We start from the raw sequence: 72,089 nt of genomic DNA, 5'->3' as shown, positions 1-72,089 counted from the left end.
AGCATGATGGCTTAAACTGTCATCTACCAAACCTGTTCAAAGCTAACCTGCAGGTACAAGCAATGCAACCCAGCAGCAAAGGCACTCAGGCCGTTATATATACAACCAAAAAGGAAAATGTACAGCAAACTGGGGGCTCGAGCCCCAAGCAAAGTCCAAAATATCCAAAATAAAGGTCCAAAATGTACAAATGTGCAAAATACAAACAAAAACAAAACAAAACTACTGCCGGTCGCCCTCCAGCTCCGCAACCCTTGCCGCGAGAGCAGCAACCTCAGCGTCCCGAACCTCTAGCTTCCTCAACAAGCGAGCTGTCTCCTCCCGAGACTGGGCCAACTCTTGCTCCAGCTCACGGTCCCCCTGTAAACAACAAAATTGACTCATGTCAATCATTTCAAGCAATCACAAGGTGTGGACAGCGGGGGCCCACGGGGGCGCTTGGGAGAGAGAGAACAAGCGTTTCCATTTTGTTGGAGTCGCCACCAATTTTTATGGGAAATTGGAACCGTTCGAATACCTCGTGTCATGTCAAGACACAAAGTAGTGACATGAACACTAAGCAATCATTACCCTTAGCATTCTATGTCTAGAATGACTCTCGTGGATGCCAATGAACACGGATGTTCACAGAGATCTGGAGTAAGGGGTGAGGGTACGTATTAGGAAGCTCTTTTGATCGAACACCTAATCCAGCCCGCCTCGATAGCGGCCTATGCTAATGATTAGGGACATCATTTATACTCGATATATCGTCGATTATATGCATGCAATGCAACATCCAAATTTTAGTCCTAACATGTGAAGAATTAGACTAAGTCGGTGGACACATAGTTTAACATACAATTGGGTCGAAGTAGGATTTAATGCTCAATTACATGTGAAGTCATACAATGAATACAAGAAACAAGGAATAAAATTACAATAATAAGAAATTACAATAATTACATTGGGATTAGCGATCTATGTCGAAAATACCTTTAAAATGGATGATTTGAGAAAAGGAAGTAAAAGAAAGAATTAACGAACTAATCAGCGGGTGATAATACGGATAATAGTTAATTATACGTAAGCTAATTAAACTAAGTCAATCAACAACGGAGTTCAGAGACAGAACTCAACCTGGAATAGGCGCAACAGGACTGCGCCCTTTGGAAGAGGCGCATCAGTTGCTGCGTCTGTTCCAAGGGTGAGTTCTGGTTGTGAAGCCGGAATTGCAAATCGTTAATGTTCGTGGGTTAATTTAATGATTGATTTATAATATATACTCGGATAGAAGTGATTATCAGGTTATTTACATGTGAATGATGGTCATGAAAGCAATAAACATGGATGAGACGGAATTAAGACGAATTAATTACAAGGAAGAATGATTGATTAGTGACATAGGTGAACAAAATAGACTAAACATGATGAATTAATGACGAATTAATGACGAATATCATGAATAATCAGATGGAAAATATATCAAAGATCGAATTCCAGAAACCCGATATGAACAAATCGAATTCCTACAACCCGGATTGAATTTAATGACGAAAACCCGCAAATATCGGATTATAAGGGATTTAAGTCGAATTTATTGATGAATTAAACATGTGAATGAATGATAAATAATATACATGTGAGATGATAAGCTATTATGTCAAAGAATTAACAGGAAACAAACGAAACAAATTTTGACGAACGAATTACAGAGGACGAAGGAAGAAGAAAGGAAGCAGGAACTGCGGCAGCCTCACGAAGAGGCGCAGCAGGAACTGCGCTCCTTCGAAGAGGCGCAGCAGTTGTTGCGTCCTTTCTCGACGGTTTGTCTTCTGCAAATCCGCAAAAATAGATTTTAAAGTACGGTTTTAGAAATCGGTTTTAATAAGTATTTTCGACATAAACCTTACATTAATGATACAAAAAGTAAACAACAATAATAAAAAGAGAGGTTATACACCCTCAGACTTACATGTTTGATGAAACGAGAAGGACTAAGTTATCGATTAGCGATGCTCGACTCGAACTATAATGCAAATATAAAAGTGCCCTCGTAAGAGGAAAACGATTAGATTAATTAAGTTGATTGATTGTGGAGTTGGTCAAATTGGTCGGTCATGCAAACGAGGCTGGTATTCAGAAGGATCCGAGCTTACGTGGTCGAATGTTCAAGCACGTAGACGCCAAAAAGTAAGAACAAAGGTCTAGAATGCAAAGGGAGAAGAGAAGGGCGGATACTCGCGTGAGAAATATGAGGAGCGAAGACTCCAATTTATACTAATCACGTGAAGGAATAAGGGTTTCGGAGAGTCTTTGGAAGTGAATCTCGGAAAGATATAAAAAAGATACGAAAAACACGCAGAAAAGGACCTGGGAAGAGGCGCAGCAGTCACTCCGTCTCTTAGAAGAGGCGCAGCACTTGCTGCGTCTGTTCCCAAGGGGTTTCCTCCTGCGGAAGAAAGATTTCCGTGTTAAGTTATGGTAGGACGGAATATTTTGGTTTTCCTTAATATCTTGTATGAATATTACGGGAAATTGTTTACCAAAGGATAAAGATTGTGAACTATTTATAAAATATGGAATAGAAATATCCGGAACATTCCAGAACATTCTGACTCGGGATTTAACGGTTATCAGAAAATGAAGACGGTTTTAGGGCCGGACTCCAATGGTACTCTAATTACAGTCAAAACGATCGTATCGGCACGTAGATGACAACTAAGAGGTAGACATCAGTATTTGAGCAATCACTTGACGATAAACTTACTAACTGTCACAAATCGTTCCGCGTATCAAACATGCGGCCCAATCATCACCGGGTTATTTGCGAGAGGTGCAGAAATGAGGTATCTACAGAGCCCCCACTTTGACTGAGGCTTGGACAAGGCGAAAGTCAAAGTATAGCTATCAGGTCAATCGAAGATTACAACCTGACGACTATGGCGACGCGAGGCGGCTCAAGGGGTCTGAGCCAAGGGCCTGTCTTCGGGAACATTTTAGAGTCTGTCGACTATCGGGGAGGGTCGTTTAAAGTCCATTAGACTACGTAAGGAGGCTCGCCAGCCATAAGAAGAGATCATACCTGAGACTTCTTTCTGGAGATGTTTCTGGAGGTGCATAGGAGCTAAGGGTAAGACCTGAAAGATATATAAGGGTTGGTGCTAGGGTATGAGACCCTAAAGGAAAGCATCGGCGGGAAGGAGGCCCGAATATAAGTTTAAACTAAAGGGTAAATAAGGCTCGAGTGTAGGAACTCTACTGGTCTGGGAACTTGTGGAGAACGACATCTTTATCGCACTCCGAGGGGAAACAAGAAATATGTAGGAAACACAGGCGGGAACTGCTGGGAGAAATCTGTTCGTGTTCAGCTTCAAACAAACTTCGGAAGAAATAGGGGTTGATGTTGATCTCCATGTCTCGAGAGGGAAAGTCTATCCGCTTACTCTCGTTGGGGAACATAATCGGGAATTAATCTCCGTGTCTCGAGAGGGAAAGTCTATCCGCATACTCTCGTTGGGGAAATACAATGAAGGCGTGTCGAAACACCTGTGAAAGGGATAAATGCTCGTTGTGACAAGCAAGGTCTTAGAAGCGATAAATAACGTGTAATAGTCTGCTGTTTGGCTTAGAAATGCGGGCCGGAACGAAAGATAATCGTCAAACGGACCAAAAGGATAAGATAGCAACGAGGAAGAGGCGCACCAAAGATGGGCCCACAAATAACGAACTCATAACGAATTTTTGAAAACTCGTATGGAGGGAACGCTAGGAAGAGGCGCAGCAAGAGCTACGTCTCTTGGAAGAAGCGCAGCGCCTGCTGCGTCTGTTCCCCAAAGTGTATTTTCTGCGTAAAAACGCGATAAACAGAGGGTTTAGGATCATTTGCTCGAAACACAATTTCTTCAAATTCTCTCTCAAATCTTAATCATTTCCGCCAAGGTTTGATCCGAAAGCTTGCATTCATCATGACTAATCGAGGTATGTGTACCATTCTTGCATTAATCTTCTATATTCGCTCAATTTGGATCGAAAAAATTAGGGTTTCCAACCCAATTATTTCAAAAATTTGGGGCTTTTCCCCCAAATGGATTTGCCTTGCAAAATTGGTACTAGAAATGGATAATTGGCAGTATAAGGAACATAACCATGCATTTGTTTCGAATTTTCGTTGAGTTTTGAGCATTTGAGTGAATTTGAGACGGTTTCACAGCTAAACCGTAAATTGCTTCGAAATAGCCTTAGGATTGTCCATTTGCGATGAAACTTGATATTTGGGATCCTTGGATGATGGGTAAACTTTCTATCATCTCAGAATTTTGGTTTGTGACAGCTTTTTCAGGCCACTTTTTAGGGCATAATCGCCGTTATAACGAAATGCTGCCGAAATTTCGACTCGAACCCAGAATTAGGCTTCAAATTAGGCTTGACTTGACCCTAAATTACCACATGAGTGATTGGATTTGTGAGGATATGGCCAAAGATGGCGAGAAAAGAGCGATTTCAGGGTTTCCGAAGGCTAAAAAATCCCTTAACTAAGGCTCGCCGTCACGTGACGCGGCCTAAATTTGCTTTTAATGCTGCAGGTGATGAGGCTTCTACTTCTGGGAGCGGTCTCATGGAGATAGACTCTGCCGTGATCGAGGAGGCTTTGGATCAGGCTTTCACCGTTGCGGTGATGGCTGCTGGGGACGAGGCCCACGAGGAGGAGGCTGTTGAGGAGGAGGAGGCCCCCAGACGGGCCAACGTCGGACGAGGAGGTCGTCAGCTGAGGGGAGCTCCCACGTGGGCTGAGACCTGGGAGAGCAGGCACTTGGTGTGGGCTGCAGAGGGTCACCTGTCCTACAGGACGGTGAAGAGTTTGGTAATTTTGAATTCATTACTCACCACTCATCTCCTTTCATTCATTTCAATTGCTCACATCTTATCCAATTTTTATTCAAAAATAAATTAGCTTTTTGTTTCAAATCACAATAGGAGGCCGGGAACATTAGGTCGTTCTCGGGTTACACGACAGCGATGGAGTGCTACGAGCGGCTGTCGGCGGAGGAGCGCGCCATGATTGAGCGCGGAGCGTTCGGTGCCTTGATGCAGGCCTGGAGGGATATCGCGAGGAGGAAGTTGCGGGCTAACCTTAGCCTGGTCCGCGCTTTCTTGGACCGATTATGGGATACGACTTCCACTTTTCATATGCCTTTTGGTGAGGTGGGAGTCATTCTGGAGGACTACGGCATGATTTCTGGTATGCTGTGTGGGTTTGAGGTTATGGAGTGGCCGGAGACTGCCATGAGGGTGGACTCGGCCGAGGCTAGGAGATTGATCGGCTGGAACTTGTCGCCGAAGGCTGTCACAGTGCCGGGTTTGGTACCCAGCTCCTACGTTCGAGACTATTTCGCGGGAAAGATCCCGGCGCTGGTGAGGATTGATGGGAGGGAGACGTCTCCTCCTCCCTGTACTGCTGAGCAGAGGGCCCGCTTGTGGCTTTGGTGGTTTCTGTTGTAACACTACGGATTTTGTTAAGTTGTATACTCGACCGAGTAGAGCCTACTCGGCCGAGTAGTGTTAATTGTGGAGTCTGTTTTGGTGCTGCCGAGTATGGAGAATACTCGACCGAGTAGATGATACTCGACCGAGTATAGCTTTACTCGACCGAGTATCCGGTCTGGCGAATGTTATTTTATCGGTTTGATTAGGGAATGTTAGGGTTATTTTATATTCGACGTCAGTTTCTAAAAACATCACTTCCAACCTTAATCATTCTACGATCTCTCCCTAATCACTCCCTAATCATCCTCTAATCTCGTTGGGTGTGCAAATCGCCGTGATCCTTGCGTGTAGTCTCTTATTCTACTATTGGTAAGTTTCATTCCCTTGTCATTTGTATTCTTTTGGGGTTACTGTATATATGGAATTGGGGAAAATGGGATTGTGCAATGTGTAATTGTATTATGTGATTATTGTTGTAGGTGACGATGTGATATTTGTTATGCATTTGTATGGTTGATTGCAGCTTAAGCGGATTGCGAAAAGGTAGGGTTTCCTACTCGCCATCGTTCTTTGTAAGACATGTTTGTTGTGATTATTGTTATCTGTTGATCATCGGAGTAGGGAGATTGTTGTGACGATATCGGTGTGAGGGGATTGAGATGGTTGTGATGTCATGTGATTGTGATTGTGATTGTGGTGGAGTCACTTGCGGGAGTGGCTTCACACCCTAGTTCGCCCTCCGTGGAACCCGCCACGGGAGGGGATGTGCACATTAAGGGACAGGGATTGTTAGTCGCTCGTTGATGAGCTGGACTAGGTGGGGATGGGCTGCGGTCACCCACTGGCGGTGAGGATTACCTGTTGCGATGGGTAATCTGGCAGGGCTTCACACTTCGGTGTGTGGTCGGATTCTCGTGTGAGATCGATGATCATTTGGTTGTATTGTTTGTTGTCTTATATAGATTGAGTAATCGACCCCGTGTTGTTGTTTTGTAAAACCTGCGGTGATCCATTCGGGGATGGTGAGCAGATTGTGACAGTTGATGGATACATTTATTGAGATTGGGGCATTCATGGGAGAGTCACCACGCTGGATTAGCTGACACCATCACGAGCCTTAGTTATTGTTTTGGTAGTTGTTGCCATTTGGATAATTCGTTTATTAGATTTTGGAGACTATGTAACTTTTATAATTACGTACATTAATAAATGTGTTTGGACTATTGCTTTTGATATATACTAACCTCGGGCAACCGAGATGGTAACAACCTTTCATCTTTGGGGTAGTCCTGGTAAGGTACCTTGGTATGAGGGGGTGTTACAAAGTGGTATCAGAGCCGACGATTCCGGCACCTAAAACTAATGAACTCAATGAACTTAGAGAGTCAAAATAAAATGAACCCGGGGAGAGTTGTTTGGAGCTACCGCAAAGACTTGGGAGACGTCCCGAAGTCGCACTATGGCCCTCACAATCTCAAGCCGGTCACCGGGGGAATTTGTTGTGAGTCTTTTCGATGCGTGTGTGTGGCATGTGGAACTTGAATGGTTGAATCATGTGAAAGGAAGTGAGATGTGTGGAAACATGTTTAAGACATGGTGAAACTTGTTGAAACGGATTTGGTATGAAATATGTTGGCATGTTAAGTGTTTATTATGTGGCTTTCAAAAGAGTAGTGGTACATGGGTACATAATCATGATAATGTTAATGTTTGGTTGTTGGTAGTAGCATGTGATTAAGGTCATGCGCCTATGCATATGAATGTCGTGTTTAATTTTCATGTGGGTATGATAAAAGTTCACCTATGTACTGGTTTTTAGAAGTATTGGGTCGTTATTATTTGTTTTATGCATGTTTAAGTTGTTTTGTTAAGGAATTTTGAGTTGTATACAAACCGATGTTTGGAAGGGTTGTCTTAAAACTGTCATAAGTCGAGTTCAAGAAATGATATTGCTGTGATTCCAAGTTGAGGTGATAGCTTGTCCTCTTACGATTCTAACTATAGGTCACACGCCCAAAATGACCAAGTAACGAGTGAGATATGACTGTTTTACGAAAACTGGACGGTCTTGAGAATCTGGCGATACTCGACCGAGTAGTCCCTACTCGGCCGAGTATCTTTTATACTCGACCGAGTATTCCGTATTCGGCCGAGTAATCTCTCTGTGATAATACTGTTTAGCGTCTGGAGTCGTGAACTCGGCCGAGTAGTCTCATACTCGACCGAGTAAGGTCTACTCGGCCGAGTATTGCCAATACTCGACCGAGTAATCCTTCTGCGACAATTGAGTTTGCTTCTGGAGTCCAAAACTCGACCGTGTAATATAGTTGCTCGACCGAGTACCTTGTACTCGACTTAGTATGTTATGTACTCGATTGAGTACCTCATTGGGCGGCCACATTGAGTCGGTGGCTATGTTCTTACTTTTGTTTTGAGCCGGTGGCTATGTCTTTACATTGTTTTGAGTCGTAGGGTATATACACATGTATGTTTTGAGTCTTAAAGTATTCTTTTATATATGAGACGGTCTTGATACGTAAGTTACCAAATGCTATGATAGGGAGAATGTCGGCTTATGAGAGATAAGTGTTGGATAAGGAAGACATGTGTTAATGTGGTTGTGAGAAATAGTGGAAAAAGGAAAGGGAAGAATGATGTGCTAGTCGAGGTAAATAGCATGTTTCGTGAGATATGGTGAGTGATATAGTCGTGTGTTGAGTAATATAAAAGTAAGTATATATGGGCAAAAGTAATGTGAGTTTAAAGAAACGTGAGAATGAAAGATTGAGATGAGGGATACGAATAGTGACATTTCGGGATGTGCAAGGACTTATAGAGGGAGACGGTTAGCATTGTGTTGCTTAAGGATATATGTAATGAAAGGTTGCTTTGGAGGGATGGAGAAGAGGGATATATAGTGAACTTAGATAGAGTTATGTCGCGACGTGGATTTGTAGATACTGACCAAGTTTGGGAATTTGGAATATCAAGAGGTGAGCCTAGTGTGTAATTCTTTGGGTGATTAACGGTATGAGATTAATTTTTGGTTTTCTAGAGATACGAAAGGGAGATACGACTAGTTGAATAGTAACTGTAGAGTGTGGAGTTGATGGTGACAAGGGTGAGTGAGAAACAAGATGAGAGAGGATAAATGATAAGAAGAATGATAAGATATTGATATGAATTAATGGAATTAGAGTTGTGGAGCTATGGGAAAATAAACAGTTTACTAAAAAAATTTGGTAGAAAGAGAAAGGAGATGAATTATTAATTGGTATCATTGAGTAAAAAGGGGGAAAGATGGATGGATGGAAGTTGAGAGAACGTTGACCGGAGTTAAGGAGCATGAAGGTAGAAAATTATGGAAATGTACGATAGCCTCACTAGAGGGTGTGAGTTAATGGTTATATAGGGGAACATGACGACATGTTAGCCGTGGGTTTCGAGATATTAAGGGAATAAGAAGCTTGTAGAGTGTTTGCACGATCTGAGATTTTGGTGGAGAGTTAGGTAACGATATGATAAAGGATAGAATTGGGAATAATGTTGAGGTAAATTGTGTTGATGGATTGGATGTTTGTTATTTGGGATGATAACCAAAGAGAGAAAACGGATTGTGATATTAAGAAGTGATAGTAAGAGAGTAGTCACATGAAGGATGTTGGTGTCATAGTATTGTCACTAGTGGTTGAGGATGATGTTACTTTAGGGAAGCTAGTTGTTCTAATGAGGTTGATTTTGTAGAGACCAGATTGATATGTATGGTTGTGAGAGAGTATAAGATGTGGTTATATGAGGCGGTTGTTAGTAGTTGAGTATTAATGGTATGGTTACACTTGGCAGGGGGTGATGGTTATGCGAGTGGGAGAATATGTTATGAGGGGTGTACGAGTTAAGCTCGGGTGAGAGGTAACTTTTGTCAAGTGGTAACTTACGTGATCAGGATTGACTAGTTGGATGTGGTTATGGGTCTATGATGTGTATAAATGTTTGTGTAAGGTTCTGACCTCACGAGAAGCGGTATGGTGTGATAGTCATAAAGTTGTTATATGAATGTTATATATGTTGGGTTACTTGGGTACAACAATCTAATGGAATAAGGTTCAAAAAGTAATAATTTGATTGATCTGGCATGGATAGTTAAAATCGTATGTGTATTGATGATACATATTTTATTCCGTGAAAAGGTATGGATGATATGCATGAGATTCTTGTATGTCTATTCCGTATAAAATGTTGTGTTACGATCGAGTAAAGCAGTTTTAAGTAAGTTTTCATGTCCGGAGAATTATCTTGAGTCGTGTGTTTGTGGAAATTATATGTGGGTGTAATGTTTATCGATGTGGTTGTTGTGCCTCGGGTGGTGATCCGGGCACGGTACTTCGTGTTGTGATGCGGGCATTTTCGCTGCTGGTGCGGTTGTTTGTGGCGGTGTTGCGATGCCGTCACCGGTTGTGGTGGAGTATACGAGGTGGTTACGATTTGAGTTTCAAAAGTACAGACCGATTATGCATGATTGTTGTTTTGTTCTTTGTTATTTCGGTGAGTTTTGGTTAGACATGTAGATCGTTGTTTTGTTTGTTGATGTGTCTTACCAGTTTCAGTTTGGGAATGAAGGTAGAGTATGATATGAAAGAGAGTTGTATATGTTTTCGTTGTTGTCATGGTATAGTGATATTCTGTTGATGGGACATAGTTGGGATAGGTTGTTACAGTAATTTTGATCTTGTTCTAGATGAGGCCTTGGTAGACGTGGTAATGGCAAGTGATTCGTAGAACATGTGTGGTAATGATCTGATATATGCAGGTGGTTCATAATCCTTTGTTGAGACAGTGAGTGTAGGGTGTTGGGTAATTAGTGTCGTGTTAAGTTATGTATGAGTCTTGCGGTAATGAAAGAAAGGAACTTGAGGATCTAGTGTGACTGTACGTAACAAGTGTGGATCGTGAGTTATGCTTTTGGCGATAAGAGTTTTATATAGTTTATATAGAGAGGTATGTCGTGTTGCGGTAATGTGGAAGAGTTAGAGTGTTTGTTATGATCAGGATTTTGTGGTATTGGCTAGATGGAGTGCAGAATGAGTTGAGGTATGAGAACTGTTTAAGTAAGAGAGCCTTGGAAATAGGAATGGTTATAGGTGTGAGGGTATAGGAGGTTATCTTTGATATGTGGTGGTGATGAAGATAATGAGAGGATATAGCTGAGGATCTAGTATTAGTGAGTTACGAGGACGTAACATATGTTTTAAGAGGAGTAGCATGCGGCAAAGAGCGTTTGAGGGTTATGCATGTCGTAGTATATTTGGAAGTAGAGTGTTGGTGTAGCATAAAGGACGGATATTTGTGTTGATTTAATTAAAGGTCATGACCGTGCTTGTAGTAGTTCGATGTTTAGGAATGAGAGAATATTTCAATAGTGTTGACAGTTGAATGATGATGATTATGAGTCCGATAGTTTTGTGATTGGAAGAGGATGTTTATGTGTTTGAGTAAACTTGAGGACGAAGTTCGTTTTAAGGATGGTAGAATGTAACATTCCGTTTTGATGGTTGATCTTCTTTTGTGGATTGAGTGCTATTGAGTGTTATGGAAGTGATACAAGGTTGGCAACATTATATTGTGGTTATTGGGTAATGTTATGGAGTCAGTATTGGGAGCCTATGCTATAGTGGAGACGATATCGTGAGCCATGTTGTGGAAGGAAGAGTGGTTTGTGGAGTTAGTGTTAGATGTTCCATGTTTTATAGGTTGCGTTGGAACTTCGGGGACGAAGTTCTTTTTAAGGGGGGAAGATTGTAACACTATGGATTTTGTTAAGTTGTATACTCGACCGAGTAGAGCCTACTCGGCCGAGTAGTGTTAATTGTGGAGTCTGTTTTGGTGCTGCCGAGTAATACTCGGCCGAGTATGGAGAATACTCGACCGAGTAGATGATACTCGACCGAGTATAGCTTTACTCGACCGAGTATCCGGTCTGGCGAATGTTATTTTATCGGTTTGATTAGGGAATGTTAGGGTTATTTTATATTCGACGTCGTTTTAAAAACATCACTTCCAACCCTAATCATTCTACGATCTCTCCCTAATCACTCCCTAATCATCCTCTAATCTCGTTGGGTGTGCAAATCGTCGTGATCCTTGCGTGTAGTCTCTTATTCTACTGTTGGTAAGTTTCATTCCCTTGTCATTTGTATTCTTTTGGGGTTACTGTATATATGGAATTGGGGAAAATGGGATTGTGCAATGTGTAATTGTATTATGTGATTATTGTTGTAGGTGACGATGTGATATTTGTTATGCATTTGTATGGTTGATTGCAGCGTAAGCGGATTGCAAAAAGGTAGGGTTTCCCTACTCAGTTTACTGTTCTTTGTAAGACATGTTTGTTGTGATTATTGTTATCTGTTGATCATCGGAGTAGGGAGATTGTTGTGACGATGTCGGTGTGAGGGGATTGAGATGGTTGTGATGTCATGTGATTGTGATTGTGGTGGAGTCACTTGCGGGAGTGGCTTCACACCCTAGTTCGCCCTCCGTGGAACCCGCCACGGGAGGGGATGTGCACATTAAGGGACAGGGATTGTTAGTCGCTCGTTGATGAGCTGGACTAGGTGGGGATGAGCTGCGGTCACCCACTGGCGGCGAGGATTACCTGTTGCGATGGGTAATCTGGCAGGGCTTCACACTTCGGTGTGTGGTCGGTTACTGTGTGAGATCGATGATCAGCTGGTTGTATTGTTTGTTGTCTTATATAGATTGAGTAGTACTGACCCCGTGTTGTTGTTTTGTAAAACCTGCGGTGATCCATTCGGGGATGGTGAGCAGATTGTGACAGGTGATACATTTATTGAGATTGGGGCATTCATGGGAGAGTCACCACCCTGGATTAGCTGACACCATCACGAGCCTTAGTTATTGTTTTGGTAGTTGTTGCCATTTGGATAATTCGTTTATTAGATTTTGGAGACTATGTAACTTTTATAATTACGTACATTAATAAATGTGTTTGGACTGTTGCTTTTGATATATACTAACCTCGGGCAACCGAGATGGTAACAACCTTTCATGCTGGGGTAGTCCTGGTAAGGTACCTTGGTATGAGGGGGTGTTACATCTGTCTTCGATTTACCTCGGAGACAAGGGAGAGAGGATGTCGACGAATCTTCTTCCCTTCCTTTCTGACCTGAGCTCCCTAGGGCGTTGGGACTGGGTCACTGCTTGTTTCGCGGTCCTCATCCGCTTCATGAGGGCCATGGTTCATCCGGAGTTGATGGAGAAGGGGACTTCCCTAGGGCGTTGGGACTGGGTCACTGACTATCTTGCTTTACAGGCGTGGGTGTACTCCTATTTTCCGGGCCTCGTGCCCAAGAGGACGGAGCCGCTGGAGAGGGCCTATCCCGTGGTGAGGGATTGGGTCATGTGCAGGACGAAGAGCAAGCGTTCTTCTCACGGTGTCTACCAGCGGGACGTGAACGCTCTTCAGCTAGACAACGTAAACATCTCACTTATATTCATTTGCTTCTATATTGCTTTTTACCTCGATCATAAGAATGATTCCTTTTTTGTCTTGTCCTAGTGGGTGCCCAGGCCTTGGGCGGAGTACGTTGGAGCGCCTCCTTTTGTGGCTGAGGTTCTTCGGCCTAGGAGTTCGAGTCGGCTGCTGTTGAGGACGTCGATGGGTCTTGTGTGGTACTTGGGCGAGCGCTTGGCTCGTCAGTGCTTTCGGGATGTGTTGACGGTTCCCATCGATCCTCCTAGGACGATGTTCAGGGAGCCTTCTGAGGCTGAGAGGGAGGCCGACTTGGCTGGCGTTGGTGGTGACGCCCTCCTTGTTCCTAGCGAGGACTACTCGGTGTTCCTCTACGGGAGGTTGGCGTACTGACCGGTTGTGGTGAGCATTTTTATTCTTCTTGATTTTTGATTTTAAAACTACGATGAAGGATCATCGATTAATGAGAAACATTTGACTTTGCAGAAGGTTGAGGCGGCCGGCATCGAGCCCCCAAAGTACCCCGAGACCCTCGAGTACACTGACGCGACTGGGAGGACGACGATCTCCAAGCTGCGTGACTTTGACGTGGCTGTGACGGATGCTGGCCTGGACGATTGGCAGCATCGGATTCGGAGGGTGAGCCTCTAATTTGCCTAATTCTTGTGTAAGAACACATTTGGTTGAACTTATTCAATTATTGAGAATTCCTTTTGAAAATGCAGGCTACGCCGTCTCGGTTCGTGGCGTTATGGAGGGTGGCCAACCGGCTGCGAGCTACTACCGTCGAGGCACTTGTCGGCGGTCGAGGTCGTCAGGTATGAACCTTGTGCCTATTTCCTTTTTTGAATTTTGATTTTCCAACTTTTCTTGTAATTGCTTGAAATGATTGACATGAGCCAATTTCGTTGTTTTGCAGGGGGACCGCGAGCTGGAGCGAGAGTTGGCTCAGTCTCGGGAGGAGACAACTCGCTTGTTGAGGGAGCTCGAGGTTCGCGACGCCGAGATTGCTGCTATTGCGGTAAGAGTTGCGGAGCTGGAGGGCGACCAGCAGTAGTTTTGTGTAGTTGTATTTTGCACATTTGTACCTTTGGTCCTTCATTTTGAACATTTTGGACTTTGTTTGGGGCTCGAGCCCCCTGTTTGTTGTACATTTCCCTTTTTGGTTGTATATAAGATGGCCTGAGTGCCTTTTGCTGCTGGGTTGTGTTGCTTGTACCTGCAGGTTAGCTTTGAACAGGTTTGGTAGATGACGGTTTAAGCCGTCATGCTGCCGAAATTTACATAGAAATCACGCAAAACATACATTTGTATATACACATGGCCTAAATTAGCGCAAAACAAAAGACTCAAAGGAGTGTGAAAATGCAAAAATTTACCGGAAATGACCGGACGGTAGGGAGGGTTACCCCTAAAAAAAAAAAATAGAAACCTATAAGTTTAGAAATGAAAAAAAAGAATTAAATTAGTATGAAACTTATTTCCTAAAATGAATTATAATGAAAATTGTTTCCTAAAATGAAAATGTGCAAGTGTGGTAAAATGGCGAAAATGTCGATGTCGCCTCGAAATGCGTGCCCGCGGAATTAGGAAACACGAAATATGGTAATTTCCACGTATTTGCCAAAATAATAACCCGTAGGAATAAGAAATTATTCATCACGGAATTAGGAAAGATCCAACGCGGAAAATCACAGAAATCGAGCTGAGGAAGAGGCGCAGCATGAGCTGCGTCCCTTTGAAGAGGCGCAGCAGGTGCTGCGCCTGTTCCCAGGTGGTTCTGTTCTGGCAGATTTTTGGAAACAGAAATTAGTATAAATAGAGACGTCGATAGAGTTTTTATTCACACAATTCTTCCGTCTCTTCTTCATCTTATTACATAAAATTCTCAAAATAATTCCTCATCATGAATACTTTGGAGATTCGCGTAAAAGAATGGACCAACGAATTTTCCAATATGGAGAAATATGATATCGGCGCTCATAATCTTGGATCATTGTTGAGTTTGAAGCTTATCAAGGTTGTAACAATACAGATCTTCTTTGGAGCCTACTCGACCGAGTAGAGCCTACTCGGCCGAGTAGTGCTCTTAGTGCGTGTTATTTCGGTTCTGCCGAGGAATACTCGGCCGAGTATAGCGAATACTCGACCGAGTATTGGACACTCGGCCGAGTGTTGCTGCACTCGACCGAGTGTCCGGTTTGGCGAAGTTATATTTCGACGGTTTGATTAAGGAATGATTAGGGTATTTTATAATTCCGCGTCAGTTTCTAATATCACTTTTCACAGCGTTAACATTGCTACGTACCCTAATCCTACCCAAATCATTCCCTAATCATCCCTTTGAGCATTTCGTAGCATCTTTGTGTCGATAATTTGCGGTGATTCTTGCGTAAAGGTTCTTGTTGCACTGTTGGTAAGTACATCTTTGTAATTATTGCATCGTTTCGGGTTGCTATACATTTATATGGAAGGGGATGTTGGGAATTGTTCAAAGTGTAATTGTGTTGTGTGATCTTTGTATAGGAGAAGACTTCGTAGAGGAGCCTTTTTGATTGTCCGTGTTGCTTCATTTGTGATTGCTAAGGTAGGGTTTCCTACTCGATTCTTTGTGCTTTACATGACATATTATTGTATTTATCGTTGTCTATTGATCATCGTAATATGGAGATTGTTGTGACAGTGTTGGTGTGAGGGGATTGAGATGACAAAAGAATGTCGTGTGATTGTGATTGTGGTGGAGTCACTTGCGGGAGTGGCTTCACACCCTAGTTCGCCCTCCGTGGAACCCGCCACGGGAGGGGATGTGCACATTAAGGGACAGGGATGATTGTCGCTCGTTGAGGAGCTGGACTAGGTGGGATCGGCTGCGGTCACCCACTGGCGGCGAGGATTACCTGTTGCGATGGGTAATCTGGCAGGGCTACACACTTTAGTGTGTAGTCGGTTACTATGTGAGACAGGGTGATTGGGAGTGGACGATGATCGGACGAGTGTTGCATTTGTTTGTCTTGTTGTTGCATAATACTGACCCCGTTGTTGTTTGTGTAATCTGCGGTGATCCATTCGGGGATGGTGAGCAGGCTTGACAGGTTTTGCTAGTGAGAGCTTGGGGATTATTCTGGGAGAATTGCCACCACGAGTCATAGCATCACTGTCTGAGTCTTAGCGAGTTTTCTTTTATTTATTAAGACTTTGAAGTTGTATTTCTTTAGACAGTATTTGGTTTTGGATATTGTAAACCTTGCATTTTACATTACTTTAATAAATGTGCTCAGTTCAGACGCTTTTGATATGTACTAACCTCGGGCAACCGAGATGGTAACAGACTTTCATACTTGGGTGGTCCTGGTAAGGTACCTTGGTATGAGGGGGTGTTACAAAGTGGTATCAGAGCCGAAGATTCCGGCACCTAAACAAAATGAATTAATGAACCTAGGGAGTCTAAATAAAATGAACCCGGGGAGAGTTGTCTGGAGCTACCGCAAAGACTCGGGAGACGTCCGGAGTCGCAACTTGGCCCTCACTAACTCAAACCGGTAACATGGGGAAAAGTGGTGAGAGTAGGTTTTGTATGTACATGTATGTGATGATGAAGGCTAGTAAAAGTTGATAGTTGAATGTATATATGTGTTAAAGTTGTGAAGGTGATGAAGGGAGAAATGATAGAAGAGATGGATTGTAAACAATTGTTATGTTAGAAATCGAATAAGCATGAATAGTATGCTGATATGTTTACAATGTGGCATTAAAATTTTGATATATGCATTGCATGTTGATATGTTTATAACATGGCTTTTGCTTCCTTACGTATTGTTATGAGAATAGTGAGCATGATAGAGGAATCGTAAGCTGCTAACCTGTTTATAGTGTTACTCGGCCGAGCCAGGTAGGCACTCGACCGAGTATGGAGTACTCGGCCGAGCAGACAAGAACTCGACCGAGTGTTGTTTGACAGAAAGTAGCCATCGCTACTGTTTATGATAACTCGACCGAGTATGGGGGTATACTCGACCGAGTATGGTCCACTCGGCCGAGTGTTGCTGCACTCGACCGAGTGCTTCTTTTTGTGTTTTGATGTTTGTCTCTGGAGTCGACACTCGACCGAGTATCTGAGAGGATACTCGACCGAGTGCTCTATACTCGACCGAGTATGATGTATACTCGGCCGAGTGTTCTTATGGCGGAAGAGTATTATATTTTGAGCATGTGTTTACGTTTCTTTCATTCTTATCAGCTCAAAATGCCGCCCAAGAGAACTCCCGCACAGATCCAAGCTTCGGAGATGTCTATTGATGAGGTTGCTCGCATGATAAAGCAACAAGAGGCTCTCCTTGAAGCTCTCAAAAATGTGGGGAAAGGAAACGAGAAGACGATGGATGCAACCCAGCTTAGCATCAACATTGCTCGTTTCCACCCTCCCACATATGACGGGGTAGGCGAACCAAAGCTGCTCGAGAAGTGGCACCGTGAGATTGAAGCTCTCATGGAAATGGTTAAGTGCCCCGAGGATATGATTGTTGAACAGGTTGTATACTACCTAAGAGGAGAAGCTGCAGTTTGGTGGCAGAACGTCAAGGATGATGCTAGAGCTTACTACCAGGAGGAAGGGGCTATCCCGTGGTCTGGGTTGAAGAGTGCTATGAGGGAACAGTTTGTGCCGGAGCATATCCTACACAAGATGAGATCTGACTTTGAATCTTTCACTATGTCGGAGGAGATGACGGCCACCGATTACTATCATCGGTTTATGGAGCTATCTCGTTATGTGGAAGATTTGCAACTCGGACAAAGAGGTTTGGCTCTCCGATTTGAGAGGGGTTTGTCCGCCAAGATTGTGAGCCGTATGCCTACTGGGGTTGCTCCGACCTCAAGGAGGTGTATCCGAGAGCGGGTCAAGTGAGAGAATGGTAGATCTCTCAAGGGAGATTGAGGAGAGGATCACACGAAAGAGGAAAGCGATAGTGGGAACAACAATCGCCCAACCAACAAGAAAGGGAATTTCAACCATGCTAAAGCTTTCTCTAGTGGAGTGGTTTCTCCGGGAGGTTCTCGTGGGTCGGGGAAAGAATGGAGGTCGGGTCATGTAAGTGACAACACCAACCTTACGTGCTTCAACTGTGGTGGTATAGGCCACAAAAGGCGGGAATGCACGAGCTACAAGCCCGGCAATGGTTCAGAGCTCGATCGGGAAATTTCTCTCAGGGGCCGACTCAGAGTTTTGCTAGTAGCCGACCGGGAGGTTCATGGGGCAACAGAGGTGGACAGGGTAACCAGGGCGGTTATAACCGCGGTGGTGGTGGATCTTATCAGCGTCGAATAACGGTGTCACCCAGATTCGGCAGCTAAGCCTAGTACCTCCAATGCTTGATTCGGTGGTGGAGGACGGAAGAATAGTGGAAAGCTCTTCATGATGGATAAGCAGGAAGCACGGGATGATGCTCATGTAGTTACCGGTACCTTTCTTGTTAATAATGTACCGTCCTTTGTTTTGTTTGATTTCGGGGCTACACATTCTTTTGTGTCTAAAAGTCATCTTTGTGTCTATGGGTTTGGGTAAGTTTGAGGTTGTAAAAGATGATGTGTTCATACCTTCGGGGAGTCGTGTCGTGTCTCAAGTTATATAAGGGTATATCCATGGTGATTGGAGGGGTAGATTTACCAAGAAACTTGTTAGAGTTTCCTAAGGATGGGTTTGAGGTGATCGTTGGGATGGATTGGCTAGGTAGGTATGATGCCAGGATAGATTGTAGACAGAAGAGAGTGTCTTTAAAGAGTCCCAAGGGTGTTAAGGTGTCCTATAGAGGGTTTGTGGTAAAACCTAAGTGTAGGTTTATAGCGGTTATGACTTTAAAGTCATGTTTAAGGAAAAAGTGTCCCTTAATCCTTTGTCATGTGAGAGATCACCGAGTAGAGCCGCCGACAACTTCCGAGATTCTTTGTGGTGAAAGAATTTGAAGATGTATTTCCGAGGAAATACCGAGTTTGCCTCCCAAGAGGGATGTCGATTTCAGCGTGGAGCTTAAGCCGGGAACGGGTCCTATATCTAAAGCACCTTATCGTATGGCACCTAAAGAGTTGGCTGAGTTGAAGAAGCAGTTACATGAGTTGTTAGACAAGGGTTATATCAGGCCTAGCGTGTCACCGTGGGGAGCTCCAGTTCTTTTTGTAAAGAAGAAAGATGGGAGTATGAGATTGTGCATTGACTACAGAGAGCTCAATCGGGTTACAGTGAAGAACAAGTATCCGTTGCCGAGGATTGATGATTTGTTCGATCAGCTAAGTGGGGCTGGTGTATTCTCTAAGATTGATCTGAGGTCGGGGTATCATCAGCTGAGGATAGCAGACGAAGATATTCCTAAAACAGCGTTCCGATCTCGCTATAGTCACTACGAGTATGTAGTGATGCCTTTTGGGTTGACCAATGCGCCAAAGCAGCCTTTTTATGGATTTGATGAACCGGATCTTCACACCGTTTTTGGATAAGTTTGTGGTTGTTTTCATCGACGATATCCTAGTTTATTCCAAGACTAAAGAAGAGCACGAAGAGCACTTGAGGATAGTCTTGCAGACCTTGAGAGCAAATCAGCTCTATGCCAAGTTATCCAAGTGTGAGTTCTGGTTAGAGGAAGTGGCTTTTCTAGGCCATGTATTATCCAAGAAGGGGGTATCTGTGGATCCTAGTAAGATTGAGGCCGTTACCAAGTGGGAATCGCCGAAGAATGTTCTGCGAGATTCGGAGTTTCTTAGGCCTTCACGGCTACTACCGGAGATTTGTGAAGGATTTCTCTACCATAGCACGACCTATGACATCCTTGATGAGGAAAGAAGTCAGATTTGTTTGGGATGAGAGTTGTGAAACGGCGTTTCAGACCTTAAAAGAACGCTTGACCACAGCTCCTATCCTAGCCTTGCCAGAGGGTTGTGAGAACTTTGAGGTCTATACCGACGCTTCAAAGAACGGTTTGGGTTATGTCTTGATGCAGGGAGGAAGAGTGATAGCCTATGCTTCGAGGCAGCTGAAGCAATATGAGGAGAACTACCCTACTCATGATTTGGAGCTGGGTGCAGTGGTGTTCGCACTTAAGATTTGGAGGCACTACCTTTACGGCGCAACTTTTAAGGTGTTCTCTGATCATAAGAGTCTAAAGTATATCTACACTCAGAAGGAACTTAACATGCGACAGAGGCGGTGGATGGAGCTGATTGGAGATTATGATATGGAGATCATCTATCACGAGGGTAAAGCTAATGTTGTCGCAGATGCTTTGAGTAGGAAGAGCGTTCATTCGCTATGTACAGCTATGTCCTTGCTGAAGTTGAGAGATGAGATGTCTAGATTGGGGATCTTTATGATTCGAGAGGGGAATACCATCGGGGATTTGACGATCGAGCCAGAGTTGTATGAAAACATCAAAAGTAAGCAAGAGCTTGATCCTAAGATCCAGGAGTGGAAGTCAACGGTAGAGAGCGGAGCAGCATCTAGGTTCTCTATACATCCAGATGGGAGTGTTCGTTTTGATGGGAGATGGTGTGTTCCTGACGATGCAGAGTTAAGGAGAATGATCTTGTCTGAGGCTCATTGCACTCCTTATTCAGTTCACCCGGGTGGTGACAAGCTTTACAGAGACCTTAAGAAGACTTTTTGGTGGCCGAACATGAAGAGAGATGTAGCTGAGTTTGTGGCTAGATGTTTGACTTGCCAAAGGGTCAAAGGTGAACAAAGGAGACCTCAAGGTAAGATTCAGTCTCCGACAAAGCACCGAGTGGAAGTGGGAGTCGATCTCCATGGACTTTATTGTGGGGTTACCTAGGTCACAAAGAAGGTAACAACATGATTTGGGTGATCGTGGATAGGCTAACCAAATCAGCCCATTTCGTCCCCATGAAGGATACTTGGTCTAAGATGCAGCTGGCATTGGGTTACAGAAAGCATGTGGTTCGGTTACATGGTATCCCGAAAGATATTGTTTCTGATCGTGATGCGAGGTTCATATCAAAGTTTTGGCAAGAACTGCAAGAGTTGATGGGTACAACATCAAGATGAGTCATGACTTTTCATCCGGCAACCGATGGTCAGACAGAACGGACCATCAAGACCTTAGAAGACATGCTAAGGGCATGTGTTATGGACTTTGGAGGCAGTTGGGAAGACAGACTTGATTTGATCGAGTTTTCATACAATAATAGTTATCATACAAGTATTGGGATGGCACCATTTGAAGCTTTGTATGGCCGGAAATGCCGAAGTCCAGTTTGTTGGGATGATAGTTCCGAGACAGTGGTTTTAGGGCCACAATTGGTTCAGGATATGGTTGAGCAAATCCAGTTGATTCGCCAAAAGATGAGAGCAGCTCAAGATCGTCAAAAGAGCTACGCCGACTTACACCGCAGGGACATTGAGTTCGCGGTAGGTGACAAGGTGCTTTTGAAAGTGTCACCTATGCGAGGTGTTATGAGGTTTGGGAAAAAGGGTAAGCTAAGCCAAAAGTTTATAGGTCCTTATGAAATTCTGGACCGTGTTGGCGAGGTAGCCTACAGGTTAGCTTTACCACCAGCTTTGGATAGAGTTCACAATGTTTTTCATGTGTCTCAACTCCGGAAATATGTGAGTGACCCGTCGCACATCCTCGAGATGGAGAACATCGAACTTGATGAATCCTTGTCCTATGCCGAGATTCCTAAGGAGATTCTTGATCGCAAGGCTCGTAAGACCCGGAATGGTGAGACGGTCTTACTCAAGGTCCTTTGGTCTAATCATAATGTGGAGGAAGCAACATGGGAACCCGAGGAAGCTATGCGAGACCGCTTTCCTCACCTTTTTGATCAGGGTATGTTTGGTTACGGGGACGTAACCGTTGTCTTTTTAGGGGCGTAGGAGATGGTCGCGATAGTGTTTTGTGTTTTCTTTGCTTTGTTTGATTCGTGTCGGGAAGTGCGTTTTGTGTAATTCCTTGGAGTTGTCTCATGTGAGTGTTAGAGTCTTGTGTCGTGGTGTTGTGAGTCTTGTGTCGTGGTGTTGTACTTGTGTATAGCAGAGTGTGAACTTCGGGACGAAGTTCTTTTTAGGGGGAAAGATTGTAACAATACGGATCTTCTTTGGAGCCTACTCGACCGAGTAGAGCCTACTCGGCCGAGTAGTGCTCTTAGTGCGTGTTATTTCGGTTCTGCCGAGGAATACTCGGCCGAGTATAGCGAATACTCGACCGAGTATTGGACACTCGGCCGAGTGTTGCTGCACTCGACCGAGTGTCCGGTTTGGCGAAGTTATATTTCGACGGTTTGATTAAGGAATGATTAGGGTATTTTATAATTCCGCGTCAGTTTCTAATATCACTTTTCACAGCGTTAACATTGCTACGTACCCTAATCCTACCCAAATCATTCCCTAATCATCCCTTTGAGCATTTCGTAGCATCTTTGTGTCGATAATTTGCGGTGATTCTTGCGTAAAGGTTCTTGTTGCACTATTGGTAAGTACATCTTTGTAATTATTGCATCGTTTCGGGTTGCTATACATTTATATGGAAGGGGATGTTGGGAATTGTTCAAAGTGTAATTGTGTTGTGTGATCTTTGTATAGGAGAAGACTTCGTAGAGGAGCCTTTTTGATTGTCCGTGTTGCTTATCTTTGTGATTGCTAAGGTAGGGTTTCCTACTCGATTCTTTGTGCTTTACATGACATATTATTGTATTTATCGTTGTCTATTGATCATCGTAATATGGAGATTGTTGTGACAGTGTTGGTGTGAGGGGATTGAGATGACAGTAATGTCGTGTGATTGTGATTGTGGTGGAGTCACTTGCGGGAGTAGCTTCACACCCTAGTTCGCCCTCCGTGGAACCCGCCACGGGAGGGGATGTGCACATTAAGGGACAGGGATGATTGTCGCTCGTTGAGGAGCTGGACTAGGTGGGATCGGCTGCGGTCACCCACTGGCGGCGAGGATTACCTGTTGCGATGGGTAATCTGGCAGGGCTACACACTTTAGTGTGTAGTCGGTTACTATGTGAGACAGGGTGATTGGGAGTGGACGATGATCAGACGAGTATTGCATTTGTTTGTCTTGTTGTTGCATAACACTGACCCCGTTGTTGTTTGTGTAATCTGCGGTGATCCATTCGGGGATGGTGAGCAGGCTTGACAGGTTTTGCTAGTGAGAGCTTGGGGATTATTCTGGGAGAATTGCCACCACGAGTCATAGCATCACTGTCTGAGTCTTAGCGAGTTTTCTTTTATTTATTAAGACTTTGAAGTTGTATTTCTTTAGACAGTATTTGGTTTTGGATATTGTAAACCTTGCATTTTACATTACTTTAATAAATGTGCTCGTTCGTACGCTTTTGATATGTACTAACCTCGAGGCAACCGAGATGGTAATGAACTTTCATACTTGGGTGGTCCTGGTAAGGTACCTTGGTATGAGGGGGTGTTACAAAGTGGTATCAGAGTCGAAGATTCCGGCACCTAAACAAAATGAATTAATGAACCTAGGGAGTCTAAATAAAATGAACCCGGGAGAGTTGTCCGGAGCTACCGCAAAGACTCCTGGAGACGTCCGAGTCGCAACTTGGCCCTCACTAACTCAAACCGGTAACATGGGGAAAAGTGGTGAGAGTAGGTTTTGTATGTACATGTATGTGATGATGAAGGCTAGTAAAAGTTGATAGTTGAATGTATATATGTGTTAAAGTTGTGAAGGTGATGAAGGGAGAAATGATAGAAGAGATGGATTGTAAACAATTGTTATGTTAGAAATCGAATAAGCATGAATAGTATTTGATATGTTTACAATGTGGCATTAAAATTTTGATATATGCATTGCATGTTGATATGTTTATAACATGGCTTTTGCTTCCTTACGTATTGTTATGAGAATAGTGAGCATGATAGAGGAATCGTAAGTCGCTAACCCTTTGTTTATAGTGTTACTCGGCCGAGCTGTAGGCACTCGACCGAGTATGGAGTACTCGGCCGAGCGTGACAAGAACTCGACCGAGTGTTGTTTTAAAGTAGCCATCGCTCATCGTTTATGATAACTCGACCGAGTATGGGGTATACTCGACCGAGTATGGTCCACTCGGCCGAGTGTTCCGCACTCGACCGAGTGCTTCTTTTGTGTTTTGATGTTTGTCTCTGGAGTCGACACTCGACCGAGTATCTGAGAGGATACTCGACCGAGTGCTCTATACTCGACCGAGTATGATGTATACTCGGCCGAGTGTTCTTATGGCGGAAGAGTATTATATTTTGAGCATGTGTTTACGTTTCTTTCATTCTTATCAGCTCAAAATGCCGCCCAAGAGAACTCCCGCACAGATCCAAGCTTCGGAGATGTCTATTGATGAGGTTGCTCGCATGATTGAGCAACAAGAGGCTCTCCTTGAAGCTCTCAAAAATGTGGGGAAAGGAAACGAGAAGACGATGGATGCAACCCAGCTTAGCATCAACATTGCTCGTTTCCACCCTCCCACATATGACGGGGTAGGCGAACCAAAGCTGCTCGAGAAGTGGCACCGTGAGATTGAAGCTCTCATGGAAATGGTTAAGTGCCCCGAGGATATGATTGTTGAACAGGTTGTATACTACCTAAGAGGAGAAGCTGCAGTTTGGTGGCAGAACGTCAAGGATGATGCTAGAGCTTACTACCAGGAGGAAGGGGCTATCCCGTGGTCTGGGTTGAAGAGTGCTATGAGGGAACAGTTTGTGCCGGAGCATATCCTACACAAGATGAGATCTGACTTTGAATCTTTCACTATGTCGGAGGAGATGACGGTCACTGATTACTATCATCGGTTTATGGAGCTATCTCGTTATGTGGAAGATTTGCAACTCGGACAAAGAGGTTTGGCTCTCCGATTTGAGAGGGGTTTGTCTGCCAAGATTGTGAGCCGTATGCCGGCTGGGGTTGCTACTGACCTCAAGGAGGTGTATCTGAGAGCGGGTCAAGCTGAGAGAATGGTAGATCTCTCAAGGGAGATTGAGGAGAGGACTGCTACCGAAAAGAGGAAAGCTGATAGTGGGAACAACAATCGCCCAACCAACAAGAAAGGGAATTTCAACCATGCTAAAGCTTTCTCTAGTGGAGTGGTTTCTCCGGAGGTTCTCGTGGTGGGGAAAGAATGGAGGTCGGGCTGTAAGTGACAACACCAACCTTACGTGCTTCAACTGTGGTGGTATAGGCCACAAAAGGCGGGAATGCACGAGCTACAAGCCCGGCAATGGTTCAGGAGCTCGATCAGGAAATTTCTCTCAGGGGCCGACTCAGAGTTTTGCTAGTAGCCGACCGGGAGGTTCATGGGGCAACAGAGGTGGACAGGGTAACCAGGGCGGTTACAACCGCGGTGGTGGTGGATCTTATCAGCGTCGAATAACGGTGTCACCCAGGATTCGGCAGCTAAGCCTAGTACCTCCAATGCTTCAGTTCAGGGTGGAGGACAGAAGAATAGTGGAAAGCTCTTCATGATGGATAAGCAGGAAGCACAGGATGATGCTCATGTAGTTACCGGTACCTTTCTTGTTAATAATGTACCGTCCTTTGTTTTGTTTGATTCCGGGGCTACACATTCTTTTGTGTCTAAAAGTCATCTTTGTGTCTATGGGTTTGGGTAAGTTTGAGGTTGTAAAAGATGATGTGTTCATACCTTCTGGGGAGTCTGTGTCGTGTCTCAAGTTATATAAGGGTATATCCATGGTGATTGGAGGGGTAGATTTACCAAGAAACTTGTTAGAGTTTCCTAAGGATGGGTTTGAGGTGATCGTTGGGATGGATTGGCTAGGTAGGTATGATGCCAGGATAGATTGTAGAGAGAAGAGAGTGTCTTTAAAGAGTCCCAAGGGTGTTAAGGTGTCCTATAGAGGGTTTGTGGTAAAACCTAAGTGTAGGTTTATAGCGGTTATGACTTTAAAGTCATGTTTAAGGAAAAAGTGTCCCTTAATCCTTTGTCATGTGAGAGATCACCGAGTAGAGCCGCCGACAACTTCGAGATTGCTTGTGGTGAAAGAATTTGAAGATGTATTTCCGAGGAAATACCGAGTTTGCCTCCCAAGAGGGATGTCGATTTCAGCGTGGAGCTTAAGCCGGAAACGGGTCCTATATCTAAAGCACCTTATCGTATGGCACCTAAAGAGTTGGCCGAGTTGAAGAAGCGATTACATGAGTTGTTAGACAAGGGTTATATCGGCCTAGCGTGTCACCGTGGGGAGCTCCAGTTCTTTTGTAAAGAAGAAAGATGGGAGTATGAGATTGTGCATTGACTACAGAGAGCTCAATCGGGTTACTGTGAAGAACAAGTATCCGTTGCCGAGGATTGATGATTTGTTCGATCGCCTAAGTGGAGCCGGTGTATTCTCTAAGATTGATCCGAGGTCGGGTATCATCACCGAGGATAGCAGACGAAGATATTCCTAAAACAGCGTTCCGATCTCGCTATAGTCACTACGAGTATGTAGTGATGCCTTTTGGGTTGACCAATGCGCCAGCATCTTTTATGGATTTGATGAACCGGATCTTCACACCGTTTTTGGATAAGTTTGTGGTTGTTTTCATCGACGATATCCTAGTTTATTCCAAGACTAAAGAAGAGCACGAAGAGCACTTGAGGATAGTCTTGCAGACCTTGAGAGCAAATCAGCTCTATGCCAAGTTATCCAAGTGTGAGTTCTGGTTAGAGGAAGTGGCTTTTCTAGGCCATGTATTATCCAAGAAGGGGGTATCTGTGGATGCTAGTAAGATTGAGGCCGTTACCAAGTGGGAATCGCCGAAGAATGTTGCTGAGATTCGGAGTTTCTTAGGCCTTGCCGGCTACTACCGGAGATTTGTGAAGGATTTCTCTACCATAGCACGACCTATGACATCCTTGATGAGGAAAGAAGTCAGATTTGTTTGGGATGAGAGTTGTGAAACGGCGTTTCAGACCTTAAAAGAACGCTTGACCACAGCTCCTATCCTAGCCTTGCCAGAGGGTTGTGAGAACTTTGAGGTCTATACCGACGCTTCAAAGAACGGTTTGGGTTATGTCTTGATGCAGGGAGGAAGAGTGATAGCCTATGCTTCGAGGCGGTGAAGCAATATGAGGAGAACTACCCTACTCATGATTTGGAGTCAAGGTGCGTGGTGTTCGCACTTAAGATTTGGAGGCACTACCTTTACGGCGCAACTTTTAAGGTGTTCTCTGATCATAAGAGTCTAAAGTATATCTACACTCAGAAGGAACTTAACATGCGACAGAGGCGGTGGATGGAGCTGATTGGAGATTATGATATGGAGATCATCTATCACGAGGGTAAAGCTAATGTTGTCGCAGATGCTTTGAGTAGGAAGAGCGTTCATTCGCTATGTACAGCTATGTCCTTGCTGAAGTTGAGAGATGAGATGTCTAGATTGGGGATCTTTATGATTCGAGAGGGGAATACCATCGGGGATTTGACGATCGAGCCAGAGTTGTATGAAAACATCAAAAGTAAGCAAGAGCTTGATCCTAAGATCCAGGAGTGGAAGTCAACGGTAGAGAGCGGAGCAAAGATCTAGGTTCTCTATACATCCGATGGGAGTGTTCGTTTTGATGGGAGATGGTGTGTTCCTGACGATGCAGAGTTAAGGAGAATGATCTTGTCTGAGGCTCATTGCACTCCTTATTCAGTTCACCCGGGTGGTGACAAGCTTTACAGAGACCTTAAGAAGACTTTTTGGTGGCCGAACATGAAGAGAGATGTAGCTGAGTTTGTGGCTAGATGTTTGACTTGCCAAAGGGTCAAAGGTGAACAAAGGAGACCTCAAGGTAAGATTAGGTCTCCGACATGACCTGAGTGGAAGTGGGAGTCGATCTCCATGGACTTTATTGTGGGGTTACCTAGGTCACAAAGAAGGTAACAACATGATTTGGGTGATCGTGGATAGGCTAACCAAATCAGCCCATTTCGTCCCCATGAAGGATACTTGGTCTAAGATGCACGGTGGCATTGGGTTACCGAAAGCATGTGGTTCGGTTACATGGTATCCCGAAAGATATTGTTTCCGATCGTGATGCGAGATTCATATCAAAGTTTTGGCAAGAACTGCAAGAGTTGATGGGTACAACATCGAAGATGAGTACTGACTTTTCATCCGCAACCGATGGTCGATTTAACGGACCATCAAGACCTTAGAAGACATGCTAAGGGCATGTGTTATGGACTTTGGAGGCGATTGGGAAGACAGACTTGATTTGATCGAGTTTTCATACAATAATAGTTATCATACAAGTATTGGGATGGCACCATTTGAAGCTTTGTATGGCCGGAAATGCCGAAGTCCAGTTTGTTGGGATGATAGTTCCGAGACAGTGGTTTTAGGGCCACAATTGGTTCAGGATATGGTTGAGCAAATCCAGTTGATTCGCCAAAAGATGAGAGCAGCTCAAGATCGTCAAAAGAGCTACGCCGACTTACACCGCAGGGACATTGAGTTCGCGGTAGGTGACAAGGTGCTTTTGAAAGTGTCACCTATGCGAGGTGTTATGAGGTTTGGGAAAAAGGGTAAGCTAAGCCAAAAGTTTATAGGTCCTTATGAAATTCTGGACCGTGTTGGCGAGGTAGCCTACAGGTTAGCTTTACCACCAGCTTTGGATAGAGTTCACAATGTTTTTCATGTGTCTCAACTCCGGAAATATGTGAGTGACCCGTCGCACATCCTCGAGATGGAGAACATCGAACTTGATGAATCCTTGTCCTATGCCGAGATTCCTAAGGAGATTCTTGATCGCAAGGTTCGTAAGACCCGGAATGGTGAGACGGTCTTACTCAAGGTCCTTTGGTCTAATCATAATGTGGAGGAAGCAACATGGGAACCCGAGGAAGCTATGCGAGACCGCTTTCCTCACCTTTTTTGATCAGGTATGTTTGGTTACGGGGACGTAACCGTTGTCTTTTTAGGGGCGTAGGAGATGGTCGCGATAGTGTTTTGTGTTTTCTTTGCTTTGTTTGATTCGTGTCGGGAAGTGCGTTTTGTGTAATTCCTTGGAGTTGTCTCATGTGAGTGTTAGAGTCTTGTGTCGTGGTGTTGTGAGTCTTGTGTCGTGGTGTTGTACTTGTGTATAGCAGAGTGTGAACTTCGGGACGAAGTTCTTTTTAGGGGGAAAGATTGTAACAATACGGATCTTCTATGGAGCCTACTCGACCGAGTAGAGCCTACTCGGCCGAGTAGTGCTCTTAGTGCGTGTTATTTCGGTTCTGCCGAGGAATACTCGGCCGAGTATAGCGAATACTCGACCGAGTATTGGACACTCGGCCGAGTGTTGCTGCACTCGACCGAGTGTCCGGTTTGGCGAAGTTATATTTCGACGGTTTGATTAAGGAATGATTAGGGTATTTTATAATTCCGCGTCAGTTTCTAATATCACTTTTCACAGCGTTAACATTGCTACGTACCCTAATCCTACCCAAATCATTCCCTAATCATCCCTTTGAGCATTTCGTAGCATCTTTGTGTCGATAATTTGCGGTGATTCTTGCGTAAAGGTTCTTGTTGCACTGTTGGTAAGTACATCTTTGTAATTATTGCATCGTTTCGGGTTGCTATACATTTATATGGAAGGGGATGTTGGGAATTGTTCAAAGTGTAATTGTGTTGTGTGATCTTTGTATAGGAGAAGACTTCGTAGAGGAGCCTTTTTGATTGTCCGTGTTGCTTACTGCTGTGATTGCTAAGGTAGGGTTTCCTACTCAGTTGCTGTGCTTTACATGACATATTATTGTATTTATCGTTGTCTATTGATCATCGTAATATGGAGATTGTTGTGACAGTGTTGGTGTGAGGGGATTGAGATGACAGTAATGTCGTGTGATTGTGATTGTGGTGGAGTCACTTGCGGGAGTAGCTTCACACCCTAGTTCGCCCTCCGTGGAACCCGCCACGGGAGGGGATGTGCACATTAAGGGACAGGGATGATTGTCGCTCGTTGAGGAGCTGGACTAGGTGGGATCGGCTGCGGTCACCCACTGGCGGCGAGGATTACCTGTTGCGATGGGTAATCTGGCAGGGCTACACACTTTAGTGTGTAGTCGGTTACTATGTGAGACAGGGTGATTGGGAGTGGACGATGATCAGACGAGTATTGCATTTGTTTGTCTTGTTGTTGCATAACACTGACCCCGTTGTTGTTTGTGTAATCTGCGGTGATCCATTCGGGGATGGTGAGCAGGCTTGACAGGTTTTGCTAGTGAGAGCTTGGGGATTATTCTGGGAGAATTGCCACCACGAGTCATAGCATCACTGTCTGAGTCTTAGCGAGTTTTCTTTTATTTATTAAGACTTTGAAGTTGTATTTCTTTAGACAGTATTTGGTTTTGGATATTGTAAACCTTGCATTTTACATTACTTTAATAAATGTGCTCAGTTCAGACGCTTTTGATATGTACTAACCTCGGGCAACCGAGATGGTAACAGACTTTCATACTTGGGTGGTCCTGGTAAGGTACCTTGGTATGAGGGGGTGTTACAAAGTGGTATCAGAGCCGAAGATTCCGGCACCTAAACAAAATGAATTAATGAACCTAGGGAGTCTAAATAAAATGAACCCGGGGAGAGTTGTCTGGAGCTACCGCAAAGACTCGGGAGACGTCCCGGAGTCGCAACTTGGCCCTCACTAACTCAAACCGGTAACATGGGGAAAAGTGGTGAGAGTAGGTTTTGTATGTACATGTATGTGATGATGAAGGCTAGTAAAAGTTGATAGTTGAATGTATATATGTGTTAAAGTTGTGAAGGTGATGAAGGGAGAAATGATAGAAGAGATGGATTGTAAACAATTGTTATGTTAGAAATCGAATAAGCATGAATAGTATGCTGATATGTTTACAATGTGGCATTAAAATTTTGATATATGCATTGCATGTTGATATGTTTATAACATGGCTTTTGCTTCCTTACGTTGGTATGAGGGGGTGTTACAAAGGTCGTCAAACCATTCTTGGATGCTTGTCTTGATTATTGGGACCCGAATTACCATGTTTTTGCGTTCCCTGGAGGCGATATTTGCCCATTCCCTGAAGAAATTGCCGCGATTGGTGGGTGGAACCCTGAACACTTGCCTGCCATTCCTTCTACTTCGCAAGGGTATAAGAGCAAATTTAGAGACTTGCTTGGGTTGACTAGACTTTAGGTGGACCGTCTAGTGACCTCGAAGGGAGTGCGAATGTTGGACTTGTTGGAATATGTGTCCTCCGACAATAATGCGATCACGACTGTTGCTCATGATGATCACATGTTTAAGTCTCATTATAAAGAATACAATTGGGAAGTAATATTTTACTGTCAACTGATCAACATATATCGGTAATGATTGGCTGACTAGAGTTTGACATTATTGTCGTGCGACGGTGGTGATGAGTTGATCCCCTAGGTCATACCTATAGGGCAACACTCTTAATTGATCATTTAATTAATCGTATAACGTTACGAGTTAATTAAATTACTTGAAAATTGACGGACGATTTTGGAAGTAAAATTTACGTATCACATTGAAATTGATTAAAATGAGATACGGTCTGAGTATTTGAATTGTATCATTACTCAGATGAAATTATTGTTTAAAGAAACAATTAAAATTGAATGAATTATTATAAATACAATTTATTGTGATTTGTAAATTGGTAAAATATTTTGGTACAAGTAATTATGAATTACTAAGTCGATTTTTGTATATGACGTATTTTTATTAATACGTTGATTTTTAATATGTTAAAAATACATAACTAATTTATGTAACATATGACATGTGACATAAGACAAAATTGACAAAAATAAAATGGATTCCATTTTATGTATGTACCGAAATTAAGGGGAGGTTTTGGCTAAAATTGTGTTGTTTAAATTAGTGGAAAACATAATCATTTACTAATAGCCTAGCCATGCAACCCTAGTTTGCATTGTGAAGGCAAACAAGAGCATGCATTGGGTCTCCTTTCTTCCCTCCTCTTCCCTCCTACCCGGTTTTACCAAAGAAAAGGCAAAGGGTTTTTGTCTTATATTTTTTTGATATACACTACATGCATGAGTGTGCATTATTCATTCATTCTAACTTATCAAAAATTAAGATTTTAGAAAGAGAAAATACTTCCTCTCCTATTCTCTCCCAACCGGTTTTTGGGAGATTAAAAACCAAATTGTTTTGGGTCATTTTTCTACAAGATTAATATTGTACTAGTATCTATAATATTAATTTTAATTAAGAGAAAGCTTTGGGTATAAATCCTTGGGAGAGATCCTACACTTGGGTCTTAGTTCATCCAAAAGGGAAAGCTCAAGAACAAGAGAGAAAGGTGATCTCTCTTGTGCCCATTAAACCGAAAATCACAATGTAAGAACAATGTTTCTTCCTTATTTTGTTTTAATGTTTGCATGCATAAGATCAATCATTAATTTTATGACAAATTAAATTATAACATAAATGAATATGTAAGTATATAGATCTACTTTTCCTTCAGTCGGTATCAGAGCCAAGGTTGTTTGCATGCAAATCGGTTAAAAGTTTTTCCGAGTTATAAAGATTAACATATAAAACTTGTAAAATTTGTGTTATTATGATATATCACGAAATTAATTCATGCATGTTAAAATTTCTGGTCCTAAAATGTTTTAGGATATTTTGGTTAATTTACGGATTTTTATTGTTCATATTATACAATAATGGCATTTAAATATGATTTTATGAGTAAAAATGTCATTTTCTGTCGAAAATTAGCTATACTTCGAATTTTCCAGTGATTTTTGGATATGTTGTCACATATATTATTTTGAGATAACCTGTAAATTTTCATAATTTTTGGACTTGTTATGCTCGAAAAATGGATTTTTCATTATTAAATTCGGATTTAGGTGAAAAATAGGTTAATATGAGATAAATTTCGAATCTGGTCATAGAAATTTAGTATGTTGTCACATGCAATTTTACAAGATGTGTGTAAAATAATGGGCTATAGTGAAGTCTTTTTGCATGATTTATGGATTTTTGAAGAAAAATGGCATGAATAGTGACTTAATTAATGAAAAAAAAAATTAATAAAACATACTCTATGACTAAAGAAAAACATCATATGTTGCATTTTATTATCTTTTTCAGATCTAAAATTGAAAAGTTAATGTATATAATTTTTCACATGTTTTTATGATTATTTTGGTTAAAACCGATAAACCGCAACATTGTTTTTCCGGATAAATTTCGAAATTTTTAACCTAAGTTTTTTGAACATTATGAGTGTCATGGTATTTTTCCAGAATGTTCATGAGTTTAAATTTCAAATTTTGAATTTATTTGAAATTTTGTGATTTATTTGAAGTTTATAGCTTATTTTTGAAATTTTTAGTCCATTAATGAACAAATTTAGAAATATGAGTTAATTATGGTCAAATTATTAGTGAAGACTAAATTTTAAGTCCTAAGTGGTTAGGGTAATTAACTTATGCATAAATATGAATTTATGTAATTTTTGTGATTATAAAATGTTGAAATCACGCAAATCCGTAAAAACCGAGTAATATACGATATTGGCTAATTAAAGGCGATTTAGCATAAAATTGGGCATGTTCATACATATTATAATGCTGCATTTTTCCTTTATGATTGTCATAATTTTATTTATGTAATTTTGAATTATGTAATTTTACTTAGTATGGCCTTAGTTTTAATTGGTATTTCCCGAAATGTATGGGAGTACTATTCGGTTGTAATTTTATTGTGATCTCGTATCACCGTTTTGTAATTTAATAGATTTATTTTATTTATTTTAGTTACAAATGTATAATAGGAAATTATGTAATTTGTTATGTAATTTAATTTATCTCGGAGTTCCCAAAGACGGATTTCTTCAAGATGGCGATACATAAAGACGATGTTACCTCGAGATGCGTGCCACAACCGAAGTTCAAGGGACCAATGGAGTTGGTTTCCGAATATGTAATAGTTAAATAGTTTTTCTATTTTAGGAAAGGCCATACTAGGATTTATTTATTTTATGTTTGCATTTTATTTATATGTCACATGCATCGCTAAATCGCCATAACTAAAACATGCATCTTCCTTCATCGAGTTTAATCGACCGTGTCAATTAGAATTATCGTAGTTCACCGATTTAGTTCACTTAAAACGTGATAGATAATAAATTGACATGACCTCTCGCTAAAACAATTAATTGAGACATAGCCTTACCAAATAGTAGAAACCATGAAAACCTATTTCGCAAGGGAGTGCACTCGGCCCTACCGGGGTACAAAACTTGTTACGTAGGGGAAGTGGGTGATAAATGTCTATCCACCAAATTTATGTTGATAAGGGATGAATCGGCCCTACCGTGCCCGAGTTGATGTGGATTTGGATCATGGACACATTTTATCGAAATTTGGATTGAACTCAACAAAAGTTTTTCGATAAGGGTTTCATCGGCCATACCGTGCCCTTGTCGGATGTGTTTTGGGCTATAGATAATTATTAGAGTAATTTTATCGACCAAGAGTTCTAAAAGTAGAATCGATTAAACGTTAATCCACCGAGTTATATTGATAAAGGATGAATCAGCCCTACCGTGCCTAAGTCGATATGAATTTGGGTGTTGGAATCATTTATCTAGTTGGGTAGAGGTCACTAGAAAAATGTACAAAACTTGTTTAAATTAAATTTTTTACGAGTATTATTATTAAAATGACATTTGTTTTACTCCTTTGTTTTGTAGACCACTTTTTCCTCATAACAAATGGCAACCCCAACCCCTATTGCAACGCCTCTCGCTAGTTCATCATGGCTCCGATCCTTCATGGATCGATGTAAACTTGAAAAGAATGGGTCAAATTTCTCCGATTGGGATGCCCAACTCAAACTAGCCGCCCAAGGTGACGACAAGCTTCGTTACCTTACCGAGGCATCTCCACCCGAACCTACTACTAGGTCGACCGCCGCCACTAGGGAAGCATATGAGGCTTACCAAAAGGAGTCCGCCGCAATGAAAAATGTCTTGATATTTGCGATGGAGGCGGACCTCCAAAAGAGAGCTTTTAAAATGGGCAATGCTAATGAGATTTACTCCAAGCTTGTGACAATGTTTTCACAAACTCCGCGGATCGTCCAATATGAGGCGGCCGCGGCATTCTTTGATCTCGACTTCAAAGAGGGCCAAAAGGTTAGCCCTCATGTGCTCAAACTCATGGAGCTTGTCGAGACCTTGAAAATTCAAAAGGTTGAAATCCCCAAAGAACTCATTGTAGATAGGATTCTACACTCCTTGTCCAAAGTCAAAGCGTATGTTCAATTCCGGGTGAATTTTAACATGCAAGACAAGGATGTGTCTCTTGAAGAATTGCACATGTTACTTGTGCAAGCCGAGAGGGACATGGGGTTAAATGTGAATCCTCCAAAAGATGTGCTTAACATAAGCACTAAGAGTAAGGTGAAGTTCAAGAAGAATGGGAGGAAGGGTAAGAAGCAAACTCCCACATTCACCAAATCTAAGACTTATGAAGCTAGCACTTCAAAAATCAAGAAGGGTCCTCTTGATAAATGCCATTATTGTAATGGTATAGGACAGTGGAAAAGAAATTGTTCCAAATACCTTGGTGATATTAAGGCTGGAAAGATTACTCCAGTAGGTAAATGACTATCCTTCTTTTATGTTTCTAATTTAACTATGGTATTATGATGCAAAGTTGTGATAATGTATCTCCCTTTTTATTGTAAATAGGGCCTCCACCAAGCAAAGACAAGGGAAAGGAAATGCAAGCATGAGAAACCATCAAGAAGCTAGGGATAACTTTCATGGAGCTTTGCTTTTCATTGTCTTATTTTAAATTATGTTTTGGATTTTAGAACCTTAAGTTTCCGTGTTCGATATGGAAAGGTATTTTGGATAATGGGTTGTATTTTGGATAATGGTGACTTGGTTTGCAACCAAAGTCACCCGTTTTATCATTTTATCCTTTTGTTCTAAAATTCATGTTTAAATGTTTGTTCTTAGAAACATATAACTTAAAGTGATCTAATAGACAAATATAATGACGGGTTTCATTATATGTCCACATGCTTAAGGCTTATGTATGATCATTTATAAAGCGATTTTGAGTCTATGAACTCTCTTAAAGGAATGTCAATCACCAAGTACACTTACGAAATCTATAACTATTAGTCAATCTATGAGATAGTTCTCTTTATACTTCAAATCATTATTTGTGTCTCATATGCTATCTTTGAATCTATAGTGTATTTATTCTAAAGATAGAGTGGGAGAAAAATGAGGACACAACACACGAGACAAGATAAAAAGTAGATCTATTGTGTAAATGAAGATCTACGCAAGAAAGAATGATTTGAATGAAGGTATATCTATTTACATAGTATACCAAATAGATGAGATCTATGGTCTCAAGTAAGTTATATATGACAAAAGAGACCAAGTGAAGTAATCGAAAGAACATATTCTTATGATAACTACACGAGGAGACCAAAAGAAAGTTTTGGAACAAAATGACTAATGTAAAGTCTTAACAAGTTTTTGACTAAGTTTATGATAAATTTTGACCAATAGTTTCAACCTTGAGAATTACTTAAAAGCCTAAATGAATCAATGTAACATCCTAGTAATAAGCGATATTTATCACTAGAAGTTGCAAGGATTGATATACCGATATCTCCAATAGCCAAAGTTTTAAACCACGCAGATGTCATTACTTAACCTCATTATGAAAATGGATTTGTTAAACATCCTTCTAAAAGGGATATTTTGAAGGATGTGTATTAGATATTACTTATATTTAATAAATGACATTGCCACACATCATTATGACATGAGTGGGTTAGAGATTTAAAATCTCTTTCCGTAAGGTTAAAATGAGACCTCTTCGAAATAGGTATTTTGAAGGGATATGATGGGAACATATATGGTTTTATCTTAATAACTTGGCAATGCAATTTATATTTCAATTCTTGAAAAGTTTCGATTGAGAAGTCAATTTCGAAATATGTGGAATTGAGTGGGAGTTAGGAAATTATCATATGAAGACATGGAATTTAGTGGGAGCTATCATCCTTTTAATGTTTACAACTCACCACTCATTAAAGAATGACGAGCTAACACCTTCCTTCATAGAGGAAGTTTTGAGTTTTCAATTCTGGATGAAAATGGACTATGATGAATCCAATTACATCAAGGGATGTTGGATAAGTATAGGGAGATACACATCGGATCAACAGAAACATAGGTTATTCATCTAAATGAAATGGAATTGCAATTAGCAGTCATGGTCGTTCCTTGAACCTAAATATAGTTGATGACATGATTATAAGTTACTAATGTTTCCGCCATTAGAATGATCATGCGACACATGTCCAATGGTGAATCATATGCATAAGAGCATGATGATTCATTGGTAAGCCACAATAGAAACGTCATGAATTCTCAAGTAGAATCCGATGAGCGATTTCGGTGTTTGTCAGAATGCTCTTATATGTGTCAAGAGGTTGCGCATATTAATGAAAATCCGAGCACATGTAAGGATTTATGAGAATCCTAAATCTTTCAAGCCTAGAAAGAGAAATAAGAAGTTTTGGAAAGATACTTAGTTGAATAATAAGTTACTCAAAACTAATCTTTCCTAACTATGCTAGGACTTGTGAGAAGTGCTAGGCTAATCATCTTGTCAAATTGTTGCAAGATTCTGCAAAACATATACATAGTGCATTGTGTGTGGATGGAGTACTTGATCAGTACAAGTTATATCATTCACCACAAATTCGTTCGTTATATGATAATCGATAAGGAAGTTCTTTCAAGATAAAGAACCAAAACCGAGGTCGGGAACCTTGATGTGTACTTGGTAAGATTCATGCTATGAGAGAGAACATGAATGTAAAGGAAAATGCGATTATAAGAAGTTTGAACACATGGACACATGGCATGTAAAACTTCTATTGCAATCAATAAGTGTTTACAATTACGATTTGCATCAAAAGGTTGTAATATGGTATTGACTACCCGAGTGTGATGTGGACATTTGTCGTTTGAGTTATTATTAACTCACCTTGTACATTGTTATATCCAAACGGGTTGTGGAGACAATTGAACCCCGTTAAAGTGAACATGGATTAACATTGTATTTGCCCATAGTTACTTACATGAGGTGACGTCTCGAAGTGACTAGAGTGTGATGCGATTGATGGCAAGTTCAAGTGCCATAGAGTCATGTGAGATGACTGGTCGATCACATAGGCAGACTGTTAGGAACATTTTGTCGGGCCTAATGACCGCTTTTAGAGTTCTGGCAAATTTATATAGCCTGGTCGTGGCAAGAGCTACTATAGTATTCGAATGAGTCGATTCTTTTGACTAAAGACTATTCGCCTAAGATGGCACAGTTTCAGATTAACTTTGATTTGTGTTATTACGACCTTCGTAAATGGGGTCAAATGGGCATATTTTGGGTTATGATGGTTGTGGCTAGTCGAAGGGAATGAGTGCGATAGGAATTATCCATCCCTAGTCAGGGTTATAACAATATCTCAGGGCTACTCGAGGAGTAATGAACTGGAAATGAGTGGCCACGCTCGGAAGGTATCTATGATAGATAAATCCGGTCAATCAGTTATTCTCCAGATCGAGGAAACCACTCTCGATATGATCACTTGCAAGTACGACCTGAAAGACACCTTGCATTGAGTGGGAGATAGTAATAGGACAAGAGAATTGGTGACGCACACTTGTCGAGGACAAGTGGGAGATTGTTGGAATATGTGTCCTCCGACAATAATGCGATCACGACTGTTAATCATGATGATCACATGTTTAAGTCTCATTATAAAGAATACAATTGGGAAGTAATATTTTATTGTCAACTGATCAACATATATCGGTAATGATTGGCTGACTAGAGTTTGACATTACTGTCGTGCGACGGTGGTGATCAGTTGATCCCCTAGGTCATACCTATAGGGCAACACTCTTAATTGATCATTTAATTAATCGTATAACGTTACGAGTTAATTAAATTACTTGAAAATTGACGGACGATTTTGGAAGTAAAATTTACGTATCACATTGAAATTGATTAAAATGAGATACGGTCTGAGTATTTGAATTGTATCATTACTCAGATGAAATTATTGTTTAAAGAAACAATTAAAATTGAATGAATTATTATAAATACAATTTATTGTGATTTGTAAATTGGTAAAATATTTTGGTACAAGTAATTATGAATTACTAAGTCGATTTTTGTATATGACGTATTTTTATTAATACGTTGATTTTTAATATGTTAAAAATACATAACTAATTTATGTAACATATGACATGTGACATAAGACAAAATTGACAAAAATAAAATGGATTCCATTTTATGTATGTACCGAAATTAAGGGGAGGTTTGGCTAAAATTGTGTTGTTTAAATTAGTGGAAAACATAATCATTCACTAATAGCCTAGCCATGCAACCCTAGTTTGAATTGTGAAGGCAAACAAGAGCATGCATTGGATCTCCTTTCTTCCCTCCTCTTCCCTCCTACCCGGTTTTACCAAAGAAAAGGCAAAGGGTTTTTGTCTTATATTTTTTTGATATACACTACATGCATGAGTGTGCATTATTCATTCATTCTAACTTATCAAAAATTAAGATTTTAGAAAGAGAAAATACTTCCTCTCCTATTCTCTCCCAACCGGTTTTTGGGAGATTAAAAACCAAATTGTTTAGGGTCATTTTTCTACAAGATTAATATTGTACTAGTATCTATAATATTAATTTTAATTAAGAGAAAGCTTTGGGTATAAATCCTTGGGAGAGATCCTACACTTGGGTCTTAGTTCATCCAAAAGGGAAAGCTCAAGAACAAGAGAGAAAGGTGATCTCTCTTGTGCCCATTAAACCGAAAATCACAATGTAAGAACAATGTTTCTTCCTTATTTTGTTTTAATGTTTGCATGCATAAGATCAATCATTAATTTTATGACAAATTAAATTATAACATATATGAATATGTAAGTATATAGATCTACTTTTCCTTCAGAACTTCATTGACCGATTCATTAACAGGGCCGACCCCACCGTTTCTTATGTTGCTAGGCGAAGGGCATTTGGATTTTGCTTGTTGCATGTGTATGTTTTCCAAGGACATGTTGATGAAGACTTGAGAGGTGATACCAGTCTTCTGGGCCTTGTTGAGCAAATGGAGCTGCGCAGGAGCCCAGCTTGTTTATGCTTAGGAGAGATCCTGTTGGGCTTGGATAATAGAAATGCCAACCGCGACCTACCGTATTTGGGAAGTCTCGTCATTCTACAGGTAAAAGAACATTTCCTTCTCTTTTTCCTTTCTTTTTTTTTTTTTTCTTTTTCTTTTCTTTTTTTTTTTTTGTTTTTTTTTGTGTTTTTTTTTTTTAATGTCTAATACCCGCTTTTGGTAGGTTTGGCTTATGGAACGGCTTCGATTGATCGAGCCCCCAGTTCATGTTCTTTCTTATCATGCTCGTTCGATTGCGATGAGGACTAGGCTGTACATGGTGGACTTCACCCGGGTCTGCAATTATTGAGAGAACAAACTGAAGAGTGATGATGGCCCCTTGATTAGGTGGATTGTACCATGGTGGCACCTCAAATCTGTCACTAGAGTGTCTTCCTTGGATCCTACTCGATCTGTGCGCATTCCTGGCTTGGAATTTATGGTGTGCATCTCCCCGGAAAGGCTGATGAGACAGGTTGGACTAAAGCAGATGATCCCGAAGCTCGATACCGTCCCGCAGACTACCGTGGCGCTTACTATAGATAGCCGAAGGGAATGGGCCATTAAATGGGCCCAAAGGAACGTGTGGTTCTTGAACTCTTCTGCTAATGCCTTATGGGTGTCGGATTCTTATCTGCGATGGAGGAAAGCTACTACTCCGGAAGAGCGCGAGAGATTGAGGAAGCGCGAGCCCGTTGACTACAAGGTGCGCTAGGTGGAAAAGGAGAAAGAGAAGCATTTGACTGAGGGAGATGAGGAAGCCGGGTTTCGAGTTGTTCATCCTTCGAAGAAACCGAAGACTTCTCCTGCCGTGGATAAAGTGATTGACAAAAATGGGAAGTCTAGGCCTCGAGAAAGACTGTTGGTGATTAGGTCCGAAGTGGCGCAAGAGCGTCCGAGTCGAGGTCGTGACAAGAAATATGATAAGAATGACAAGGGCAAAGGGAAGATGGAAGAATAGACCAAGTCTTTGCTATTATTTATTATTATTATTATTATTATTGTAATAAAAAGGTGGGGTTTTTAGTATCCTAGCCTATTTTTATTTCTTTTATTATGTAACGTATTATTATTATTAGAAGGTGAATGAAATAAAAAGGTTAAGTGGTTATGAAACCTGTTGTGATTTTCTATTTATTATTCTTGTCGAATTCCAAATGCAATGCAAATGTCCTTCTATTTACATTTTAAAATAATGGGTTGTATCCCGTGAAGGATTGCCTACGTATTCATTTAGAAAATGAAATCAAATCCTTGCGCGTAGTTCGAGTAAATGTAAAAGAATAATTGTTCTAAGCAAGAGCTTGTAATGAACTTAGAAAATAAGCATGAGCTTTTTACTTACTCTGAAGGTGCAGTTTAGTTTATTTGATGATATGAGGATGACAAAATTGTCAAAATGCAAGAGCAAGGTGACATTAGCTTATTTCGGCTTGGCCAGGGGCCGTTTATTTAGTGCCACAAGAGCGACACATGAGGTTACGCGAGGCGCGTTTTTGTTCCTATTCTAGGCATAATACCGTTTTAGTTGGTCGAGGTTTGTTGGGTTTGAAAACTCATTCCCATCTAAGTCTGTGATTCTAACCGCACCTCCTGGAAGTATGGACTTGACTAGAAATGGTCCGGCCCAATTAGGTTTGAATTTTCCTCGTGGGTCAACAGGTAAAAGAGCTCTAACAGATTTGAGTACTAAGTCTCCTTCCTTGATGTTTCTTGGCTTAACCCTTTTGTTGAAAGCTCGTTTGATACGTGCTTGGTATATTTGGACATTATGCAAGGCGCGTAGCCTACGTTCATCCAGGAGGATGAGTTCTTCATATCTATCCCTCTTCCAATCGGCTTCTGGGATTTGACTTTCGAGTAAAATACGCAAGGATGGCATCTGTAGCTCAACTGGTTGTACAACTTCCATGCTGTAGGTCAAATAGAAAGGAGTAGCCCCAGTGGGAGTCCTAACATACGTGCGATCTTGCTCGGCCAATCTTGATAGTTGTCAATCATTTTCTTGAGAATTGTGACAACGTTTTTGTTTGCCGCCTCTACCGCGCCATTAGTCTGAGGTCTATAGGGCGAAGAGTGGTGATGCCTAATTTTGTACTTGGCTAGCAATTGCTCAGTCTCAGCTTGGAAATGTGATCCATTATCACTAATGATCTCATGTGGGCAACCGTATCGACAGATGATGTTGTTTTGTATGAACTTTGGCACATTTTTAGCCGTGAGACTAGTGTAGGAAGCCGCTTCTACCCATTTTGTGAAGTAGTCGATTGCCACTAGGATGAAACAGTGACCTCCTGTTCCGGCTGGAGTTATCTTCCCGATTATGTCGATTCCCCAGGCAGAAAATGGCCAAGGAGATGTCATCGTATAGAGCAATGAAGGAGGGACGTGTTGTACATTCCCGAAGATTTGGCAATTGTGGCAATGTCTTACGTATTTGATGCAATCAGATTCCATTGTTGTCCAATAATATCCCAAACGTGTGATTTTCTTTGCCATCATGGGTCCACTCATGTGAGGACCGCATTCTCCGTCGTGGACTTCTTCCATCACTTTCCGTGCCTGTGAATGATCAAGCAACGGAGAATTACACCAAGAGGTGTTCTTTTGTATAACTCTCCTTGCATGAGAACGTATTGGGAAGCTAGTAGGTGTATAGCACGTTGTCCCCTCTTGTCCATATCAGGTGGATAGGTACCATTGAGCTTGAAATTCAGGATTGCTTGGAACCAGGGTTCCTGCGCGATTTCCTCTTCATCGGTGATTTGGTGGACATAAGCCGGCTCTGCAAATTGATTTTCTTCCCGAGGTAGGTGTAGATATGTCACGTGATCACAGAATTGGGCAACTTGGTCTATTCTAGCTTGATATGGCGCTAGGATTTCGCTTCGGATTGTCCAAGATCCCGTAACTTGATTGATGATTAGGGATGAGTCCCCATGTACTCGGATGTTTTTAATGCCTAAGCTCACTGCCGCTTGTAGTCCAATGAGACAAGCTTCGTATTCTGCAGCGTTATTTGTCACCTCGAAGTCGAGTTTGCCAGCAATTGGTGTATGCTCGCCTTCAGGAGAAATGAGCAACACTCCTATTCCAAATCCTCTTAAGTTTAATGCTCCGTCAAAGTAAAGGTCCCAGGAGTCTACGTTAGTTTGGAGTATATCCTCGTCCGGAAATGAACAAGTATCTATTGCTTGTGCGTCATTGATGGGATTTTCTGCGAAGAATTCGGCGACAGCGCGACCTTTTATAACTTTCAGAGGCACGTATTTGAGGTCGAATTCTGAGAGCATCAAATTCCATCTTGCTAGGCGTCCGTTGAGGACGGGTTTCTCGAAAAGGTATTTTATTGGATCCATTTTAGAGTATATTTTGACGGAGTAGCTAAGCATGTAATGGCGTAGCTTCTTCGTTGCCCACACAAGAGCGAGGCATGTCTTTTCAAGTTGTGAGTATTTACACTCGTACTTCAAGAACTTCTTACTAAGGTAGTAGATAGCCCTTTCTTCACTTCCTACAGTTTGAGCTAGCATGGCACCCATGGCTGTTTCGGTTACTGTGAGGTATAAACCAAGAGGTTGATCTCGTTGAGGTGGCATGAGCACTGGTGGTTTAGCCAATATCTCTTTGATTTGGTCAAATGCCTTTTGACAATCATCATCCCATATGGTGTGGTCTGTTTTCTTGAGCTTCTTGAAGATAGGCTCGCAAATCATGGTGAGTTTCGATATGAATCGACTTATATATTGCACTTTCCCTAGGAATCCTCTGACTTCTTTTTCTGTTTGAGGTTGCGGCATTTCGATCAGAGCCTTGATCTTGGAAGGGTCTATCTCTATACCTCGTTGGCTAACAACGTATCCCAGGAGTTTGCCAGATGTTACTCCGAATGCGCACTTCTGAGGATTGAGTCTTATGTTGTACTTTCGTAGTCTTGCGAAAAATTTGCGAAGGTTCGCAATATGCCCCTCTCTATCCTTGGACTTGACAATCATGTCGTCTACGTATACCTCAACTTCTTTGTGCATCATGTCATGTAAGAGTGTAGTTGCGGTGCGTTGATATGTAGCTCCGGCGTTGATCAATCCAAACGGCATGACCGTATATCAATAGGTTCCCTATTCAGTGATGAAGGCGGTCTTATGCATGTCTTCTATGGCCATTTTGATTTGGTTATAGCCCGCATATCCATCCATGAAGGATAGTAATGCGTGGTCTGCAGTATTGTCCACCAATATGTCGATGTGTGGTAAAGGGAAGTCATCTTTAGGACTTGCATTGTTTAAGTCCCTAAAATCAACACAAACACGGATTCTCCCATCCTTTTTGGGTACAGGTACTATGTTGGCTACCCAGTCAGAATACTCGGAAACTTTGATGAACCCGGCTTTGAATTGCTTATTAACTTCTTCCTTAATCTTGAGAGCCCATTCCGTTCTCATTCGTCGAAGCTTCTGTTTTACAAGTTTGAAACCTGGCTTAATCGGGATTCTATGTTCGGCGATATCCCTGTCGATCCCTGGCATGTCTTTGTAGGACCAAGCGAAAACGTCTTTGAACTCGTTTAGGAGGTCTATGAAATCGGCCCTTTCGGTAGAGCTCAAGGTAGTCCCTATCCTAAGTTCTTGGGGTTCTAGTTCGGTTCCTACATTGATGGGTTCGGTGTTCTCTATTACTGGTTCCCCTTCCCCTTCCTGTAGTATTTCTTTGGCTATGTAGGGAGGTATTTCAATTGAGTCTGGGTCTGGGTCATCCTCAGTATCATCGTAAATAGTGTTGCACTCGAGATAACGCAAAGAGTAAGCAGAACCTGATTTATTCATATTAAAGTTTGAGAAAAGTTGAAACAAAGAAGCCATCTGATCTGCGGTCAGTGGCGGCAAAGGGACAGTGGTTGGGACATTTCCCGAACTACTGTTACTACTCGAGGCTAAACTAGGAGAAACAAAGGGAGTGGGGATGACGACAGGAGGTGACTCCTTAGTGACTTCTCTAGACTCCGACTCCAACTCGAACTCATCGTCTTCTGGTTCTCCTTTGAACATCTCTCCTTCTCCAGTGGTGAGCTTGAAGAGTCTTCCTTGATTGTTGGTCCACTTGATCGACTTTCTCCATCCTTTCTGCTGACTTGCGTTGGTTTCTGAGATTAACGCGGTAGGGTTGAAGTGATCGTCCTGAAGTATCATGGTAATGATCTCATCCTGCGCGGCTCTAACAAATCGATCTTCTCCGAACAATAGACTAACATCTTGTTCATCGAAGCAAGGTGCTTGACGGGTTTTGACGGTAGGAACCGTTTCTGGAGGGATGAAGTAGCAATCGTGAAAGATCTCGATTCCGGCTAGCTTCCTCTCGAGATAATGCCAAGGCTCGGGAAATCCGTGAAAGAGTTCTAGACTTCCTTCCTTAACAAAGTACCCATTTAGGGTAGGGAGATAAGGTCGCATTTGGACTCCTACATACTTACAGTTTTGAACTTGAGCGAGCATCTCGAGAACCTCTTATTTAGTGGGTTTGTACCCTAGTCCGAGTGGTATCCACTTTGAGTTGCCTTTCTTGTATGGCGTGAAGGTGTTTCTTCGAATAGGGTTCAAAGGCATTCCAGGGAAGTATCCCTGGGATTTGAGTATGTGGTTGACCACCAAGTTGGAATAGGGGTCATAGTATAAGGGTGCCAATTCGCTTTCTATGACACTTATGCTTTGGAAGCCCTCAAGTTCATACACTGGGTCTGCAAGGACTTGATTGTTCGACTTCTTTTCGATTATTGCCTTGATATGTGACGAAGTGATCGTCACCCCTTTGCCATTTAGTGGGATCTTGATCTTTTGATGAAGGGTGGATGTCACCGCTTTGGAAGCGTGAATCCAAGGTCTTCCTAGGAGTATGTTGAAGGAAGCTTCAATGTCCACTATTTGGAAGTTAACCTTTCTCTCAATTGGCCCTGTGGCTATGGTTAGGTTAGCAAGTCCTACTACCTTTCGTCGTGTACCATCGTATGCGCGAACACCTTGATTGGTAGGGGTCCAATCCGACTCTTTCATGCCTAATTTGTATGCCGTTTTGAGGGGTATGACGTTGACCGCGGAGCCATCATCAACCAAGGTCATTGGCACGTTCTTCTTTAGACAGATGACAGTGATGTAAAGAGCCAAGTTGTGACTAGCGCCAAAAGGTGGCGAATCTTCGTCTGAGAAAGTAATAGGATTACTTAGCTTCGGTGATTCTTAGAAGACCAAGTTGACTACATCTTCGGGTGTCAAGTTATGTGCTACATTTAGATTGGCCAAAGCTTGCAGGAAAGCTTGGCGATGTAGGAATGAGCTTGCTACTAATTGCCAGATTGAAAGATCAGCCTTTGCTACATGTAGGAGTCATCTTCGTTATCATTTGGTGTGACAACGTTGGTTGGACCATTTTGAGTAGTACTTTGATATGGACGCCCCGAACGAGTTAGGTGGTCCACATCTTGGTCTTCACCATTTTGGACTATTTCTTTGACTAGGGAGTTTTCAACGAGGTACTCGTCCTCATCATCATCGGCCCATACTCCAATGATCGTTGCTAGTTCCCTCATTCTCATGATTTCGTCTTCTAGTCGTGTGATTTGGTCGACTAATTTATCAACCACGGTGATTATTTCTTGCATAGTAGCGTTTTGAGAGAAGATTTGTGGCACATGCTCCTTGGATGTTGCGTTGGGATCATGTAAAGTTGTCACCACGTTTTCTAATTCCCAAACTTGTCTATCCACACTCCTTGCCCATGTGATGAAGTCAGAAATGGTAGGAGAGATAGTAGAGTAGAACCGCTCACTCTCGATTGCATGGATCTCATCTTTAATTGGAAAAATGAGGTGTGAACAATCTAAGGTAGATTCGTCACTTATAATCACTAGAATCCCAAGAGGGTTATGAGTGTTGTTGGGTTTACCTCCTGGTGGTATTGGTAGTCGACCATCTTCAATCAAGTCTTGAAGCACATTTTTCAATTTGTAGCATTTTTCTGTGTCATGCCCCTTGCCCCTATGGTACTCACAGTACGAGTTCTCGTCCCAGAATTTGGATTTCTTTTCGGGTTCGGGAGTAGGTCCAATGGGTTGGAGTTTGCCTTGTTTCATTAACCTTTTTAGAGTGTTGGAATAAGTGTCGCCAAGATTTGTGAATTTCCTTGGTGGGATACTTTTCTTGGATGGCTCGAGAAGGTTAACTTCATCAGTCTTGCTAGTGGAGCCGTAAGAACGACTTGTTGAGCCTTGATATCCTCGACCTACCGTTTTGGACAAGAGCCCTTTACGGATGTCATCTTCAATCCTTGTTCCTAGTACGGTTAAGTCCTTGAAAGTCTTGATGTTTTGGTATTTTAAATGATTGGCATAGATGGGCTTGAGATTGTCTACGAACTTCTCCACAAGGGTGGCCTCATCCAGGCGTTCAACTAGTTGGGTACTAGTCTTCCTCCACCTACTTAGGAAGTCGGTGAATCCATCTTTGTCATTTTGGGTAAGAACCTCTAGAGTGCGCATGTTAACTTGGATCTCAGCATTATCCGCATATTGCTTAGCAAATTCGATCGCGGCATCTTCCCAAGTAGCGATCTTCTTGTGTTCTAAAGAGTAGAACCATTGTTTTGGGATGGTGTCAAGATATGAAGGAAAGATCCTTAAGAACATCTCGGGTTTGATGCCTTTGATAGACATGTAATCCTTGAAGGCACGGATATGGTTCAAAGGGTTTTCGTGCCCCTTGAATTTAGGGATATCCGTCATATTGAAGTTGGTTGGCAATTTGGAGTTGACGGCCTCATACTTGCGATTATTCTCCCTATAAATGTCATCCTCTTTAAGGTACATAAATTGCTCCTCTAAGTATTGGAGTCTTTTCTCAGCTACAGTTAGTCCCATGGGAGGATTTTCGTCCTTGGATTCATTCGCGAAGTCACCTACTACTTCACTTTCGTGAGGAGGCAATCTCCCCTCTACGGCGTAGATCCGACCCTCGATGGTGTCAAGGCGATCATACACTTGGTCTTGAGTAACTTGGATTTGAGCTAGCGCGGCTAGGATTCGATCATTACCATCTTGAAGTTGGTGGAGGTTCGTGTCGCTGGTTCCAGGCATCTTGAAACTGGATAAGAGATTGATGACGAATCAAAACACGATCGACCATTCTAAGACACTTGCGAAGAGAAGAAATGTTTTGACTCTTGAAGTGGGTGTGTGCCACTTGTGTTGAGTGAGTTTTGAAGAAAAGACAAAGTTTTGAAAATGTATATCCTAGTCAACTATAGTGTAGTTGTAGGAGTGGACTCGAAGTGAGGTTTTAAAATGGGCTTGGGCCCGAATTTTGACTCGACAAACGGACAGAGTTTCGACTGGGTTTTGCGCTAATCGAATGGCCTTTTTTGAAATTTTGATTAAAAAAGGGGTTTTGATTTTTGCAAAAATCGTCATGGTTTCGTTTAGAAATGGTGATCACGTAAGGTAAAAACATTTATACAAGCATTATAATGGGATGTTGAGTGCTTTCAAAAAGGGTTTTGGTTTAAAGGGTGGGTTGCCATACCGAACCATCAAACCCGAAGTCTATGGAGAGGCTCGTACCAAACAAGAGTAAGGCCGATTCCTAGTCCATTTCCTCAAGTAGTGAAGGCCCTTGATAGAAACAAGAGTAAGCATCATGGTATGGATAACGTCAATCGCTATCCATCCTTAGGCCCAAATAAGAATTAGGACCGTTTAGACGGGACGATTGGTCGAATGGGTTGGGTTGGGCCTAGGAAGGCCGAATAAACGATCTAGGAAGACCGAGTTATGAAAACCGACAATTGTCTTGGACAAATTATTCCCTAACCTTGTTCAAGTTTCACCCTTGGCTACACGTAAGTGTATTATCCCCAGCGGAGTCGCCAAACTGTGGACAACGGGGGCCCACGGGGGCGCTTGGGAGAGAGAGAGAACAAGCGTTTGCATTTTGTTGGAGTCGCCACCAATTTTTATCGGAAATTGGAACCGTTCGAATACCGCGTGTCATGTCAAGACACAAAGTAGTGACATGAACACTAAGCAATCGTTACCCTTATCATTCTATGTCTAAAATGACTCTCGTGGATGCCAATGAACACGGATGTTCACAGAGATCTGGAGTAAGGGGTGAGGGTACGTATTAGGAAGCTCTTTTGATCGAACACCTAATCCCGCCCGCCTCGATAGCGGCCTATACTAATGATTAGAGACATCATTTATACTCGATATATCGTCGATTATATGCATGCAATGTAACATCCAAGTTTTAGTCCTAACATGTGAAGAATTAGATTAAGTCGGTGGACACATAGTTTAGCATACAATTGGGTCGAAGTAGGATTTAATGCTCAATTACATGTGAAGGCATACAATGAATACAAGAAACAAGGAATAAAATTACAATAATAAGAAATTAAAATAATTACATTGGGATTAGCGATCTATGTCGAAAATACCTTTAAAACGGATGATTTGAGAAAAGGATGTAAAAGAAAGAATTAACGAACGAATCAGCGGGTGATAATACGGATAATAGTTAATTATACGTTAGCTAATTAAACTAAGTCAAGCAACAACGGAGTTCAGAGACAGAACTCAACCTGGAACAGGCGCAGCAGGACTGCGCCCTTTGGAAGAGGCGCAGCAGTTGCTGCGTCTGTTCCAAGGGTGAGTTCTTGCTGTGAAGCCAGAACTGCAAATCGTTAATGTTCGTGGGTTAATTTAATGATTGATTTATAATATATACTCGGATAGAAGTGATTATCAGGTTATTTACATGTGAATGATGGTCATGAATGCAATAAACATGGATGAGACGGAATTAAGACGAATTAATTACATGGAAGAATGATTGATTAGTGACATAGGTGAACAAAATAGACTAAACATGATGAATTAATGACGAATATCATGAATAATCAAATGGAAAATATATCAAAGATCGAATTCCAGAAACCCGATATGAACAAATCGAATTCCTACAACCCGGATTGAATTTAATGATGAAAACCCGCAAATATCGGATTATAAGGGATTTAAGTCGAATTTAATGACGAATTAAACATGTGAATGAATGATAAATAATATACATGTGAGATAATAAGCTATTATGTCAAAGAATTAACAGGAAACAAACGAAACAAATTTTGACGAACGAATTACAGAGGACGAAGGAAGGAGAAAGGAAGCAGGAACTGCGGCAGCCTCACGAAGAGGCGCAGCAGGAACTGCGCTCCTTCGAAGAGGCGCAGCAGTTGCTGCGTCTTTTCTCGACAGTTTGTCTTCTGGAAATCTGCAAAAAAGAGATTTTATAGTACGGTTTTAGAAATCGGTTTTAATAAGTATTTTCGACATAAACCTTACATTAATGATACAAAAAGTAAACAACAATAATAAAAAGAGAGGTTAGACACCCTCAGACTTACATGTTTGACGAAACGAGAAGGACTAAGTTATCGATTAGCGGTGCTTGACTCGAACTATAATGCAAATATGAAAGTGCCCTCGTAAGAGGAAAACGATTAGATTAATTAAGTTGATTGATTGTTGAGTTGGTTAAATTGGTCGGTCATGCAAACGAGGCTAGTACTCAGAAGGATCCGAGCTTACGTGGTCTAATGTTCAAGCACGTAGACGCCAAAAAGTAAGAACAAAGGTCTAGAATGCAAAGGGAGAAGAGAAGGGCGGACACTCGCGTGAGACATATGAGGAGCGAAGACTCCTATTTATACTAATCACGTGAAGGAATTAGGGTTTCGGAGAGTCTTTGGAAGTGAATCTCGGAAAGATATAAAAAAGATACAAAAAACACGCAGAAAAGGACCTGGGAAGAGGCGCAACAGTCACTGCGTCTCTTGGAAGAGGCGCAGCACCTGCTGCATCTGTTCCCAAGGGGTTTCCTCCTGCGGAAGAAAGATTTTCGTGTTAAGTTATGGTAGGACGGAATATTTTGGTTTTGCTTAATATCTTGTATGAATATTACGGGAAATTGTTTACCAAAGGATAAAGATTGTGAAATATTTATAAAATATGGAATAGAAATATCCGGAACATTCCAGAACATTCTGACTCGGGATTTAACGGTTATCAGAAAATGAAGACGGTTTTAGGCCCGGACTCCAAATGTACTCTAATTACTGTCAAAACGACCGTATCGGCACGTAGATGACAACTAAGAGGTAGACATTAGTATTTGAGCAATCATTTGACGATAAACTTACGAACTGTCACAAATCGTTCCGCGTATCAAACATGCGGCCCAATCATCACCGGGAGGTTTGCGAGAGGTGCAGAAATGAGGTATCTACACAAGGAAAATCAAAATCAAAAAATGGAATGGACACAAGGTTCATACCTGACGACCTCGACCGCCGAGAAGTGCCTCGACGGCAGTGGCTCGCAGCCGGTTGGCCACCCTCCATAATGTCACAAACCGAGACGGCGTGACCTGCATTTTTAAGAAGTTCTCAATAATCGAATAAGTTCAATCAAATGTGTTCTTACACAAAAATTATGCAAATTAGAGGCTCACCCTCCGAATCAGATGCTGCCAGTCGTCTAGGCCAGCATCCGTCACAGCCACGTCAAAGTCACGTAGCTTGGAGATCGTCGTCCTCCCGGTCGCGTCAGTGTACTCGAGGGTCTCGGGGTACTCTGGGGGCTCGATGCCCACCGCCTCAACCTCTTGCAAAGTCAAATGTTTCCCATTAATCGATGATCTTTCATCATATTCTCAAAATCAAGTAAAGAAGGAGAGAAAATATGCTCACCACAACCGTCCAGTACGCCAACCTCCCGTAGAGGAACGCCGAGTAGTCCTTGCCAGGAAGAAGGAGGGCGTCACCACCAACGCCAGCCAAGTCAGCCTCCCTCTCAGCCTCAGAAGGCTCCCTGAACATCGTCCTAGGAGGATCGATGAGAACCGTCAACACATCCCGAGAGCACTGGCGAGCCAAGCGCTCGCTCAAGTACCACACATGACCCATCGACGTCCTCAACAGCAGCCGACTCGAGCTCCTAGGACGAAGGACCTCAGCCACAAAAGGAGGCGCTCCAGCGTACTCCGCCCAAGGTCTGGGCACCCACTGGGACAAAAAGACAAACAAGGAATCATTCTTATGATCGATTAAAAGCAATGTAGAAGCAAAATGAATATAAGTGAGATGCTCACGCTGTCTAGCTGAAGAGCGTTCACGTCCCGCCGGTAAACATCGTGAGAGGAACGCTTGCTCCTCGTCCTGCAAATCACCCAATCCCTCACGACGGGATAGGCCCTCTCCAGCGGCTCCGTCCTCTTGGGCGAGAGGCTCAGAAAGTAGGAGTACACCCACGCCTGTAAAGTAAGATAGTCAATAACGATCTTCCGTAATTTGATAAGAAAAAGAATCGATTTTAGTCTAAATGAAGGTTCATACCTCCAGCAGTAGTCCAAGTCCTACAGCACCAGGAGAAGTCCCCTTCTCCATCAACTCCGGGCGAACCATGGCCCTCATGAAGCGGATGAGGACCACAAAACCAGCAGTGACCCAGTCCCAACGCCCCAGGGAACTCAGGTCAGAAAGGAAGGGAAGAAGCTTCGTCGACAGCCTCTCTCCCTTGTCTCCGAGGTAAATCGAAGACAGAAACCACCAAAGCCATAAGCGGGCCCTCTGCTCAGCAGTACAGGGAGCAGGAGCCGTCTCTCTCCCGTCAATAGTCACCAGCGCCGGGGTCTTCCCCGCAAAGTAGTCTTGGACATAGGAACTGGGCACCAAACGAGGCACTATAACAGCCTTCGGCGACAAGTTCCAGCCGATCAACCTCCTAGCCTCGGCCGTGTCCACCCTCATGGCGCGTCTCGGCCACTCCACGGCCCTCGGTCCCACACAACGAGACGAGTAAATTATGCCGTAGTCCTCCAGGGTGACTCCCACCTCACCAAAAGGCATGTGAAAAGTGGAAGTCGTGTCCCAGAATCGGTCCAAGAAAGCGCGGACCAGGCTAAGGTTAGCCCGCAGCTTCCTCTTCGCGATATCCCTCCAAGCCTGCACCAAGGCACCAAACGCTCCACACTCGATCATGGCGCGCTCCTCCGCCGACAGCCACTCGTAGCACTCCATCGCTGTCGTGTAACCTGAGAACGACCTGATGTTCCCGGCCTCCTATTGTGATTTGAAACAAAAGCTATCTTTAGGTTTTGAATGAAAATTGGAAAAGATATGAGAAAATGAAATGAAAGAAGGTGAGTGATGAGTAATGAATTCAAAATTACCAAACTCTTCACCGTCCTGTAGGACAGGTGACCCTATGCAGCCCAAAGCAGGTGCCTACTCTCCCAGGTCTCAGCCCACGCGGGTGCTCCCCTCAGCTAAAGACCTCCTCGTCCAACGTTGGCCCGCCTCGGGGCCTCCTCCTCCTCAACAGCCTCCTCCTCATAGACCTCGTCCCCAGCAGCCATCACCGCGGTGGTGAAAGCCTGCTCCAAAGCCTCCTCGATAACAGCAGCGTCTATCTCCATGGGAGCCCTCCCAGAAGTAGAATCCTCATCACCTGCGATATTAAAGCAAATTTAGGCCGCGTCACGTGACGACGAGCCTTGGTTAAGGGATTTTCGAGCCTTCGAAAGCCCTGAAATCGCTCTTTTCTCGCCATCTTTGGCCATATTCTCACAAACCCGATCACTTATGTGGTAATTAGGGTCAAGTCAAGCCTAATTTGAAGCCTAGTTCCGGGTTCAAGTCGAAATTTCGATTGCATTTCGTTATAACGGCGATTATGCCCTAGAAAAGTGTCCTGAAAAAGCCGTCACAAACCAAAATTCCGAGATGGTAGGAAGTTTACCCATCATCCAAGGATTCCGAATATCAAGTTTCATTGCAAATGGGCAATCCTAAGGCTATTTTCGAAGCAATTTACGGTTTAGCTGTGAAACCGTCTCAATTTCACTCAAATGCTCAAAACTCAACGAAAATCCGAAACAAATACATGGTTATGTTCTTTATACCACCAATTATCCGTTTCTAATGTTAATTTTACAAGGCAAATGCATTTGGGGGAAAAGCCCCAAATTTTCGAATTAATTGGGTTGAAAACCCTAATTTTTTCGACCCAAATCGAGCAAATATAGAAGTTTAATGCAAGAATGAGACACATACCTCGATTAGTCATGATTAATGCAAGCTTTTGGATCGAATCTTTGCGGAAATGGTTGAGATTTGAGAGAGAAAAGGATGATTTGTGTTTCGAACAAATGATCGCAAACCCTCTGTTAATCGCGTTTTTACGCAGAAAATACACCCTTGGGAACAGACGCAGCAGGCGCTGTGCCTATTCCAAGAGATGCAGCTCTTGCTGCGCCTCTTCCCGGTGTTCCCTCCATATGAGTTTTCAAAAATTCGTTATGAGTTCGTTATTTGTGGGCCCATCTTTGGTGCGCCTCTTCCCCAATGCTATTTTATCTTTTTGGTCCGTTTAACGATTATCTTTCGTTCCGGCCCGAATTTCTAAGCGAACAGCAGACTATTATACATTATTTATCGCTTCCAAGACCTTGCCTGTCACAACGAGCAGATATTCCTTCGCATGTGTTTCGACACGCCTTCATTATATTTCCCCCAGTGAGAGTACACGGATGGACTTTCCCTCTCGAGACATGGAGATTAGTTCCCGATTATGTTCCCCAACGAGAGTTCACGACCGACAGTCACTTCCTCTCGAGATATGGAGATCAACATCAACCCCGAATTCTTCCGAAGTTTGTTTGAAGCTGAACACAAGCAGATTTCTCCCAGCGGTTCCAGACTGTGTCCTGCTGTCTTTCATTATTTCCTTATAATCCTTCAGACACCAATTCATCTTCAGGCTCAAGACTTTCGCCGAAGCATCTTCAGTCCCGTTTCGTTTGGAAGTCTCAGGTATGATCTCTTCTTATGGCTGGCGAGCCTCCTTACGTAGTCTAATGGACTTTAAACGACCCTCCCCGATAGTCGACAGACTCTAAAATGTTCCCGACGACAGGTCCTTGGCTCAGACCCCTTGAGCCGCCTCGTGTCGCCATAGTCATCAGGTTTTAATCTTAGATTAACCTGATGGCTATACTTTTACTTTCGCCTTGTCCAAGCCTCAGTCAAAGTGGGGGCTCTATAGATACCTCATTTCTGCACCTCTCGCAAACCACCCGGTGATGATTGGGCCGCATGTTTGGTACGCGAAACGATTTGTGACAGTTCGTACGTTTATCGTCAAGTGACAGCTCAAACACTAATGTCTACCTCTTAGTTGTCATCTACGCGCTGATACGGTCGTTTTGACATTAATTAGAGTACATTTGGAGTCTGGGCCTAAAACCGTCTTCATTTTCTGATAACCGTCTTCGTATCTTTTTCATATCTTTCCGAGATTCACTTCCATAGTCTCTCCGAAAACCCTATTCCTTCACGTGATTAGTATAAATAGGAGCCTTCGCTCCTGATATTTCTCACGCGAGTGTCCGCCCTTCTCTTCTCCCTTTGCATTCTAGACCTTTGTTCTTACTTTTTGGCGTCTACGTGCTTGAACTTTCGACCACGTAAGCTCGAATCCTTCTGAGTACCAGCCTCGTTTGCATGACCGACCAATTTGACCAACTCTACATCAATCAACTTAATTAATCAAATCGTTTTTCCTCTTACGAGGGCACTTTCGTCTACATTCGAGTCGAGCATCACTAATCGATAACTTAGTTCATCTCGTTTCGTCAAACATGTATGTCTGACGGTGTAAATCTCTCTTTTATTTATTGTTCTTTACCTTTTTGTATCATTAATGTAAGGTTTATGTCGAAAACATCTCTTAAAACCGATTTCTAAAACCGTGTTTAAAACCCTTTTACGGATTTCCAGAAGACAGACCGTCGAGAAAGGACGCAGCAACTGCTGCGCCTCTTCGAAGGAGCGCAGTTCCTGCTGCGCCTCTTCGTGAAGCTGCCGCAGTTCCTGCTTCCTTTCTTCTTCCTTCATCCTCTATAATTCGTTAACTTTGTTTGTTTCATTTGTTTTCTTTAATTCTTCGATACAATAGTCTAATAATCTCATGTATATTATTTATCACTCATTCACACGTATAATTCATCATTAAATCCGACTTAAATCCCTTATAATCTCATATTTGCGGGTTTTCGTCATTAAATTCAACCCGGATTGTAGGAATTCGATTTGTTCATATCGGGTTTCTGGAATTCGATCTTTGATATATTTTCATCTGTCTTTTGTCGTATTCGTCATTAATTTGTCATTAATTCGTCATGTTTAACCTATTTTGTTCACCTATGTCACTAATCAATCGTTCATTCATGTAAATAATCTGTTTGCATCCGTCTCATCCATGTAATTAATGAATTAAATCACTTTCATCCGAGTCGAATATCATAATCAATCCTTAAATTCACCAATTTACATTAACGATTTGCAGTTCCGGCTTCACAGCCAGAACTCACCCTTGGAACAGACGCAGCAGCTGCTGCGCCTCTTCCAAAGGGCGCAGTCCTGCTGCGCCTATTCCAGGATGATTTCTGTCAATGAACTACGTTGTTGATTGACCTAGTTTAATTAGCTTACGTATAATTGACTATTACTCGTATTATCGCCTACTGATTCGTTCGTTAATTCTTTCTCTTATTCTTTTTCTCAAATTATCCGTTTCAAAGGTATTTTCGACATAAATGAATGAAACCCGATGTAGTTATTGTAATTTTTATTGTAATTTTCTATCATTGTAATATTTATCGCATTTGTATGATTTATTTACGTGTTTTCACATGTAATTAAGCATTAAATCCCTACTTCGACCCAATTGTATGCTAAATTAATTGTTAACCGACTTAGTCTAAATCTCACATGTTACGATTAAAACTTGGATGTTGCATTGCATGCATATAATCGACGATATATCGAGTATAGATGATGTCCCTAATCATTAGTAGAGGCCGCTACGAGGCGGGCGGGATTAGGTGTTCGATCAAAAGAGCTTCCTAATACGTACCCTCACCCCTTACTCCAGATCTCTGTGAACATCCGTGTTCATTGGCATCCACGAGAGTCATTCTAGACATAGAATGCTAAGGGTAACAATTGCTTAGTGTTCATATCTCTACTTTGTGTCTTGACATGACACGAGGCATTCGAACGGTTCCAATTTCCCATAAAAATTGGTGGCGACTCCACAAAATGCAAACGCTTGTTCTCTCTCCCAAGCGCCCCCGTGGGCCCCCGTTGTCCACAGTATGGGACGTTGAAAACCAACGTCCATAATGGACATAGAAGACGAAACTCAACGTCCGTAATGGACATAGACAATGAAACCCAACGTCTTGGATGAGCATAGACGAGGAATGTGCACGTGTCTTAGGCATGAAATAAAAAGTCTGAACCATAGACGGACATTGAAACCCATTGTCCCAGCCTAAACCCGACGTGAATATTCATCGTCCCTTCCCCACCCGACGTGAACATTCAACATTACCTTCCAAACCCGACACGAACAATCAACATCTCCCTCCACCACTTACGTTGCTATTCAACATCCCGCACCCTCCATGACAATGAATTTCACTGTCCCTACACCCCTTTTGCAACCCCCTTCGACTACCAACAACAAACCAAATACGACCCGTCAACAACAACAAGAAATGCAACGACAACAAAAATCAGTGAGCAACGACAACAACAATAAAATTGAATTCAACAACATTATTAATTAAAATTATCCAATTGAATTAGAGCTGATCAAGTGCGGGTCGGTCCATTCGGCCCGCTAAAATAGCGGGCTTGGACAAGATAAATAAAAAATTAAATGGGTAACGGGCAAAAAAACTAGGCCCGCTAGAATAAATGGACGGGCTTGGACTAAACAAAATTGCCCATGGGCGGCCCGCTAGGCCCGCTATTAAAAGTATCCTCATAAAAGTCTTAAAAAACCACAATCCTCCGACGTTCTCTGCTCATTTCATTTAAAATTTGTAAACTCTAAACAAATTAGGCAGCGCAAATGAATACTTATGTCTTACGTATAAGTGGAAGATTGTCGGTAATTACACTTGTCGTATAAAGATTCTTCGAGAATGGACATGCTAATGGGATTGTCGTATAAAGATAGTAGCTTTTAAGTATTTATTACACGGGAGTGTATGTAACCGCTAACAATGCCGCAGAAAGACCAAGGCAAAAATGAACTTTTGATGTTTGTAGAACATTGTCAAACTTGTGTTTTTTTCAAAATCTAGTAAACTAATCATTTGAAAATTAATATACTTTCTTAAAGGTAAGCTTTTAAAGACAATTGTTAAGTTTTAGTGGGATGTAGAGATAACAAACTCGTGTTTTAATAGAAACACTAATTTCTGTATTTGATTTTAGTCAGGCCCACGGGCCGACCCGCTCTTTTGAAGTGGGCGGGTACGAACAGTGGAAACTGGGCCGCTTAGCGGGCTCGGGCTATAAAATATGGCCCGTCGGACACATTTTTAACAGCTGGGCCCGGCCCATGTCCAGCCTAAGCCCGCTTTTGATCAGCTCTAAATTGAATGTATAAAAACTAATTCTTCCTAAATTAATAAACAAAAGAAATGGATGTGTATTACTTCCTTGTGGTGGTCGATGTTGATGCTGCGGTACTATTCGTTGGTGGTGGTGCGTGGTGTTGATGATGCCCGGTGGTGATGATGCGTGGTGGTGATGGTTGTCGATTAAAAAGGAAAGTGTGTGTGTGTGTGTGTGTGTGTGTGTATGAGAGAGAGAGAGATAGAGAGAGAGAGAGAGAGCGAGTTGAGTGATTAAAAGAGAGGGCAAGAAGGACTGAGATGCGTAAGGTGGCGAGGGTGCGGCGGGCTGGTGTGGTGGTGGTGGTCGGAGGTGGCAGTGTGTGTGGGTGTCGGAATTTTGGCGGTGTTGGGTTGAAATGGGAGAGTGATAGAGAGGATAGAAGGAAAGAGAGATTTCAAGGGTAAGGGACGTCTTTTTTATGAAAATCGTCGACGATCAACGTCGACGACGTTTCGCAATCCGGTTTAATGGGGCCTCAATCCGGTTTAATGGGGCCTCTTTGATTAAGTATTTTATTTCCAAATTTGAATTGGGTTTCAACCTCATATTTTCATGAGTCTAACGTTCAAACTCGTGATTAAGTAGACGAATTTTAAGAAGATGTTATACATACACGACGTGTATTGGTTTTTCCATACACAACCAATGACATTGCAACATGTGGCAAACTCAAGTTAATATCTATTGGTTAGTTTAGGGTTAGGGTAGTAATTCAGCAAATGCAAGTTAACTACATGTAGTTAGCTATTTATGGAATGTTTGTAGTTAGCTAATATAATATTTTTTAAAAGGGAATTTATACATTTTGTTTTTAAAAAATACTCCCTCCATTCTGGTCAATTGTTGTTCTTTGGTTTTGGCACAAAGACCAAGGAAAGAGGAGAGAGCCAATTACTAAGTGACAAGTGGAACAAATTGAGTGTGAATTATCAAATTGTTCATCGAGTTCATTCTTAAAATAGAAAGGACAACAATTGACTGAGACACCCCAAAATGGAAAAGCACAGTAAATGACCGGAACAGAGGGAGTATTATATTAGCTAGATTTTAAGAAAGTTATTTTTTAAAATTACTTTGGTAATTTTAAAAACTGCCATTTTTTACAAATTCCGTTTTAAAATTCTAAAACTTCTTTTTTAAAAAATATTCTTACCATGATTATAGGAAATTAGGTTGTTCATTATGGAAACTGGCATTTTAAAAATTTCGTTTTCAATCTTTTAAATTGTGAAAATATTTTTACTTGATTTAAGGAATATTTTTTTTAAAAAAAATTTATCTTATTGTTGAGAGTTTTAGGCGCCAAAATTATTCTATATTTTTTTAGGAGTAAATCTTCACAAAATAGCCGTAAAGGTTAAAAAAAATTAAGTAAAAAAAAACGTTTCATCCAAAAACAAAAATAATATCACCATTGTTACTCAAATTCCATTGTTACTCAAAAAACCTTGGAATAAAAATAGATGTTGAAACAAAAAAAACATCTATCCTAGAGAGAGAAAATCCTCTCTAGGAAATTAGGGTTTCAGTTGCAAATGGCAAAGAGACCAAAACCTAAATCTTCTCTCAATAAACGCAAACCTAAATCAAAAGCTAAATTACGACTTTCCTTTACTAACGTTGATAATCTTCATCTGGATAGTAGTGACGATATGGAACAATCTCATGATTTGGTCATACCTTCGACAAGTACTACAGAAATTCCCTCAACCAGTTCTGCTGAGATAGTGATTCCGCAATCTGCTGATGCTAAAATTACGAAGCCGGTTAGTGAGATTGTGGGGATTCCTGTCATCAATCTGGATGCGGTGGTGGAAGATGATGTTGATTTAGAGGTTGAAGAGGCTTCTCCTGCTGAGGAGACGGAGTGGACTACAGTTACTGGTAAGCATCGTACATGCCCTCCTAGTCCTAAGTCTAAAGTGCTTATTCAGCTTTCTATGGAAGATATCCAACCGAAACTTGATTATTGGTCCACTGCTGTTATATGTTATGTTCTGGGAGGGAACCCACCCTGGTCTAAGATGTCAGGTTTCATTAATAAAATTTGGGGGATTTATAAATTTGACAAAATCTCTTTTCTCCCTAATGGTGCTTTCCTTGTTTATTTTCCCACTATGGAATGTAAAGACTTGGTCTTGAAGCAGGGTTTTCCTATGTTTGAAAACAAACCCCTTGTTGTCAAACCTTGGACTGCTAATGCTTCTATGGCTAAAGAGCCCGTTAAAGCTGTCCCTGTGTGGATTCGCCTGTGTGGGTTAGGACTTAAGTTCTGGGGAGTGAAATGTTTGGAAAAGCTTGCATCTTTAGTTGGGCACTATATGAGACTTGATGAAGCTACTCTGGATAAGACTCGAATTGGATATGCCAGAATTATGGTAGAGGTCAATGTTGGACAGGAATTCCCTGATAAGATTCACTTCAAGGATGAAAATGGTAATGAAGTATGTGTGTGTGTAGAGTATGAATGGAAGCCTGTGGTGTGTGGAGCTTGTAGAGGAGTTGGGCATTCTAAGGAGGAATGTAGGAAGAAGGCTGCTGCTCCCAAGACAATTCAGGTCTGGAGGCCAGTAGCTAAACCTGCTACCAAAGCCAACCCACCACCACCTGGTTCCTCTAAACCTATCAGTGAGTCTCCTCCTAAAGAGACACCATTTGGAGGTCCAACAATTCATAGCTCATCTATGCTTCCAATTTCTACTAGTCCTATTATACAGATTTCTAGGCAGGAACATGTGGTATCATCACACCTTAGCCCTGGGAAATCGTACTTAGAGGCTGTTTCACCTTCAAAAGACAAGGGCAAGAGTGTGATAGTTGAATCAGAGGGGAGTGATAGTGAACATACTAATGGTAATGGATAATATAGGATTTTGGAATGTTAGAGGAATAAATAACCCAAATAAGCAATTAGATGTTAGGAGATTTCTTTATCAGAATAAGATTGCCTTATTTGGTTTAGTTGAGACTAAAATTAAAGCTGCTGATTTCCTTTATGTTCTGCATAATTTAGGACATCAATGGGAAGGTGTCAATAATAATATTCATCATCCTGGGGGTCGTGTTTGGATTATTTGGATACCATAGATTTTCAATGTTCAATTTCTTTCTAGTTCTGATCAGCATATCTCTGTGGATGTCACTGAGATTGGTTCTGGGGATAGCTTTATTTATACTGTGGTGTATGGCTCCAATTCTGATATTGAAAGACAAAGGCTTTGGAATCAGCTCAATCATACTAAATATCATACTGACAAGGCTTGGTGTCTTTGTGGTGACTTTAATTCCCTGCTTAATTTTAATGAAAGATTGGGAAGTGAGGTTCTTTAGTCTGAGATTAGAGATTTTAGGCAATGTGTGGAGTATTGTGGGATGACTGATATTCAAGCTCATGGCTCATACTTCACCTGGAACAACGAGCACACTCCTTCTTCTCGTGTTTTTTCAAGAATTGACAGATGTCTCATCAACATAGAATGGACTTACCTCTATCCTGCTAGTACTGCTTTTTTCATGAATGAAGGTATATTTGACCACTGCCCATGCATTTGTCAACGTAGACCTTCTGAGATTACTAGAAGGCCCTCTTTTAAATACTTCAACATGTGGAGTGAAGTCTATTGCAGTGGTCAAAATGTTCCAAGTTGTTTCAAAACTCAAAGCTTTAAAGCAGCCTCTGAAAAACTTGAACAAAAACAAATTTTCTGACATTGAAAAGAGTACTGAGTTGCAAAACTCCTGCTTGATGACCTTCAATCTCAGATGCACTCTAACCCTCATGACCAACAAATCCTTGCTGCTGAACGTGAAGCTGCTGCTTCATATAGACATCTGAGTCAAGCTTCTGCTAGTTTCTTACATCAGAAAGCTAAAGTGGAATGGAATCTGGGGGGTGATGAGAATTCAAGGTTCTTTCATAGTAAAATTAAAGCTAGGTAGATTCATAATAAGGTCTTCCAAATAGCTGATGCTTCTGGTATCATTCATCAGGATGCTCAAGCTATCGAGCAAGCTTTCTTGGATTATTACTCTCACCTTCTGGGATCCTCTAGCCCTTCTACAAAGGTTCACAAGTCTACTGTCAGAACTGGCACTTGCATCACTGAAGATCATATTAATACTCTTCTCCAGCCTGTTACTAATAATGAGATCAAGTGTTGCCTTTTTTCTATTCCTGCTGCTAAAAGTCCTGGCCCTGACGGTTACACAAGTCAGTTTTTTAAGGATTCATGGGATATTATTGGTGATGATGTGTGCTCTACTGTCCAAGATTTTTTCCTCACTGGTAAGCTGCTTAAACAACTTAACACTACCAATATTACACTGATCCCAAAAGTTCCTAACCCTAAGAGGGTACTAGAATTCAGACCCATAGCCTGCTGTAACACCCTTTATAAATGCATTGCTAAGCTCCTATGCAACAGACTGGGTAAGATTCTACCTGATATTGTTAACATAAGTCAAGGAGGGTTTGTGAAGGGTAGGAACATTGTGGAAAATGTTCTCATCTGCCAAGACATAGTGAGATTATATAAGAGAAAGGCTGCTTCTCCTCGTTGTCTCCTCAAGATTGACTTAAAGAAAGCTTATGATAGTGTTGAATGGGATTTTTTGCATCAGATGCTTAATTCTTTAAAATTCCCTAAGAAATTCATTACTTGGATTATGGTATGTGTAACTTCTCCCTCTTATTCTTTATCATTAAATGGCAATTCTTTTGGTTTCTTCCATGGCAAGAGAGGACTCAGACAAGGGGATCCTCTATATCCTCTGCTTTTCACCATCTGCATGGAATACTTATCCAGAATTCTTAGTGTGGTTGGGCATCAGGAAAATTTCAGATTCCACCCTATGTGTTCTCACTTGAAACTGAACCACCTACTATTTGCTGATGACTTGCTTTTGTTCTGCAAAGGCAATGACACTTCTATTATGTGGATTCTTCGAGCTTTCTCCACTTTTTCAGCTGCATCTGGCCTGCATCTTAACAAGGACAAAACTGAAATTTATTTTAATGGTGTCAGGCCTCAGATAAAGGCTGATATTCTTCAGATATCTGGTTTTAAGGAAGGGACTCTTCCCTTCAAGTATTTAGGAATTCCTATCTCTTCCAAGAAGTTAACTAAGAATGAGGGGAGGAAATTACTTGATAGGATCACTGCTAGGATTAGGTCTTGGGGGGCTAAGCATTTATCTTATGCTGGAAGACTAACCTTAGTCTCTTCTGTCCTCCATACCTTGCACTCATATTGGGCCTCTATTTTCCTTATTCCTAATTGTATCATGAATAGAATTGATAGTATTTGCAGGAACTATCTTTGGGGGGGTACAGATTCCTATATGCATGCCCCTGCTGTCAATTGGGATCAATGTTGTACACCTAAAGAAGAAGGGGGATTAGGTCTTAAAAATGCCAAAGTTTGGAACATGGCCATGCTTGGAAAATATGTTTGGTGGGTTGCATCTAAGAAAGATCATTTATGGGTTAAATGGATTAACCATGTCTACTTGAAGGGTACCCACTGGACTAACTACTCTCCTCCACAAGATTGTAGTTGGTCCTGGAAAAAAATTGCTCATATCATGGCTAAGATGAAGAATGCGTACACCTCTGATCTATGGTTGGCTTCTTATGATGATTACACTATCAGAGGTGGATATAATTGGTTGAGACAGAGTACCCCTCGTATTTCTGGTGGAAGATCGGTTGGAATGTTATGAATGTACCTAGGACATCCTTCATTTTCTTTGGGCGACTAACCTTGGCAGATTGCTTACTAGGGATAGGCTTGCTCGTATGGGTGGAGGTCCTGATATGAATTGTTATCTCTGTCAGAATGCTACTGAAAGTCATTCTCACCTGTTTTTTGATTGTCCTTTTAGCAGCCAATGTGTTTCTTTATTACAAGCAAAGCTTCAGGTGAACTTCAACCCCAATGCTATTGCTCAATGGAACAGTAGAGGGAGAAGGAACAACATTCTTAGAAGAAGAATTGTCTGTGCTTGCCATGTTCATCTAACCTACCTGATATGGCAAGTGCGTAACAAAACCAGACTTTTGCAGCAGGTGATCCATCCTAAAGTGATTGCCTCTCAAGCAGTTCAAGGAGTATTGTCTAGATTTTGGGCCAGGAATTTCTCAGCTATCCCCAATTCTGATGAAGCTTGGATTAGGAGTTGTTCATTGAGTTAATTTAATTTCCTTAGTAGCCATGGGCAGGCTGTTGCCAGGGCTTATTTGTGTTTTTGGTTTTTGTCCTCAAACTTGGATGATGTATATTTTGTTGATATATATATTACTTACACTTTCCCAAAAAACAAAATAGATGTTGATCTCAATATGTCCCGGAAAGAAGAAAACGATGACTCAAGTAGTGAAGACGTTGTTATCATTGATGACGATGTTTTGAATGACGATGTTGTCAACGATGATGTTTTCGATGATGCTCCTCAAATTATCAAAGGGTGATTTGTGCAAAAGGTAGCTAATATGTTAAACATTGGCGGCATTGTGGATTCTTTAGAAGTTAATCCTCCCACTAAAGAAATGTCTTTGTGAATGGTGATGAGTTTGTTGTATTTTGTTACTTATATGTGTATAAGCCCGCCTTTCAACTTTTTATTAGGGCTAACGAACTATTGAAGATGTACAAGGAAGAGGTGTAAAGCGTAATGGTACGAGGAAGAACCAACCTCGTTTCTACATGATAGACGAACCAGGTTATGTTTCACAACGGGGGCGAATCCGAGCAAAAAGAACGAGTATCAAAACATTGCAAACCATGAGAAATGCAAATTCATCATAGAAGCATCGTTACAAAACGATTTCATCGTCATCGGTCAGTGTACGTTGGTGCACAATCATGATTTAAAACCTGAAAATAGTCGTCACATGGTTGGTTACAAGCTATATGACGAATATTTTAAATGACGAGCTTTGATGAACGACGCCGCCGGTATTTCCATTTCTAAAAAATTTCACACTTTGGTTAGAGAAGCGGGTAGGCATGCGAATTTATGCATCAATGAGCGTGATATAGGGAACTTGATTAATCTTGAACGACGACATGGTAGAACTAATAATGATGCAGCGAATTTGGAAGAACGGTTTATTAAGCTTAAAGAAGTCGATCCCGGATTTTACTATACCATTGAGACGGATTATGAAGGCAAGCTACTGAACATGTTTTGGGCCAATGGCGTTGTAGAGGAATGGCCAAGTTTTTAGTGATGTGGTTTCATATGAGGCTATGTTTTGTGGTAACAGGTAACAAAATTATGTCAATTAATTTAAGACAATTTTTTTAAAATAAATGTTGATCAAATTAGGGTTTTATGAATATGGGTTTATTCGAATGCGGTGTTAAATTTGATTTTTATGATAACATAACATGATAGAACAATAATGCCTAAAAAAAAGATGAAATGTAAAGAAAATATTAGAAATAAAGAGGGAGGAATTCATAAAGAGAATCGTCGTTTTATGTATAGTTTTTCATTCGTACTTCTAACTATTACAATTGCGGTGTATATAGTACTACCAAAGATCACATAATATCACTAATCGAATATATCTTATTCTAGAAAATCACAATATTATTCTCTACGATATATATTTCAATATACTTTATTTTGAAACTATGATATGTCGATATCTTAACATATGGACACCCACTCAAACCCATGGTAATTTGTCAAAATTTCCATAAGTTTCCAAATAAGGAAAGAAGAAAAATCCAATCCTTCAACCTTTGATCTTCAATCCTTCAATAGGAAGGTCACTCTTTTCAAACCTATTTCATCGGGCGGGAACGTCGTCGCTTTTCGAACCGGCCAAATAGTAACCATGTTTCGCCTTTCGTCGGGACAGGAAAGTTGTCGCTTTTTCGGACCCGTCAAAATATCAAATGATCAATATTTTCGAATTCGTTGAAATTTCGTGGTCAAGAACGCGACAATTTTTCGAACTTGACTCCACTAAAAGGGAAAATTATCCGTCCAAAATAATGAAAGTCTTGTTTACAAACCATGAACATGGTATAAACCAACGTACATGACATGAAAAAGAATCGAACAATTTTTTTTGGTAGATGAAAATAATATTATTAGAAAAATTGAATTGGCGGTAACGTAATTCTGCCGTGGGCGTCATATATCGTTGGCCCACCGAAAAGTGGAGGAATGTCGTGTATTTAGGCCTCAAGAGCGAGAGGCTCTGATACCATATTAAAAATAGAGAGGGAGAAATTCATAAAGAGAATCGTCATTTTATTGATAGTTATTCATTCGTACTTCTAACTATTACAATTGCGGTGTATATATAGTACTACCGAAGATCACATAATATCACTAACCGAATATATCTTATTTTAGAAAATCACAATATTATTCTCTACGATATATTTCAATATACCTGATACGTGCATTTTATATAGTCTTTTTACGCCTCTTTATGCACGTATTTCTATGCTATTCTCGTAGTTTTATGCTACAAAATGCCCCGAATATTCTACTTTGGTTTGTTTTGCTTTATTTGCAGGAATGGACATGAAAGTGATGGAATCAAGCCTTTTATCGTCCGTTTTGCATGCATTTGGAGGATGAGTAGATTTGGAGCGGAAATACTGCTGTTACGGGATGCGTGAAGTCATTTCGGAAGTTAAACAAACAAGTCGAGGCTGAAACTAACGAAACAAGTAGCTGGCTGAGTCAAATATCACTCGATCGGAAGCTTTTGTCGTCGATCGAGCACTTTTGAAAAGAATAAGGCCTCGATCGAGTATTATATTTACTCGATCGAAATGTTTTTTTAGGGTTTCCTCGATCGAGTGGTTTATCTACTTGATCGAGATGTTTTTGTTGGTTTTTGTTCGATCGAGCAGTCTCAAATGGCTCGATCGAGTGATTTGCTTTAACACACAGATTAGCTAGTCCGTGATTAGGTTTAAGTTTGTAAAATCCCGCTTCCCTATATAAAGGAAGTCGGGATTAGGTCATAATGATGGGGGGACGCTGTTCCTTGACGACTCTATCACACTTCATGCTTTTCTTTCTATCCTTTCACTGTTAAACATCTCTTTTCTCAGTTCTTTCCCGGATCTTATTTCTGTAATTTTCTCTTTCCCTTTACTCTCTTTATTTAATGTTTGTTACTTTCTTATCTTTTGTTCTTGCTTTACTTTTACCTATGTCTAGCTAATTACCCTGCTAGGATTTAAGGGAGTCGATGAATCGTTGTTAATTGCTAATTAGGTTTATATATCGTTCGTTGTTGTTAAGTCTATGTTGTTAATCATTGCCTTAAACTGTATCTAGCTATTTGAATCGATGCACTTAGCTTATTTAATTTTTGTAAACCTTAACCTAGACCGGAAGGTTGGAAGGGGTGAGACCCGCAATGAACAATAGGATGCTTTAGTGAGGGCGGAAGCTAAGCTAATAGTATTTTAGGGCGAATTGAGACCGGAAGGAGATATTCGTTGCCCCTTAGACCGACACATCGATTGATATGTGGCCTTAGCTGCAATTAACTGACATTCATTGATGACCCGACAATCCTAGTTTTCCCTTCTCTCTTATTAATTCCTCTTATCCTTTTCTCTTGCCTTAATCTCATTAGTTTAGTTAAATCAATTAAACCCCCCATCCTGTGACCATAGACAGACCGAATTGACGAGTAGATAGTGACCGCCTCCCTGTGGAGATCGACCCTACTTACCGCTGACTTCTGTTAGTAGTAGCTAGGTATATATTTTTGGTACCTGACGACGGTATCAAATTTTGGCGTCATTGCCAGGGAGGCAACTATTTTATTTACTTGCTTATTTTTGTCTGTCTTTAGCCTCAAGGGATTTATTCCTTGAGGCCGTTCTCATCTTTTTCTTTAGTGCTGTTTTGATAGGTCCTACAGGTCCTACCTAGACAGTTCTAGGTAAAAGATCGTCAAAGGGAAGACTTGAGTAACTTTGACCTTCCACCTATGTTCCATTCTATGGCACAACAGATGGTTTACTGTGGGAGATGTGGTGCTGCACAATGCATCTGTTTGCTTAGCGGGAAACGACGTGGTCTATGCGTTTAAGCAGCGTAGACAAGCTAGCCATTTCTCTGTAGTTGTGCCACCACATCTACCTTATCAACGAGGCTATCAAAAGCCTCCGTTTGTCTGGCCACCGCAGCAACAAGCTCCTCCTCCTAATAAGCAAAAAGAAGAGATTGTTGAACTGAAATCTTTGGTGAAGGCGCTTGCGCTCCAATTGCAGGAGCATGATAGACTTAATTACGCTCAAATTAATGAGCTCGAGTCTGAAATAGCTCAGTTAGCTGCTGAGACAAACTTAAGGCACGCTGAGAGTGGTCTTTCCCATGAAGGACCCGAGTTGGCTATTGGTATTGATGATCCATATTGTAACACCCCCATACTTCAAGTGCCTTACCAGGACCACTCAGGTATGAAGATATTACCACCTCGGTTACCCGAGGCATGATATTCGTAAGACAATAACGAAACAACTTAAATGATATAATTTTTAGTGAAAAGTACAACTGAATCCAAATCCCACAATACGGGTACAAGTTCTTAAAACCAACGTCTCAAAATCGAAATGTCATAAAACTAAAAGACTACAAATAAGAAGACTTCTATCGTCGACGGTGGCACCTCCCCGACTATCCCGAGTACTCAACTCAAACCCGCTCATTCACCGCTCACCATCCCCGAATGGATCACCGCAGTTTACAAAACAACAACCGGGTCCGTACTAATCACACAACTCAATATATATCATCAATAAGATAAATGACATGACTTAACCGTCATACACACAACCACACCAATTCCAACAATCTCAATCACCGACTGTCCACTGGACCAGTCCTGCCAGTGGGGGACCGCCGCCGTACCCACCAAATCCCCGATCCTCATAACGATCGATAACCTTGTCCATTAATGTGCACATCCCCTTCCGTGGCGGGTTCCACGAAGGGCGAAACTAGGGCGTGAAGCCACTCCCGCAAGTGACCCCACTCAGCCGAGGACACGCCTCGAGAACCAGAGACAAACAATCACAATCAACAACCGTCACAATACAATTACTATATTATTCAATCAACCACAACAGATCAACAATCATCCCATTATGGGACTAATACTGAGTAGGAAATCCTACCTGGAAAGCACAACTATCAGACGGTCTCTACAACTGAATCAAAAAGCTTCTTCTACGAACCCTCCTCCTATCATACAACATACAAATGCTACCAAATCACAAACTACTCAAAAACCCCCAAATCCCTAGATTAGGGTTTAACTAACTTAAAGGAAAGACAACAAAAAGGGTACATAGATCTTACCCTTGACGCAAGGATATCAACGGTATAACAAACGATGAAAACCGACCTTCCAAACTCCGGGATTTGCTAACAGTGCGATTAAGATGATGAACGTACTTCCTTTCTCTCTTTAACGGTAAATTAGGTTTTGCAAAAGTGTTTAGTATAATGACGAAGAAGGTTATATATCTTAATCGCATAATTAACAAAACCCGAGAAAAACTCCCCGTAAACCGGCTACTCGATCGAGTACCCCCTTACTCGATCGAGTATCCTAGTTACTCGATCGAGTACCCAACAGGTCAGAAACTATTTTAAAATGAAACTCACCCTTACTCGACAGAGTAAGGCCTACTCGATAGAGTACCCAAAGACTCATAAATACGGAGTATTACAGTCTTCCCTCCTTAAAAAGAACTTCGTCCCCGAAGTTCAAACCACTACTAAACAAAGGTACTCCCTCAACACTTCCGACTCAACAACCAAAACAAAACTCAACATAAAACGTGTTACTAACCCAACTCATCCCGACACACATACCGACACAACATACAAAAAGGGTATGAAACTCTTAAAAACTCGTCGCGATCATCTCCTACCCCCCTAAAAGAAACAAGGTTACGTCCCCGTAACCATACATACCTGATCAAAAAGAAAAGGGTAACGCTCTTTCATAGCTTCCTCTGGCTCCCATGTAGCTTCCTCAGTCTCGTGGTTAGACCAAAGGATCTTAAGCAAAACTGTCTCACCACTCCTGGTCTTCCTAACCTTTCGATCAAGAATCTGCTTAGGCACCTCAAGATATGATAAGGACTCATCTAGCTCTAAGTTCTATGCCTCTAACAAATGTGACGGGTCACTCACATACTTCCCGCATTTGCGATACATGAAACACATTATGCACTCTCTCTAGCGCATTTGGTAAAGCCGACGATATGCAACTTCCCAACTCGCTCTAAGATCTCATAAGGCCCGATAAACTTCTGACTTAGCTTGCCTTTCTTCCCAAATCTCATAACTCCACGCATAGGAGACACTTTCAAAAGAACCTTGTCCCCCACTTGAAACTCTATGTCCCGGCGATGTAGATCTACATAACTCTTTTGCTTATCCTGAGCTGCCCTCATCCGTTCCCTGATCATCTTAATCTGTTCCACCATCTCATGCACCATCCCTGGTCCTAAGACCACTGCCTCAGCACTATCGTCCCAACAAATCGGACTCCTACATCTCCTCCCATACAAAGCCTCAAACGGTGCCATACCAATACTAGTGTGATAGCTGTTATTGTAAGAGAATTCTATCAAGTCCAACCTCTGTTCCCAGCTACCACCAAAATCCATCACACAAGCTCGCAACATATCCTCAAGAGTCTTGATTGTTCACTCGATCTGTCCGTGTCTGTCACGGGATGAAATCTTGTACTCATCTTCAAAGTTGTTCCCAACGATTCCTGCAACTCTTTCCAAAACCTTGATATAAATCTCGCATCTCTGTCAGACACTATGTCCTTAGGGACTCCATGCAACTTAAGCACATTCTTTCGATAGGCCATAGCCAATTGTGCTTTAGTCCATGTATCTTTCATTGGAACAAAGTGAGCTGACTTGGTCAGTCGATCCACTATTACCCAAATCATGTTATTACCTTGTTGACTCTTTGGCAAACCCACGATAATATCCATGGAAATGGATTCCCACTTCCACTCAGGTACCGTTAAAGACTGAATCTTACCTTGTGGTCGTCGCTGTTCCCCCTTAACTCTCTGGCATGTCAAACAACGGGCCACAAACTTTGTCTCTTTCTTCATCCCAGGCCACGAAAACGTGTTCTTCAAATCCTTATATAGCTTGTCACCACCTGGATGTACTGAATACGGTGTGCAATGTGCCTCTGTCATGATAGTCTTTTTCAACTCCTCATCATTAGGAACACACCACCTACCGTCAAACCTCAAACTACCATTTGTGTGAATGGAGAATCGAGACACTGTCCC

Source organism: Silene latifolia, chromosome Y (assembly GCF_048544455.1).
Source record: "Silene latifolia isolate original U9 population chromosome Y, ASM4854445v1, whole genome shotgun sequence".
NCBI lineage: Eukaryota > Viridiplantae > Streptophyta > Magnoliopsida > Caryophyllales > Caryophyllaceae > Silene > Silene latifolia.
Note: the sequence above shows the minus strand (reverse complement) of the source record.